Source organism: Bubalus kerabau, chromosome 3 (assembly GCF_029407905.1).
Source record: "Bubalus kerabau isolate K-KA32 ecotype Philippines breed swamp buffalo chromosome 3, PCC_UOA_SB_1v2, whole genome shotgun sequence".
Classification (NCBI taxonomy): Eukaryota; Metazoa; Chordata; class Mammalia; order Artiodactyla; family Bovidae; genus Bubalus; species Bubalus kerabau.
In genome coordinates, this window is record NC_073626.1 from 165293236 (window position 1) to 165365324 (window position 72089).

Genomic DNA, 72089 nt, shown 5'->3' on the forward strand with positions numbered 1-72089 from the left:
ATGGATACATGATATTTTGATGTGGTTTAAAAACATTATTAACCTGTCAGGTATAAAAACATTTTACTAAATACAAAAAACCACATTCTACTAAACAACATTTCAGAAAATAAATTCACCCCTGGAGTAGGTTCTGGAATGTCCATTGTACACATTGTATCATAATAAAAAGCAATCTTTGAACAGCCTTCTCAAAATGCCCTTCTGTGCTGGGACAAACTCTTGTAAATGTTCTACTATTTTCTTCTCTCCCCTTTCCTTGGAGGAAACAATGTTGATAGAAGTCACTCACATAGTGTTCCTTTATGATATTTTAAACATATTCCATTTCATACATATTAAAATACATGATGTTTGTATGGAACTTCCTTGGTGGTCCAGTGGTGAAGAATCCACCTTCCAGTGCCAGGGACCTGGGTTCAATCCCTGGTCAGGGAACTAAGATCCCACATGTTGAGGGATAATTAAGCCCATGTACCACAACTAAAGAAGCCAGTGCAGCCAAATATATATATGTATGTATACATATATGATGTATGTATATGTTATAATTTAAAAGAACATAATCAACATTCTTAAATTTATGTGTTTTAGTCACTCAGTCATGTCTGACTCTTTGCGACCCCATGGACTGTAACCCCCAGGCTCCTTGGCCCATGGAATTCTCCAAGCAAGAACACGAGTGGGTTGCCATTCCCTTCTCCATCATAAAGCTATATGTCAACCTTAAAACTCAAATGTCATAACTACTTATATCGCCTATAGGCTTCACTGGAGCTGAAGACATCATTTAAAGTATTTCTTAGCCCTAGTTTTGAGCATTATACTTTGGTGAGGTTATGAAGTATCAGGGAGCAGGTGAAAGAGGAACCATTTGTTCTTTGTTTGGCACTGTAATTGCAGGAGCTGGACATGAGCACAGTTAGTGAAGCCGGAAATTTAGATTTCTTAAGATATATCCTGAAATGTGTGAGTTCATCTACTTTGGTGGGGCCTCAGTTTTCTTGCCTGTAAATGAGAAAGACTGGATTAGATAAACTCTCCCTTCTATCTATTTAGTAAAGGGCTTCCCTGGTGGCTCAGATGGTAAAGAAGCCACCTGCCATGTAGGACACCTGCTCAATCCCTGCATTGGGAAGATCACCTGGAAAACAGAATGGCTATCCACTTCAGTATTCTTGCTTGGAGAATTCTATGGACGAAGGAGCCTGGTGGGCTACAGTCCATGGAGTTGCAAAGAGCTGGACATAACTGAGCAACTAGCACTTTTCACGTGCTTCTGTTAGATCTCCATGGCTCCACTAAGGTAGTACTGGTCTGCAGAAAAACCCCTCTCAGCAGCTGGGAAGCCAAAAGCCTCACTTGCCTGCTATGTCCAATTATAGAACTGTCCTTCCTTGGGTTCTCTTTGAGAGAGTGACAGAAATCCACTGTTTTCCCTTAGCATTCCAGGGACTTGTGTCTTTCTTCCCTGAGAATGAATCATGGAATCAGAGAGCTGGATTTCAGCCAAACCTCAAATCAATCCAAGTCATTCATTGTCTTTGAACTCAGCTTTTTAACTTTTTTTTTCTTCTTCCTAGTATCTAGTTACTGAGTCAAGTTTATGACCCCTTTCAGACAACGAGGAAGTTTAAGAAGAGGAAGAGCGCTTTGGTGGGGGTGGGCAAGGATGAATGTTGACTTAAATCTTTGTTGACTATGATGCTGAAGATGAAGGAAAGTATTCTAAGACAGTCACAAGGGGGAACGCAATGACTAGTGGTCAGAGGCTCCAGGGATGCAGATCTGGGCTGATATAAGGACTTTTTGACAACCAACCATTTTATGAGGAAGCTGTTTGTCTAGAAAGGTGTCAGATATTGAGTAATTGATTAGGTCAATAAATACATAAGATAAATATAGTTGGGTCGTGGGCTGGGTTCTATGTGGGAAACAAAAATGAAAATATGTCATCCACACAGTCAGGAGTTTATAGCCTGGTAGACAAGTTCTGCTTTGCAAAATAGTGGGTTGGCCACAAAGTTTGTTCGGGCTTTCCCAGATGATCTTAGAGAAAAACTCGAATAGACTTCTTGGCCAATCCAGTAGAGACCCCTTTGCAGAGCCGTAAGTCAGCCATAAGCAAAGCACTTTGCAGACTAGAGATGGAGGTGGCTCCTCAGGCTAAAGAAAGAGGAGACTTGGTTATGGGGTGGTCCGAGACCCTGGCACATGAATTAGCCCTTGAAGGTAAAAAGAAGGTGATGATGAGGGGGTGGAGACGGTGTCTGAGTGAACAGTTAGGGAAGCAAGGAAATGGCAGCTCAGAAGCCCATTACTGTTAATATTTGCTTTCTGCACAATGTAAGGCAGGTTCCATCAGTATGCTTTTGGGCATTTGCACCCAAAGGGAGCACAACCATTTCTTTTCCACATAAGCTTGTCCTTCCAACTTCTTTCTTCACACAAGCTAGCAAATTTTCCTGTTTCCTTTTACCTCCTTCCTATATTTCCATGTCTATTGCTATGCCCCAGGGTGCCCCAGTCCAGCCTCAAGGTAAATTGAGGGATGATTCCTCCCACTCCTGCACATCACCAAGTACCAGGTATACAGTGGCTGTCAGCGGGGGTGTAGTTTGTGGAAGTCTTCTTGACTGGCTGAGTGATTTAGAAAAAAAGTTCTTGAGGAGCAGGTGGCAATTACTCCCTCCCTCAATGGCCTTCAAGGTGCCAATGATGTTTGGAAGCAGAGAGAGTGGTGCTCTACCTCAAGCAAAGGGTAGCCTGTATCTGAGTGGCTGTGGTGAGGGGTCACCCTCCGTGTCTCTCAAGGTCCTCGAGCCAACATCCATAAGGCAGCATGCTCTTCAAAGCGGCTTGGTCCTCCTAGGATGATGCCCATGGCCCCAGGGTGGAAGAGAGGGTGACCTGAAGTTCAGGCATTCAGACCCTGGTCCCTTAGTTTCCTAAGGTATCAATATCCTGAGGTGTCCCCATCCTTTCTAAGCCTAAACACTGCAGGATGCATTCTCATCTTAGGGGGAGTTTACCTTCCATGCCCTAAAGGAATGCGCTCATACTACACTTGCCCACTTTAGTGGGTAAAATGGAACAGATGGTGGGAAGGAAGTGAGTGCTGGTGCCCTGAAGATGATTTCAGAGGAAAAGCAAAGAAAAGTGCAGTTTGATCTGCCTGGGGTACAACCCCATCAAATCATTCACATCTAGCTCCTCCTTTGTCTTTTTGTGTGTACTCAGTTGCTAAATTGTGTCCTATTCTCTGCAACCCCATGGACTGTAGCCTGCCAGGCTCCCTTTGTCCATGGGTTTTCCCAGGAAAGAGTATTGGAGTGAATTGCCATTTCCTTCTCCAAGGGATCTCCCCAACCCAGGGACTGAGCCCATGTTTCCTGTGTCGCCAGCAATGGCAGTTGGATTCTTTACCACAAAACCACCTGGCTGAAGTCACTAAAGTTCTCTTCCTAGCAGTAAAGCAATAGACTCTCATTCTATATTTTTCTCTTCTATTCCTTGCTGGTCTGGGTCATACTCCTTGGCCAGTGAATTAATTTATCAGAAACATCCCAGCCCTTGCCAGCTCCAGCATGACTCCTGGACCATTCCCACTGGGTTTTCTAGCTGCCCATGCTCTAAGGCATTTGTATCTCTGATGGTTGAGGAGCTAAGGAAGTATTCTTTTTTACTTCTCATGGTCCCTTGGCTGACTGGTGCTGTGGTTTGTTGCTGCTGCCCAGCATTGACAAGAGTATCACTAGCTCTGGGAAATAGATCAAAATTCAAAATTTGAAGTCCTGTTTCTTCTGAATACATATTGCTTTCATATCATCATAAAGCTGAAAAGTTATAAGATGAACTACTATAAGATAGAAACCCTCTGTACTGGGAAAAGAAAGATGCAGGGGGGGTCTTTGGTCCTTGGGGATCATATTGTTCACGGGCACGGAGCTCAGTTTTGTTATATATGTCACCAGGCCCTGACTTATTTTATGGCTGACTAGCAGCATTTGTTGTTGTTGTTTAGTCACTAAGTCATGTTGGACTCTTTGTGACCCCATGGACTATATAGCACACCCAGCTCCTCTGTCCTTCACTATCTCTTGGAGTTTGCTCAGTTTCATGTCCATTGAGTTAGTGATGGTATCTAACTATCTCATCCTCTGTCACCCCCTTCTCCTCCTGCCTTCAATCTTTCCCAGCTTCAGGGTCTTTTCCAATGAGCCAGTTCTTCCCATCAGGTGGCCAAAGTATCGGAGCTTCAGTTTTAGCATCAGTCCTTCCAATGAATATTCAGGACTGATTTCCTTTAGGATTGACTGGTGTGATCTCCTTGCTGTCCAAGGGACTCACAAGAGTCTTCTCCAACACCGCAGTTCAAAAGCATCAATTCTTTGGAGCTCAGCCTTTTTTATGGTTCAACTCTGACATCCATATATGACTACTGGAAAAAGCATAGCTTTGACTATACAGACCTTTATTGGCAAAGCGGCATATGAGGACATAAACTTGAGAATCACATGCACCTTGGTTTGTAGTAGCACAGTGCATAGCATAGGTAGAACTACTAGCTACCTGATTACTGGCAAGTTCCTTAACCTCTCTCTGCTCCCCTTTCTTCATTTGTCAAAGGATAGAAAAATAGCACTTCCTTTAGCAGTGTGAGAGTGATAAGAAAATAGCAACAACAATAATAGCTGTGTCAACAATATTAATATTCATTGAGTAGTTACTACATGCTGGGCACTGTCCTAGGTTTTCTTCATGTATTAACTCTTAATCCATATAAAAATCCTATGCAATAGATACTACTATTAATATCTCTACATCCTGGAGAAGGAGGTTGAGATAATTCTCAACAAAGAAGTTGAGGAACTTAACCAAGCAAAGTGACAGAGCTAGCAACTGGTAGAACTGAGATTTGAATGCAGGCAGTCTGGCTGCCAGGTCCTAAGCTCTGACCACAATGTTATTTATACTGCACACAAAATGCTAGGCAGAAGTGGTATCAGTGAAAATGGCAGAGTCAAGTTCTCTGAAATTCTCTCCCTCATGAAAAGCAAGAAGAAAATTGGCAAAAATGGTCAGAATTGACTTTTTCAGAAGTCAAAACTAGCTAAAGGCTTGCAGCAATCTGGGAAGTGTATGTCAAGAAAAAATGGCTGAATCTGGCTCAGCTGGTAAAGAATCTGCCTGCAATGTGGGAGAACTGGGTTAGATCCCTGGGTTTGGAAGATCCTCTGGAGAAGGGAAAGGCTATCCACTCCAGTAGTCTGGTCTGGAGGATTCCAGGGACTATATAGTCCATGGGGTTGCAAAGAGTCGGATATGACTGAGTGACTTACACTTTCACTAGAGCAGCAAGGGACTTCCCAGGTAGCTCAGATGGTAAAGAATCTGCCTTCCAAGGAGGAGACATAGGTTCAATCCCTGGGTAGGGAAGATCCCTTGGAGAAAGAAATGGTAACCCACTCCAGTATTCTTGCTGGGAAATCCCATAGACAGAGGAGTCTGGCAGGCTACAGTCCACGGGGTCTCAAAGAATCAGAAACAACTTAGTGACTAAACAGCAGCAGTGGCAGCAGAACAGCAAGTTTGATGATATTTTAAGTTGCCTTTCCCCCATCATCTTCTTCACTAGTGCAATAGCTTTAAAAATTAACAGCTTGAAAATCAAGTCACACTGAATTCTAGTAGTCTGGCAGCCACCAGAAGGAGCAATTGAGTGAAACAAAATTTCTAGAGAATTGGCATTGTTTTACCTTTCTGGTTGTTCCCTGGGAGACAGTCTTCAAGGCTGTTGTTAGTTTCTTGACTTAGGGCTTGTCCAGTGAGAAAAGCCTTTTGTCTAGAAGTACTTGTTGAAACAATTACAGGCAACTGATTAACTCTGTGACTGCCTGAGGCAGTGATAATGGTTGGGCAAATAATAAACTTACCAAAAAATCCAACAGAAAGGAAAACTTAAAAGAGGAAAAAGGAAAGAATGAGATGTTCATAGAGGCTTTGGAAAGCTCGCACATATTCCTGCTGCTGCTGCTGCTAAGTCGCTTCAGTCGTGTCCGACTCTGTGCGACCCCATAGACGGCAGCCCACCAAGTTCCCCTGTCCCTGGGATTCTCCAGGCATATTCCTAGGGATGTAGAAACTGAATGGAGGAGGGGCAAGCCCAGGAAAGACCTGAAGAGACCCTAAACTGTCACCTCTGACTGACTCTTAGGCTTCATGCAAGTAAGAAGTGAAGGCTAAGGCAGAGTTGTAAATTGTTGGTCTGAGTGTTACATGTGTGACCCAACATGCACACAGAACCCTATGGTAAAGTGCAGGAAATTTATTGGTTCTAGGACTTTAAGAATATAAATCTCTGCCCAGTCATTAGCTGAGTAGAGACTTTAGTGGCCATACATGACAAAGACTACAGAAGGTACAGATTTAATCCGGAGAATTTAGTAAACAAAAAACCCTCAAACATTCAGCCAAGGAAAGGAAACAAAGATCATTTAGATTGAAAGGAGGAAGTAAAGAAATCTCTAGCTTCAGATTATATGATTGTACATATAGAAATATCTAAGATATTATAAAAAAAAGCTTGTTAGGACTAATAAAAAAATCCAACATGATTACAGGAATAATAATGGTATATTAAGTTAATTGTATTTCTATACATTAGCAATGAATGATATGAAAATAAAACAAAAAACTCAATTTCATTTACTATAGGAGCAAAAAGAATAAATTACTTAGCAATAAATTTACCAAATGAAGTGAAAATCTTCTTCACTGGAAACTACAAACCTTGTTGTAAGAAATCAAAGAAGAGCTAAATAAATGGAAAGTCATCTTGTGTTCATGGATTGGAAGACTTGATATTATTAAGATAACCTACAGATTCAATACAATCACTATCACAATTCCAACTCTCTTTTTTCCCCCCCAAAATAGACAAGTTAATTCCCTAAAATTCACATGAAATTACAAGGGACCCAGAATATTCAAAACAATCTTAATAAAGAGGAACATGGTTAGAAGACTTATACTTCCTGATTTCAAATCTTACTATAAAGGCACAGAATTCAAAACAATATAGTCCTGGCATAAGGTTAAATACATAGACAAATGGGATGGAATGAAATTGAGAACCCCAAATTAAACCCATGTATCTATGGTCATTTGATTTCCCACAAGGGCACCAAGCCCATTCAATGGGGAAAAGAATAGTCTTTTCAACAAGTGGTGTTGGGACAAGTGGATATTTAGATTAAAAAAAAAATGAATTTGAACATCTACCTCACACCATATACAAAAGTTAAAAAATGAATCAAGGAACTAAATGTAAGAGCTAAAACTATAAAATTTTGGAAGGAAATACAGGTGTAAATTTTTGTGGCCTTGGATGAGACAGCGATTTCTTAGATATGACACCAAAACCACAGGCATCAAAAGGAAAAACAGGTTAATTGGACTTCAAAGTTAAAAATTTTTGTGCATGAAAGACACTAACTAGAATATGAAAAAGCAACTCACAGAATGGGAGAAAATTATGCAAATCAGATGCCTGATTAGGGTTTATCATCCAGAATGTATAAAGAGTTGTTACCCAACAATAAAAAGATGAAAGAACCCAATTTTAAAGAGTGAGCAGGAACTTTCTGGTGGTTCAGTGGTTAAGAATCTGCCTGCCAATGCAGGGGACATGGGCTGGTCTGGGAAGATTTTACATACCTCAGAGCAACTAAGCCTTCGTTCGAGCCGCAACTACTTGAGCTCACACTCGTAGTGCCTGAGCTCTGAGACAAGAAAAATCACATCAATAAGAACCTTCATACCACAGCTAGAGAAAGTCCATGTGCAGCAACAAAGACCCAGAGCAGCCAAAACTAACTACTAAAAATAAATAATTTAAAAAATGGTCAAAAGCTTGAACAGATATTTCTAAAAGAGGATAAATAAATGACCAATAGGCATATAAAATATGCTAAATATCTCTAGTCTTTATGGAAATGAATATCAAAACTCCAGTGAAAAACTACTTCACAACCACTAGGTTTGTAATAATCAAACACAGAAACATAACAAGCATTAATGAGGATGTAAAGCAACTGGAACCCTTAAAAATTGTTGGTAGGGATGGAAAGCTGGGTAGCTTCAGTGGAAAACAGTTTGGTGGTTCTTCAGAAAGTTAAACGTAGAATTTCCATATGATTCAGTAATTCCATTCCTAGGTATATACTGAAAAGAATTGAAAACATATGTTCAAACAGAAATCTATCCATAAATACTTATAGTACATTATTCATAGTAGACATAAAGTGGAAATAACCGAAGTATCCATCTATTGATGAAGGGATAAGCAACATGTGGTATATCTGTACAGTGGAATATTATTCAGCTGTAAAAGAAAGAAGTACTGATATATATTACAACAAGGATAAATCTTGAAGACATTAAGTGAAAGGTCAGTCACAAAGAACTACACACTGTGAGATTCTATTTCTATGAAATGTTCAGAATAGGCAAATTCATGGAGAAAGAAAGAGGACTAGTGGTTGTGGGGATTAGGAATGGGGTGACTGGTATTGGGTATGACGTTTGTTTTTGATGAAAATGTTCTGAAATTAGATAGTCATGATGGTTGCAAAACATTATGAATAAGTTAAAAACCATGAAATTGTACACTTTAAAAGGAATTTTATGTGGTGGAAATGTCAATTAAAAAAAAGGCACATTGCCCTGGTTGAGACTAATAATAATAGATAAGTTTTGGAGTGCTTAGTAGGTGCCAGACAATGTGCAAAGTGCTTATACATGATCTAATTTAGTCCTTATTTGTGCTCAGTGGTTTCTGACTCTTTGTGACCCTATGGACTGTCACATGCCAGGCTTCTCTGTCCATGGGACTTCCCAGGTAAGAATACTGGAGTGGGTTGCCATTTCCTCCTCCAGCGGATCTTCCTCACTCAGGGATCAAACCCGTATCTCTTGCATCTCCTGCATTGGTAGGTGGATTCTTTACCAACAGTGCCACCTGGGAAGCCCATAATTTATTCCTTACAGCAACCTTAATCAAGGCACAGATGGGTTAAATAAATTGCGTAGGGCCATGTAGATGGTGAGTAGCAGGAAGTGGGACTCAAGTGCAAGCATCTGATTCCAGAAACTGTGTTTTTATGTTGCTCTTCTCCCCATTCCTTGCTGCTACAGTGACTATTATTTTTCTTCGTATGCCTAGGTGGCTTGGATAATCTAACCAATCTTTTCTTAAGACTGATGCAAGAGGTAAAATTTGCCCTCCTACTCCTAAGGAGAAACTTAACTCTTTACACCAGAAATGAAGGCATAGAGTACAGTTTCAAATGAGCCTCAGATATTTTTTCTTATTGAAAAAAATAAAAAGGAGTTCCTTTCCCAGGAGACTTGCATTAAGGGCCTGGCCTTCTGGAGGTTGGGCTTGTGTTGCTGGTCATACTGTCATAGCAAGGCAGAACTTGACTGCTCTCACGCTAGGCAATCGCTGGAGGCCCGAGGAGCGCCATGGCGATCTAGCACTCTGAGATCCCAGCCCCATGTCTGCAATGCTGGGAGCTGGAGTGTGATTTCACTGTAAACAAGTGTTTGGTCCTGTTCAGAGAGGAAGTCAGCATTATTCAACCAGGAAACTAGGACCTGACAAAGCCCAATGCCAGCCACTGTTGTGCAACACTCTTTATTTTGACTTACATCTTTGCAATCAATCACTTTTTTGTTGTCATTTTGATCATTTAATTTTATGAAATATGTATTGGTTGAGGTGGCAGGACATATGTAGTTTATTTGACTAAATGAATCAGTGAATAAATAAATGAACGGATATAGGCCAAATGAATATATCATTAATCTGGGTTATGCACAGTGGAGCGTGGGGCCAGGACCATGACATGGGTTTGGGTGAAATTTCTGGGGCTATTAAGCTGAGACATCTGTCTCTGAGTCTACTCATCTTACAACATGATTTCTTCACTCTCCAGGACTCCCCTGGCAGGATGGGGCTACATTCTCCTCTCTTCATGCTCACTGTTCATCATGGATAATCTTTTCAGATGTTGCTTCCTGCTTATGCACAGGAGTAAAGTATTTGCTGAGTTCAGAAGGAAGGCTTCTCTCTCAACCATTTAGTGTCCAGGCCTTCTTTCTCCTCAGTCACTTATAGAAAGATGTGTGCAACTCTTCCCAATTGTTACTGTATGTGAAAAGCTGGCTTTGGTATATTTGGGTCCCAGCTGTGACCAAATAGGCAAAGCCTGCCTGCCTGCCATCACTGGGTGAGCTCTCCTTGATGAGCTGAGTGGACCCTGACTGCTCGTATAGTCATGGCTGTGGCAGAATATGAAGAATATTCTTCATGGCCTTGGGTTTCCTGTTGCACTAGATTCCAGTTTCATCTCTTCATTTAATTTTTTAAACTTTACTGGGGAATAATTGACAAATATAATTGTATACTGGAGAAGGAAATGGCAACACACTCCAGTATTCTTGCCTGGAAAATTCCATGGACAGAGGAGCCTGGCAACCTACAGACCATGGGTCACAAAGAGTTGGACAGGGCTGACCATGGCTTCCTTGCTGGCTCAATCGGTAAGGAGTCTGCTTGCAATTCAGGAGACCCGGGTTTGTTGCCTGGGTCAGGAAGATCCCCTGCAGGAGGGGATGGCAACTCACTCCAGTATTCTTGCCTGAAGAATTCCACGGACAGAGAAGCCTGGTGGGCTACAGTCCACGGGATTGCAAAGAGTCGGACACAACAAGTGAGTAACACCTGACCATGTGCACACACACACATGATTATATACATTTAAAGTGTACAAGGTGATAATTTGATACACATACACACATTAGAGCAAGGTAAGTAACACATCTGGTAGTTCAGCTGGTAAAGAATCTGCCTGCAATGCAAGAGACCTGGGTTGGATCCCTGGGTTGGGAAGATCCCCTGGAGATGAGAACAGCTATCCACTCCAGAATTCTGGCCTGGAGAATTCCATGGACAGAGGAGCCTTGCAGGCTATAGTCCACAGGGGTCACAAAGAGTCGGACACAGCTGAGCGACTTTCCCTTTACACTTTTATCACCTCACATAAGTAACATAGTTAACTTTGTGTGTGTGGTGAAAATGCTTAAGATCTACTCTCAGCCACTTTTAAGTATACAATACTGTTTTATTAGCTAGAGTCCACCTCTCAGTTTTTATTGGGTTCTTTGTTATCTTCTGATAGTCTGGTATTTGGAAGGTGTAAGAATACACATTGGAATATTACTCAACCAAAGGAATGATAATGGGTCATTTGCAGAGACATGGATGGACCTAGAGTCTGTGATACAGAGTGAAGTAAGTCAGAAAGAGAAAAACAAATATATTTACTGTTTTATATATATATATGGAATCTATGGTACTGATGAACCTATTTGCAGGGCAGGAATAGAAATGCAGACATAGAGAACAATGGATGGACACAGAGGTGGGGTGGGCTGAATAGGGAAATTAAGATTGACATATATATATACTACCGTGTGTAATAGTAGCTAGTGGAAACGTGCTGTTTAGCACAGGGAGCTCAGCTCAGTGCTCTGTGGTGATCTGAATAGAACAGATGGTCAGAGAGGGAGGTCTTTGAAGGGAGGGATATATGTTTACATATAGCTGATTTAATTCATTGTACAGCAGAAACTAACACAGCTTTGTAATACAACTAAACCCCCTTTTTTTTTTTAAAGAAAAACAAAATCTTTTAAGGGCTTCAAAACCTTTCTTTTAAAGAATGTCAGCTTTGCCCTCCTCAACTGAAATCCCCAAAGCCCTTTATTAGCACCCTTTTTCCATCATGTTCTGAAGCCTGTCCTGACCTCTTTATTAGCTGGGGTCAGAGGAAGTGACCAACAAGCACTGAGTAGTGTGTGTCCCAGGAAAGGAGTACGTGCCTGGCGAGATTTCAATAGGAGGCAGGCTGGTCCCTCCCTGCTCTGCTATGTCCTGTCGTGTGAGCAGGAACAGTTACTTACCTTTTTGGGTCCCATGCTCCACATTTATAAAATTCTGCTCATAGTGCCCTCTTGGGCTCTTGTGCAAATTAAATAAGAAAGTCTGTGAAGAGTACTTAGCACTTTCTTTCAGTTATTCACTCAGCAAATATTTCTGGAACGTCTACTGTGGGCCAAGTACCCGTCTAGGTGCTGGGAATAAAACAGTGAACAGCCACTTATGGTTCTTCAACTGAAATTTAAGATGGATAATTCCAGGGAGCTCCCCAAATAAGATCTGTCTGTATTTTTCTAACATTGTTTAGTATTTATGATAAATGAACTCATGCTAGTTCCAGGCACAGATCCAAGCGTTTTGCACACGTAATCTTATGATAAACAAGCAGGACCTGCAGGATGTCATCATAAACGAGCCTTTATGTTGAGTCCCACAGCTTCTTCAGACTCCTCTTCTAGGACCAGTTTCTCCCTTGCCCTGTGATGGAAATCTGGGGCCAGATCCCACAATTTTTCTGGTCACTCTTAGGTAATAAAAATCCCCTAGCTGCTCGAGTTTCCCCAAACTGCCTCAGTTCAGTAATTTAAAGCGTTCATTCCCACATCACAGTCAAAATTCCTCAAGGTCATTTAGAGTTGAAGCTTCTTTTGCTACGTCACCTCCCCCTTCAACGATCCCCCTCACCCCTTGGGCCTTGGGCAGACTGGGAGCCATTGGTAGGCAGGGCTATGACCTCTGACCCTATACCAGGCACTTCTTTTGGATATGGGGAACACATCTCCTTCCTTAGCCTCTGGGCTGCCATCTTGGGCAGGCACTAGTCATATCTCCAGGCTGTGTACTCCCTCCTGTGTGCACACTATTTGGGGAAACACTCCCAAATCCGATGAACTCCCAAAGCATGGGCTTCCCTAACTCAGGAGACTCTTTCCAGAGCATATGCCAAACATAGTCCCCTTCTGACTTTTCCAGGCGTGGAAATGACCCAGGTCCTCTGTGTCCAGCAGGCTGAGGGCTGTAGGGAACACTTAGACTTACTCTCTGTCTGTCTCTTCTTTCACTGACTCCAGTTCCAGCACACAGCGCAAAAACTCCTTAGGTAGCAGGGACCACATGGTCTAATGGTTAGAACCAAAGACTCTGGGTTCAGAATTTCAGCCCTGGGTTCTGATGTCAGTTCTGCCACAAGCCAGCTGTGTGATGCTGGGCAATCTACTCCATGCACTCTGTGCCTCAGTTTCTTGATCTGTGTAATAGGGATGATGAGAAAGCCCATCGCCTAAAAGTTTCAGGAAGATTAAATAAGACACAATTTGTAAAGTCCTTAGAGCAGTTTCTCAGACATTTTGGGCAAGTGTGTGTTAAATAAATATCAGGTGGGGAAAAAAGTCTGAATGCTAAATAGCAAAGGCACGTTAATGGCAAATTTACCAGACACTCTTGACTTTTAGGTGTTCTGGGTTCTTTCATCTCAATCTCTTTCGGGTGAGGTCCAAGCAGGACTGCTTACAGCCTCAAGACCCTCAGGCATAGCTGGTTTTTGAGGAGAGTCTGAAGGTCTTTTTTTTTAAGCATTGTATTATAATTTTATTTATTTATGACTGTGCTGGGTCTTTGTTGCTGCACAGGCTTTTCTCTAGTTTTGGTGGGCGGGGGCTCGTCTCTAGCTGTGGAGTGTGTGGTCCAGGGCACTTCAGTAGTTGTGGTGCATGGGCTCTAGAGCCCAGACTCAGTAGTTGTGGTGCGCAGGCTTAGTTGCTCTGTATGGCATGTGGATCTTCCCAGACCAGGAATCGAACCTGTGTCTCCTGCATTAGCAGGCAAATTCTTTACCACTGAGTCACCAGGAAGCTCTGGAGGTCTTCTCAAATACTAGAAGACACCCAGTCCTGTTTTACTTCAAGTGCTAGAAACGCTAGAAAATATGTGGGTAGGGAGGGTGACTCAGGGCATTAGAAGGAATGACCATAGCAAGATTTCCCAGACAGAGTTTTCCAGAAAGGGTTTCTGGGAAAAGCAAAATGATGGTGGGCTCTGAGAGTTTCATTCTGTAACACTCCACCAGCCCAGCAGCCCTATTATCTCACATCTTGTTCTGCTCTGTTCGTTACTGTCCACTCAGGATGGGGACAGCCACATGGATTATGGGACATTTTTGAGTATCTTAAAACAATTAATTATCCTACTCTTGACAGGCTTAAGGGGGCTAAAACTGAAACACAGAGAAATTATGCAACTGAGCCAGTCACGTAGCATGGGTGGGGCTGAACTGGGTCAGATCTCTGGACTCCAGACTTACGTTGAATCTGATGAGATCCACCGCTGGGCTATTATCCCAGCACGGAGTTTGTTTAGTCACAGAAGCTGCTAACATGATTTCAGAGATGTGTGGTCAGGGACCCTGGGGTCATCTGGTGAAAATGACGTTACCAGGAAATTTAAAAACTCAGAGCTCTGGAGAAAGTTGTGTGTGAGGATGGAGTTGGAAAAAAAAAAAAATCAAAACAAGACTAGAAATTACCGTATATATAAACAAAAGGGAAATTATTTCACTATGGAAAATATGGATATAAGATAAAGGTATTGTTAGCTCAATGATAACTTCCAGAACATGCCAAGGTTAGTGTAGCCTCACAGAATTGGAGGAAACATTTTATCATTGCATGTTTGCATTTAATTTTGAGTATCTGGCCATCTAGGAATTCACTTAAAAAATGTTTCTAATTGAAGGATAATTGCTTTACAATATTGTGTTGGCTTCTGCCATACATCAACATGAATCATTCATAGGTATACACATGGCCCCTTTCTCTTGATCCTTCCTCCTACCTCACACCCCTTCCCACCCCTCTAGGTTGTTACAGAAGCCCCAGTTTGGGTTCCCTGAGTCATATGGCAAATTCCCATTGACTATCTATTTTACATATGATAGTGTATATGTTTCCATGCTACTCTCTTCATTTATCCCAGCCTCTCCTTCCCCCAACGCTTGTGTCCATGAGTCTGTTCTCTATGTCTACGTCTCCGTTGCTGCCCTGCAAATAAGTTCATCAGTGCCATCTTTCTAGATTCCATATATATGTGCTAATATATGATATTTGTTTTTCTCTTTCTGACTTACTTCATTCTATATAACAGACTCTAGGTTCATCCACCTCCTTATAACGGACACAAATGCATTCCTTTTTATGGCTGAGTAGTATTCCATTGTATATATGTATCACAGCCTCTTTATCCATTCATTTGTCAATGGACATCTAGGTTGCTTCCTTGTCCTAGCTATTGTAAATAGTGCTGCAATGAATATTGGGGTACATGTGTCTTTTTCAGTTATGGTTTCCTCAGGGTACAGGCCTAGGAGTAGGATTGCTGGGCCATATGATAGTTTTATTCCTAGTTTTTTAAAGTAATCTCCATACCTTATTCCATAATGGTTGTATCAATTTACATTCCCACCAACAGTGCAAGAAGCTTCCCTTTTCTCCACACCCTCTCCAGCATTTACTATTTGTGGATTTTTTGATGGTGGCCATTCTGATCAGTGAGAGGTGATATCTCATTGTTGTTTTGATTTGTATTTCTCTAGCAACGAATGATGTCAAACATCTTTTCATGTGTTTATTAGCCATCTTTATGTCTTCTTTGGAGAAATGTCTGATTAGGTCTTTTGCCCACTTTTTGATTGGGTTGTTTGTTTTCCTGGTATTGAGCTTATGAACTGCTTGTATATTTTGGAAATTAATCCTTTGTCAGTTGTTTCATTTGCTGTTATTTCTCTCATTCTAAGGGTTGTCTTTTCACCTTGTTTATAACTTCCTTTGCTGTGCAAAAGCTTTTAAGTTTAATTAGGTCCCACTTGGTTATTTTTGTTTTTATTTCCATTACTCTGGGAGGTGGGTCATAGAGGATCTTGCTGTGATTTATATCATACAGTGTTCTGCCCATGTTTTCATCTCAGAGGTTCATAATTTCTGGTCTTACATTTAGGTCTTTAATCCATTTTAGGTTTATCTTTGTGTATGGTGTTAGGAACTGTTCTAATTTTATTTTTTTACATGTAGCTGTCCAGTTCTCCCAGTGCCACTTGTTGAAGAAACTGTCTTTTCCTCACTGTATATTCTGCCTTCTTTGTCAAAGGTAAGTTGCCCATAGGTGAATGGGTTTATCGCTGGGCTTTCTATCTTGTTCCATTGGTCTATATTTCTGTTTCTGTGCCAGTAGAATACTCTCTTTATGACAGTAGCTTTATAGTATAGTCTGAAGTTAGGAAGATTGATTCCTCCAGCTCCATTCTTCTTTCTCAAGATTGCTTTGGCCAATCAGACTCCTTTGTGTTTCCACATGAATTGTGAAATTTTTTGTTCTAGTTCTGTGAAAAATGCCATTGGCAATTTGATAGGGATTGCATTGAATCTGAGGAATTCACTTTTTTAAAAAGTTTTATGAAGACTCAAAAGGAGTTGAAAAAATATCTTTCTTTGATTTTCTACTCTTTCTCAGTTCTTCTCTTGGTTCCCATCAAGTGAAGCAAAGAAGAGTAGACAGAGAATGGGTTCTATAATTGTGGAGATCTGGGTTCAAATCTTGATTCTAATACTTTAATAATTATATGTATATATATATATATATAATTTATTTGTTTTGGCTGTGATGGGTCTTCATTGCTGCACAGGCTTTTTTCTCATTGTGGAAAGTGGAGGCTACTGTCTACTTAGGGTATGAAGCCCTCCCATTGCTGTGGCTTCTCCTGGTGCAGAGCACAGGCTCTATAGTGCATGGACTTCAGTAGCTGCGGCTCACGGGCTCCAGAGCCCAGGCACAGTAGTTGTGGTATATGGGCCTTGTTGCTCCACAACATGTGGGATCTTCCTGGACCAGGGGTTGAACCCTTGTCTCCTACATTGGCAGGCAGATTCTTTACCACTGAGCCTCCAGGGAAGCCCCCTGACTCTACTACTAATGAGGTGGTCTTGAGCAAATTACTTAGTGTCTCTGACCTTCAGTTTCCTTATTTATGGAACAGTTATAGTGATACTTACTAACAGGGTTGAAGTAAGCAAAGTCTCTCCCGATGCCTGGTTCACAACAGACACTCATCTAGGGATGGGCTGCAGCGTATCTTAGACTCATGAAAAATCCCAGTTCAAAATGGATTTATCAAAGGAGTACAGCACGGATGCAAGGATAGATCCAAAGAACAGACTAAAGAACTCAGAAGTAGACCAACTAAGTGCTTAATTAATTTTTGACAAAAGTCACAATATAATTCAATGGGAAAAGGGTGATGTTTTCAACCAGTGGTGCTGGAGCAATTGGACATCTATATACAAAAAAAGAAAATAAACTTTGATTCATACCTTGCATCATGTCCAAAAATTAACTTGAAATGGATCATAAACCTAAATGTAAGAGCTAAAACTTTACCCTTTGAGGAGAAAAACAGGAGAAAATTTTTGTGACTTTGGGTTATACCAATTTTTTTTTTAGAAAACAAAAAGCACAAATCTGATAAGGTGGACTCATCCGTGTTAAGAAATGTTTGCTAGTCAAAAAGACGCTGCTAAGAAAATGGGAAGCCACAGACTAGGAGAAAATATTTGCAAAATGGATTTGTTTCTTTAATATTGCTGTCTTCTTGATACTGTGGTATAAAGTAGATGTAATCAATAATTCTTGTGTCCTCCCCATCCTCTCCCTGATAGAGTGCACTTTCTATATGCTTTCCCTTCCTCCCTTACTGCTTATGTCATTATTCACAGCCATAATTCTCATAATATTGTTATGAGTGAGGGCTGGAGAGAAGACTGAAACTTGTGTTATGAGGTTGCAAGCGCTTCATCTAAATTCCATTCTTGGTGGGAGAGAAGAGAGCAATGATGAAAAATACAGAGACAAGCATGTGTCCATTAGGAAGCAACCTGAAGCTGTTGGCAACCCTCTCAACAATGACAACAAAAAGCATAGACTGAGCATATGGCACTAAGGGCTGTGCTTGCATCATTTAACTGTAAGAGAAACATATGCAGGAGTCATCCTAGGGTCCCAGAAGAAGCAGGGCCACCAAGCAGGCCTCCAGAAGAAATTCATCTGGGTTGTTCCTTCCTGACACCTGCAATGGATTTTGTTCTTCCTGTGTCTCTGGATTGCTTTATCCTTTGGACGTCATTCTTGATTCATCCACGTCTTTTCTTGGTTTTACCATTTTGGGACTGTTGGCTTGATTTTGAAGATTTATTTTGTTTGAAACTGCAGTCTCTGTTTGGCTTGCTGGCACCAGACTTCGTACTTCCTTGCTGTGTAAATCTGGTAACCCTCCCTGCAATCTCCTCTCTGTGTCTTAAAGCTTCCAGTTTGCAGTTTTGGGCCATCCCTGGGTGATTACCTATCTCATATATCCCAAGGTACATAAGCATCATTACTGGCATCAACAGGCAACACTCTTATGGGTCTCTCTTGTTCTTATGTCCCTGGCAAACCACTGTAAGCAGAGTTGAAGGAGAAAGCCTTCAGGTACTTATGACAAGTACAGGTTGAGGAGGCCATGTCTGCCTTGGCCAAGGAAGTTGTGGCACTTTTGAAGTAGATGTAACTGTGAGGATGTCCTTATGGATGTCAGCCAAGTTCCTGTGTATGGAAGATCTTGGAGTTGGAATGGTCAGCCTGTTGATACTTGAGAGTCAGCTGAAGACTTATGGGTGAGCACAGATCAAACCACAGGGTGAGTAGACCAGTGGGGAAAACAGAGCATGTGCTCACCATTCTGCTCTTTCCACAGGTGTCCAAATAGAATTAGAGCCAGTGGCAGCAGTGAAAGTCCCAGTGCCTGGGATATATATATGCATGTGTATGTATCCAGCTTCCCGCTGGAGCAGAGGGAAGGTACCATGTTTCCCTTCAGCTTCAATTTAACAACAGCAAGACCACAAGAGATGTTTTCTCTAGAGTTGATTCCCCACAATAGTCTGGCTGCAATTCACAGGCTGCAGAACAATGCGGGTGGGGGTAGGGGGGAGGGTGCAGAGAATCCCTTTGGGTTTATTTCAATTTAGTATGAGAACCTCTTAGAATAAGTAAGCATCCTGGGGAGAGGAAGGACAGACACCAAAGTCTTCAATTTTGATCTCTGTGATCATTTTAACCCAGGGTCTGCTAGGTTTCAAAAGCTTGAACTGTGGTCAGTTGCTCATCAGAAGAATTCCTGCTCCTCCGCTGACCTGCTCCTCCCTTGACAGCAAAGTGATGTGTGAATGGTCTCTGTGTGATGCTCTGGAGGAGCAGTTATGTGCCCTAGAACTGGAGAAAAATTTGTCCACAGTAAGTATCTTGCACTGTAAACTGTTTCCACTTCACATAGACTGTTGAAAAGCATCTGGAAGATATATATTCATTATTGTTAAAAAAATAGATTTATGAGTGTTATGAGATTATGATGCAGAAGACAGAACCTCTCAGTGTTTTTAAAGTGCAAACCACACTCACTAGCCTTGTCTTAGAGTGATCAAGCTGACAGGGACTCAAAAACTCACACAGTTCATATAATTTTACCTACTGAAGCCCCCAACGTCCAACAATTTTACAGTTCAGGAATCTGAGGAGCGGAAAGGCTCGGGGAGGATTTATTATATTTGCATAGTCAGTGGAAGAGCTGAAACTTAAGCCCTGGTTCCTTGATAGTAAATCCTGCACTTGCCTCTAACTGTCTTTTATCTAAATTAAGGTATTTGACTTTCTGTCTTTGAAAACCTGTATAGACATCACGGTTATTTCCCCAGAGGGAGATGAAGCATGAACTAATTTTCAATGAGAGTGAGTCTGGGGGGAACAGTTCCAACTGGGCACATTCTTTCCTCCTTTTTTCATGGCCACCTGAAAACTTTGGCTGGGTGCTGGGGGGTGGGACGCTCTTCCCACTTCCCAGTCTTTTTCTTTTCACAGCTGCAAAGTTCAGTGAGTTGAACTGCTGTGCTGTGAGTTCACTGTTCACTCTGCCACGACCAACCTCTGTTGTAAATTTTCCTCCCAGAACACGTGACGATGCATTTCTTGACTATATATCCCAAGAGCAGCGGCAGAATTGTCAGAGCGCAGAGCCCCACACGCAGGAAGAAAAAGGCTCTTGGACCTGACCATTTAGGAATTCAGGACTTGGGACAAATTCGCTAGCTTTTGGTAAGTCAGCAATGCCACTTTGCTTCAGAAACTTGAAAGGCTACTCCTGGCAATTTGTAGATGCAGTTTTCTCTTCCTTTCCTTTTTTCTAAGGCAGTTTTGTCTTGAATTAAAAATAGGTTGATGCTTGGCAGTGAAAAGTAAACTTTCTTTTTTTCTGCTCCATCAGCTCAAAAAGTTTCCCAGGGATTCAGACCTTATTTCTTTTCTCTCCGCACCCCTGTCTTAAAGGGATTTTTTTTTTTTTTTTGCTTTTAAACTGATTGAAGCAAAGCCTTTCACATGTTCACTTTATGAAATGAAAATTTGATGGACATGTAAAAAAATGAAAGTCTTCTTTTTTTTCCTCCCACCTCCCGGTGCCCATTTCCCCGCGCACCCCAGTCCTCATAGCTGACTCCTGTTAACCACTAAGAGGGACTTAGAGTTACTTCTCCAGGTAGCAGCTGTAAACCTTTCTGATCCTATAGTTCCGCAAACCTGGTGCTGCCCTCTTTTCTGTAACTGCGGTCGGGTGGGAGAGTCCTAACCTGCAGCTTTCTCCCCAGCTCCTGGCAGTGTGAGCTGAGCTTCAATGCTGAAGATGGAGTCTCTGAACAGCACAGACGCTGGCACCGCAGCCCCCAGCGCCCCCCTAGAGTCCCCCGTATCCGGCAGCGGCCACGGCAACGAATACTTCTACGTTCTGGTGGTCATGTCCTTCTACGGCATTTTCTTGATTGGGATCACGCTGGGCTACATGAAATCCAAGAGGCAGGAGAAGAAAGCCAGCCTTCTGCTGCTGTACAGGGACGAGGAGCGGCTCTGGGGGGAGGCCATGAAGCCGCTGGCCACGCTGTCTGGTCTGAGGTCGGTGCAGGCGCCCACGATGCTGAATGTGTTGCAGGAGAGCGTGGCTCCTGCCCTATCCTGCACCCTCTGCTCCATGGAGGGTGACAGCGTGAGCTCTGAGTCCTCCTCGCCCGATGTGCACCTCACCATCCAGGAGGAGGGGGCGGACGATGAGCTGGGGGAGACTTCTGAGACCCCCCTCAACGAAAGCAGCGAAGGGTCCTCGGAGAACATCCATCAGAATTCCTAGCACCCCCTAGGACCCTCTGGAGGTGACCCTATGAACCAGCACCCTTAGAGCGAGGAAGGACACTTTCCGTATCGGGTTTCACTTTTGCAGGGCAACTGCCACTTCCAAGGGACCCACGGCAAGCCCCTGAATAGGGGGTGGGGTGGGGTGGTCGTGGTGGTAGTAGGGGTCAAGGCTCAGACGGGGCCAGCCGCAGCCTGGAGTCCGCCTCATGCCTGTGGTGTAGACCTGCAGCTGAAACAGGCCTGAAGACGCGTGGTGTGTACCTTTCCTTGGGTCCTGGCGGGCGGGGTTCCCGTGCGGAACTCGGCAGGTGGGATGTCCTTGCGATTGTACTCTCAGGGGATGCCCCGGGTAACTCCTGCAGCATCTGCCTACTCCCAGGGCTGCCAAAGGCTTAGGGCGTCCCAAGGGACTAGTTTCGGTTTGCTAATTTGCCCAGAGCTTTGTTCTTCTAGATCTGATTCGCTGTAAGAGCCTTTAATGTGAACCTGTGGTATTAGTTCACCATAGGTTACAGAGCTTCTTTTAGGGGGTCTTTCTGGATAGAGCAGGGGGATATTTGTTGGAGGGGGACTTTTGATGGGAGGAAGCTGGAGATCTCTACCTGGTCCATTTGCCTACTGTAAGGAGAAAACCAGGCGACTTTTAAACCGGTCAACATGAGCTGAGATGATAAGAATAATCTGCTACTTGACCCTTTGTCTAACCTGTGACCTTGAACTCTGACCTGGGACCATCCAGCATCATGTGCTGGCATGACCTTTTTTTTTTTTTTTTGGAAGGGTTTCCCCAGAATCTAACCTGCATTCCGAATGGCTGTGCAGGGAATATTCCTGATCTTTCCAGAAGGGGTGATGGTGGGGTTGAACCAAGCCAAACTGTTAGCTCCGCTGCTGCTTTTTATTCCCAGCCCAGTTTTCTGAGCTGGGAAAAGATATACTGTGGGCCTCCCCGACATGGCATTTGGTCACGTAGCTGAGACTTAGAAGGGCATACTCTGGCAAGATTGTTCAGAGTTGGGGGTCCTCTGTTTGTGAATCCCAAGCCCAGACTCTGATATGCTGTGTGGTCCTGCGCATGTCATCCACAGACTTACTGCCTTCCTAAGACTCCTGATCATCTAGATCCCCAGGGGTCTGGGAGGATGTCTTTAGATTTTAAGACTCTGTGATGAATCCTACATGGCCTGGTGTGAGGAAGCTTGGACAGACTATTTCCTCACTGGCCAGTAGTCTGCAAAAGGATCTGCTTACTTAAAGGAGCAGTTGGTGACCGAAAACACGTGTAACTGGGAGATCCAGGGCGGCTCCCCCACCATCCCCTGCTGTCACTTTCCCAGCAGTGAATCCAAGAGGCAGATCCCATATTTTACTCCGCCGAGTTGTCTGGGTGGTGGACTGTTAACACTCCGGTTCAGGGAATGAGACATCTAAGAGAAAAGACTCAGGAATGCGTGCTAATGTCTCCCTGTATTCCTGTGGTCAGTCACTTTGCAGCAGACTCTTTGAGCCCTCGAAGACAAGGAGGAAGAGAAACACACCAAAAGGTCAAATTTAATTCTAGTAAAAACATAAAACTTTTTTTTTAAACAAACACAATCTCCCTGGACTGGAGACAGCAGTAACTACTGTTCCCATGGAAGGGTTAACAGCGTAGAGACTGGTTTATCAGCTCGCCTTAACATAGTGCTAGAGGAAATTTATGTTTGGCGGGGGAAAAGGGCCCTCCGTTCACTTTAAAATTCAGAGTGTGGATTTACTCCAAAGGGGGCTGTTTAAGGTGAAAGAAGCCAAGTTGAGTTTGGCCCCTTGCCTGGAATCACTTGAATTCTGAAACTTTACTGCGACGGACATGTGCGTTGTCACATTTTCCATTGCTTAATCCTGAAGTTTGGTGCAAGTCTATCTGCGCCTATTAAAAAGTGATGTATATACTTCCTTCTTATTCTATTAAGTTGTATAAAATTGTCTTCTGTATTTAACAGTTTGTAATTTTCACGATATTTTTTTTAATTTAAATAAAAAAACACATTTTCCCTATGGAAGTTATGAGTTCTCTCTTTGATTCTTTAATATAACTCCTAGTTTCTAAGACATCCCAGATGCATTTTTCCAAGCCATCTCTGAATCCGGGTCATCTTTCAAATCAGACTCACATGAAAGCATATCTTATTTCTGCCTAAATCATAGAATGAGCAGGGCTGGGGTTTTCCTTCCTTTGAAGGAAAGCTTTTCCATGCTTTGCAGTGAATAAGAAGCAGGCTGCACGTGGGTCTTACATCCACTTCTGTTTTTCAATTTGGTGGTCATGGGGCCTTGGAACTTGAACATGGAATGACATAGTGACTGTGGCAAAGATGTTGCTCCAAACCTGGTTGCAAGAAAACCTTTGATTTACATGTTGGCTGGACGAATATTCACACATGGCTGCAACAGCACAGACAAATGGGCAAGGAGCTGCTATATATAGATGTTGTGTATACATTCATATGGACACAAACATAATGGGGAGGCAGAGTTTTACATAGACACAAACTTAAGAACATACCCAAGCACACAGGCCATGAGTTGGGGTTGGTCCTCCTTCCTCTCCCAGTACCACCCTCGCCTCCAGCCCTCATGAAGACTGATTGTCTAGTTTCCTCCCCTGGGGTCTTGCTTTAGCTCTGGTCCAGGTTGAGCACAGCCAGCCTATCTCCTTTAAATTTGTATTTACATAGTAAGAAACGCTAAAGAAAAATTACCCAAACCAGTGACTTGTCTTAAATTATGCAGATGGTAGAGAATAGCCTCACTTTTCTGTTTCTCTGTTTTGTGCAAGGTGTTTGGCTTTTCTGTTTGAAGTAAATGCTTCCCCTGTGTTCACAAATAACTGTCTCCCTAAAGGATTTATCTGGCCAAGGTACAGGGGAGCCTGGATCCTTGTCAAGGTACAACAAGTGTCTCAGTCCACCTGCAGGTACTTTGACAATGTAAGATGAGAAGATTATTTTAAAAGACAAGGAAGCCCTTCAGTTGATTCCAGCTTAATGTCATTCTTGGGGAGGAAACAGTTAAGGAAAGAAGCTTTTACCGTGGGCGGAAGAAGAGGGAATTCTAAACTCTAATTGTCCTAAAAATATGTGGAGTACACTGTGTCGTTTTAATGGAATATTTGTTTTCTTTAAAAAAAAAAAAAACAAACTTCTAAGCAGAACCTAAGACCCAAGGGGTTTAGTCTGTGTGGATTTACTCATGCATGTGAGAAACTGGAGAAGGGAATTTGGCCTCATGCACCTAGGATATTAGAACCATATTTTAAAGCACTTAAATGTTAGGGATGAGGTAAATGGATCGTCTTGCTTGTTCCATGCTGTTCTAATTACACCTTTGTACGTCAAAGTCAGACAGGGATGCTGCAGAGAAAAAAAGATTTCTTCCACGGGCAGAATCACAGGATCAAAACTACCGGGAAAGGCTGAAGCTGGGCCAAGGCGTGAGTGCTCTTGGCCTGTGATTCTGGTTGGAAAGTCGATCCCATGGTACATTTCAGAACTGCAATTGGAGGGTTTTGTGGTCAGGCATGCACTTTCAGGGCTCAGCTGAAGAACGGTCATTTACCATCCTGTAAAATGCTGCTCTGACCCTAGACATTGTGGAAAGGACGGAACACGGAGCTTACAATGCAATGAATACCCTAGGTTTAGAGCATACATTTGCTGAATCATCTCTTCCAGAATCTAGGCACCTTGTTGAAGGAAATCAGGCAGTATCGTGGGTTGTGGAGCAGGAGGTGGAGTCTAAGGTTGGAGGGAGACACAGCAGCTGATTGACCAGCTGCTCAGGCACGGGCTGGACCACTGGACGCAGGATGAAATTAGGGGTTCCGAAGAGGCTGCTCTGTTGCTCTGGGAAAGGTATCCATCCTCTCTGACCTGGAGGCTCTGTATTTCCAAGTGAGGGCAAGCAGGCCTTCCTCTTTAGGCAGCTGCTACTGAAAAGAATGGTGAAGCATCCTACTGAACAAACTGAACGTGGCATGAAGCTTACAAGAAACCAAAAAAAAAAAAAAAAAAGCAGCTCCAGGCTTCTACTTTTTAAAATATATCCTGGGCATGCATCTGCACATGAAGTCGCTGAAAACGCCTCTTCTGTGCACGGTTTCCTCAGGAGACGGCAATGTTCAGGGAAAGGACATATTTTGCCAAAGGAGAAGGGTCATAAGAGAGAAAAACCACTGTTCAGTTCTGCCTTTCTCCGTTTCTGAAATGTTTCCTCCCACAGGAAGGAACAGTTTGGGATGTGAGCTGTTACCATGGAGATAAGCAGCCAAGGTCACTTGTTTGAAGGAGCCCATGGCCCCACGGCACTGAATCATTACGGAGACTTTAGGAAGCTAGGATTTGGTTCTTGATTCAGACAACCGAGCTTTGAGCCCACAGCAGCCTACGTTCATAGCTTGGAGGAGAGGGCGCAGGGAGAACACATGTGCTCACTGCACACACACACATATATACACATACATACACACACACACACGTGCACACAACACTCCATACAACCCCATCTTTCTTCTCCTTGCACTTCCTGTGCTCCATTCGATATGGGGCAAGATTTCTTATAATGTAAATAATATATTCATACATTGATTTTTTTTTGCTAAGAAACATTATCAAAGAATCTTTGTAAAATCTTCAAAGATCAATATACAATGAATATTACACAATATCACATCAATACCTATACTTACTTTTTTCTGTCCTTAATGGTTTTCCGTTCCCTGTTCTGAGATGGTGAATAACATCATCTCTCTTTTCTTAGTTGATTCCAGCTGTTATAACAAAGCACCATATTCTGGGTGGCTGAAAGACAGCAGAAATTTATTTCTTACAGTTCTGGAAGTGACAGCATGGATGCACTCTGGTGAGGAGCCCCTTCCGTTTTCAGGTGGCTCACTTCTCACTGTGTCCTCATGTGGCTGAAGGAGAGCCAGCTAGCTCTGTGGCCCCGTCTAAGAGCGCTAATCTCATTCATGAGTGCTCTACCCTCACGGCCTAGTGACCTTCAAAGCCCCCATCTCCAAATTCTATCACACTGGGGATCAGATTCAACATATAACTGTTGAAAGCGAAAGTCGCTTAGTCATGTCTGACTCTTTGCAACCCCATGGACTGTATATGGCCATGGAATGCTCCAGGCCAGAATACTGGAGTGGGTAGCCTTTCCCTTCTCCAGGGGATCTTCCCAACCCAGGAAGCGAACCGGGGTCTCCTGCATTGCAGGTGGATTCTTTACCAGCTGAGCTACATGGGAATCCCGATGGCTGTTGAGGGGACATAAATATTCAGTCCATAACATCTCTTCTCCTAACCTCCCATCCTGTTACCCCCTTCACTTCTTTCCATTATACAAAAAGAACAACAGCAAAAAAATCTAGTAACTACAACCTGTAATAACCTTTTATGATGTGCCAAACATATACTTCACCTGGTTGTTACAATCCTATGCTTTAAGCTTCTACTTTCGTCTAGGTACTTCACTAAGTGCTGGGGAAAATGTATTAGTAACAGCCACTCAACCCCCAGAGAGGCCATAGTCTCCATGAAGATGAATTTGCAATGAATATTACTTAGTCATAAAAAGGAATGAAATCGTGCCATTTGCAGAGATGCAGATGGAGTTAGAGATTGTCATACAGAGTGAATTAAGTCAAAAGAGAAAAGCAAATATTGTATATTAATGCATATGCGTGGAATCTAGAAAGGTGGTACAAACGAACCTATTTGCAAAGCACATGTTTGCTCTCTATTAGACATGTGGACACCAAGGGGGAAGGAGGGTGGGATGAGTGGGAAGATTGGGATGGCATATACACACTATTATGTATTAAATTAATAACTAATGAGAACTGACTGTATAGCACAGGGAAATTTATTCAGTGCTCTATGGTGACCTAAATGGGAAGGAAATCCCCCCAAAAGGGGATATATGTATGTGTATAGCTGATTCGCTTTGCTGTACAACAGAAAATAATACAACATTACAAAGCAACTATACTTCAATAAAATAAAATTAAAAAACCACATCTCTGCTTCTGGTTAATCTATAACATTAGTTGAGGATTTCTGTGTGCAGGGTCTTTTGGATATCAGAATGCATAACTTGTATCTTTGAATAGTTTTAGGGCATAGTGGTGTTATTAAATGAACAAAATGTATTGTTTACCTAATATTTGCTTTACTCTGTGATAGGTGCTTTCCCTTTGATGGTCTTACTTTATCATCCCAAGGAAACTCTAGGTGAGTTCTTTGATACTGTTAATGTAGATATGAAGCTTGAGGTTCAAGGAAGTTGCAGGTCAATGTAATGAATGATCAGGGTTCCAGTGCTGGTCTTGGATATACAGTCTGATGATCTTGAAATCAGCAAGGAGCAGAGAGACTCAGAATCTAGTCCTATCCCAGGAATTAGGCAACTCTGTGGCATTACATATATTGCTCAGCCTTCTGGGCACGCTTCCTCATTGGTAAAATGGAGATAATGGTATCTTCCCTCCTGACCTCAAAGCATTGTCAGAACAGCTTAGGAAGCAGCTGGGAAAATAGAGTTTTCTTACAGAGACAATGATTTGTTCATCTTGGAGAGGCAGCCGTATGTAGACATCATAGCATTCATCAATATCCAGTTCTTCTCCCCTCTGAGAACATGGAAATTTCCACTTCTTAACTCCTTTTCTTGCCCCTTCTCCCCTACCACCAGGGGTCAGGCAGGCATAGGACTCATTCTGCTTGATGTAAACTGAATGGAAGTGATGTATGTCACATGTGAGCTGAGTCAGTGAAAAGCCCACACGTGATTCTCTAGTTGCCCTCTTTACCTGCATGTTTTCAATGAGACTGTATGTTTCAGATGGTACCAATACCAGGTAAAGCCTGTGTCAGCCTGGAAGAATGAGTTATTGCCTAAAAGGCAATTGTCTGGAGAGTTGCCCAAACCTGCAGCTGGCTTTATGTGAAGCAATAGTAATCTAAGTTTCGGTAAATATTGAGACATTGGGGTTTCTTGCTACTGCAGCATAATCTTGCCCATCAGACTTAATACATAGTTTGACCATATTATACAGACCGAATGTTGGCAGTCACCTTCTAGGTTATCTAATCCAACCCCTCTGGTTAATGATGGAAAAGTTAAGGCTCACAGCAGTTAAGTGTTGTGTTCAGAGTCTTGGGAGGAGGCAGGAGCAGAACTGGGGCTACAGGCCAGGTCTCCTGATGATAGTTGGTTCTAATCCTCATGGTAGGTATGCCATGGAGGTCTCTGCCCTAGCTTAGTGAAATCAAAATAGCCAGAGAGGGTCTTCTCCTTTGAGCTCCTCACCTTGAGCTTCTCTGAGCAGCACTGAGTGTATTTACTGGCTTCAAAAACCCTGCTGGGAAGTAGTTTCTTTTTTCCTGGTCAAACCCTGGCATTGACTGCCCTTTTGGAAGGATGGATCTAAGCAGGCAGAAGTAAACACATTCCCCCAAAGCAATGCAATGTGATATTACTGGAAACTTTAATAAAAGGGAAGAAGCTATAAATAGGGGGAGGGAAATATTCAAACGGGGTTGAATGCAATTGTCCTGTGCACAGCTTACTGGATTTCGGCTTTCGGTTTTATTTTTTGCCTGCTTTGGCTTAGCTCCAGTGCCAGAGCAGGTCATGGCCAGGCGCCCAGCGCAGAGTACTCCCAGGACTGATGTCCCTACGTTCTGGGCAATGATCCTTGAAGGAAAATGCTGAAGGTCCAACTCTAGATTAGTGTTTCAAAGGATGCAGAAACCAATAGACATGCCACTGATCATTATTTGAATGTTCTTAGCCCTAATATGCAAAGAATGATCTCTCTCTCATTTCAATCTCCCTTTTATCACTTAGAACTTCTCCCAAAGAATTGAACATGGTGCTTGGGTAGAGCGATTTTTGTTTCTTTTTCAAAATTTCTTCCTTTTTATATTTCCATTACACTATCCTCATGCCTCAATTTTAGCAGAAGTGAAACTCTTTCCCATAGGATTATATACCTTGTGAAAGCTGGAATCATATATTATTATTTTTGTAGGTAGTACCCAGTTTGGACTGGAATTCCTCAGGACTCTCTCTTATCATTTTCTTTTCTTTATATCATATATATTCTCCTTGGGGATCCCATTCACCCTCAAATTTTCAACTAATATGTAAATTATTAGTGAAATCAAAATATGTAAATAATCACCTGTCTTGTGCTAAGCACCAGACATTGTTCTCAGGATATTTAATTCTCGTGATAAGTTAAGACAGAGGAATTTTTAAACCTATTCTAAAGATGAGGAAAGTGAGGCATAGAGAGATTAAGAGCATTAACCAGGTTCTCATAGTTAGCAGCAGAACTGGAATTTGAGCCAAGCAACCTGGTTGCAGAGTTGATGCACAAACAGCCTGCTCTGCTTTCTCTCTGTCTTTAAGTCCTGGTCCCAGTCCTTCAGCTTTAGCCTAGACTCCTCTTGTGGACATCTGTGACTATGGCTCTATTCACCAGATGTTCCATAATTACTTCAAATTCCTGTCATCAAAACTCAAACTCATTATCTTTCCTCGTAAATCTGTCCCCTAACTTACATTTCACAGGTGTCAGAAACATCAGTAGAATGTTTATCCTTTACCTTATATCTCAGGCCCTCTCTGAAACCTCTTTCCATCAACATGGTCATTATTTACCCCTCAAAGTATTTCTTTAATCAGGAAAATACTAAAGACCAGAGAAGAATGTTATAAAAAGGAAAAGATGACATGAACAGAGCCACACTTACATAAAGAGCGGTTTAATATTTAGGATTGTGTGTGCTAGCCAGTGGCTGTGTGAAAAAACCCAGTCTCTGTCATCCTGGTGTTTAGAATCTTCCCATGCTGTAAGATCAAAGAAGATAGAGGGAGCAGGTAAAGAAGAATTCCTGGTGATAGGTGAGAAGTGCCTGGATTGGGGCAATGGCAGGTGAAATGGAGACATACTGAGTTGGCTAAAATGTTCGTGTGTGTTTTCCCATTTGAATGTTTTGGCCAACCCAATAGAAGCTAGAAATAAAGAGGAGTTGAAATTGATGAGATTTCACAGCTCCTTGAATGTTAGAGATGGAAGGAGAGAGTGGGAATGAAAGATGACTCTAATGTTTTGAATCTGCGTAGTTGAGACTGTGGAAGTGCAAATAACAAAAATGGGCAATAAATCATTGAAAGGCTCTATCGTGTTGTGCATTTTGAGTTGGAGGTGTTGACATGATATCCAGAAAGTATTTGGAAAATAAGTATGAGAACTTTTGAGAGAAGTTGGAGCTAGAGACAGAGTTGGGAGCCATGCACATGAATACATGGACTCGAAACCCTGAGCGTGGCTGAAATAGCCAAGGATAAGTGGGAATAGAGAAAAGGGCAAAGGGCAGTCCTTTCGGGACCAGCTACTTCTTGGGGGTTGGAGAAGGAGAGGCCGAAAGAGCAGGAGCAGTCCAAGAAGTAAAATCAGGATGGCAGAATGCCCAGGAGCTGAGCAAGCATAGATTTTTCCAGAGAGAAGAGAAGGTCAGAATGGAGAAATGGAAGGAAATAAACTTCCTTCATATGACTAGGAGGTGATTAGTATCTATAAAATGAGGAATCTGTAGTCGGGCTTCCCAGGTGGCACTAGTGGTAAAGAACCCACCTGCTACTGCAGGAGACATAAGAGATGCGGGTTCGATCCCTGGCTCAGATAGATCCCCTGGAGGAGGGCATGGCAACCCACTCCAGTATTCTTGCCTGGAGAATCCCATGGACAGAGGAGCCTGGCAGGCTACAGCCCATAGAGTTGCAAAAAGTCAGACACGACTGAGTGATTAAACATGCATGCACAGGGTAGAGCTATCACAGGTATAAAAGACTATTGAGTTGGTTTCTGTCATACATCAACATGAATCAGCCATAGGCGCACGCGTCCCGTCACTCTTGATCCTCCCTCCCACTCCCCGCCTCCCATCCCCTCCACCCCTCTCGGTTGTCAAAGAGCACTGTAAAGCAATTATCTTCCAAACGAATTAGAAAAAAAGCCTATTGAGAAATAAGCCACTCCTTATAAACTAACTCTTTGGAGAAGATTGGCTGTGAAAAGCAAAGTGTAGTGTGGGTAGTTCAAGGATCTGGCTCTACTCAGAGCACATATTCTTTTTTATTTGCCATTAATTGTTATTTTTTAGCTTGCAAATCTACTTTACTCCCTTTGGTAGTATGAGCTGATGGAATTCCTTTCTATGTGTGTTTCTGTAGAGGCTGATATTTCCCCAAGTTTATAATGGATCTCCATCAAAGACACACAGGGTGCGTGTTAGGCCAGCCTGGAGAAGTTGCCTGGAGAATATGTTATAGGGTTAATCCAAGGGAGAAAAATAACACAGCTTTCTCTTTCCTACTGCAGACAGCAGAACACAAATATTTTGCTGCCAAATCTCTGCTTTTCCATGATTTTCCTCTTCAGGTTGTATAAAAAGAAACACCATTTAGGGTGACCTTTTGTTGCCCAGAATTTTGTATTTCTCCACAGTGATTTTTTTGCCCAGGAACTCAATTTTCCTAGGTGCTTGAAAATTGCTTGGGGGTATGATTTTATGTAATTGTGCTTTTCTCCATAGAAAATGTCACAGTGAAGTCAAGATGTTATCATACTTATTACGTTTAGTTTCTCAGTGTTGAGAAAATGGATACTGCATATTTTACCTATATTGGTTGTGATTCAAATTACCATAAAATAAGTGAGTGAATAATGAACATTTTTTTTTTTCCTTGCTGGAGATTGGATAGTACTACAGACTTCATGGTCCCATCATGGGCTTCCATCATAATAAAAACGAACATTAAAAATAACTGGTTTAAGATATTTCTTGTGTTTCTTGGTTCTTGAAGAGGAATAAATCATCCTGCAAAATCACACACATACAAGGTAGCAATCTTCAACATGGAAAAGAGAAAGGCTTTAGGCGGCCACGGGTAGATGTTACGGACCAGAGGGACAAAGCTGCACCAAGAACCACAGACGAAGTCAAGTTTGACCCTTTCCTTGTAATTTAATGAATGGCATTATTTTGTGGCATAATGATCAAATAGACTGCAACAGCTGAAAATCACCTAAAGAGATAATTTTTGTTGTCGTTTAGTAGCTAAGTCATGTTCGATTATTTTTTGACCCCCATGGACTGTAGCCTACCAGGCTCCTCTGTCCATGGGATTTTCCAGGCAAGAATACTGGAGTGGGTTGCCATTTCCTCCTCCAGGGGATCTTCCCAACCCAGGGATCGATACCAGGTCTCTTGCATTGACAGGTGGGTTCTTTACCACCGAGCCAAAAGGCAAGCCCCAAAAGATATTACTGCATTTCAATTAAAAAGACAAAATGTAATTTTGCACTTCAGATAAATCAAGTGATACTATTAAAATAAAGACAAAAATCAGGGGGAAAACCTGGAAATGATACATGAGTATCAAATGTTTGTAATTTTTTCTGAAACCCATATTTTTAATAGGAAGTGGGTGTGATTTTACTTCAGGGATTAGGTTCTAAAATCAGAGTGTAAGGCAAATTTATCCTTGCGTGCATGCCTGTGTGCTCAGTCACGTTAGTCATGTCTGATTCTTTGTGATCCCATGGACCGTAGCCTACCAGACTCCTCTGTCCATGGAATTCTCCAGGCAAGAATACTGGAATGGGTTGCCATGCCCTCCTCTGGGGGATCTTCCCAACCCAGGGATTGAACCCATGTCTCCTCCGTCTCCTTCACTGCAGACAGATTCTTTACTGTCTGAGCCACCAGGGAAGCCCTAAAAACTCCCTAATTACTCTTAAAAGGTAAACTTCTGTGGTTTCTCAGAGTGCATTGGTCACGACCTCCCAATCCCTAAGTAGTACAATCTAAGGGCAACTTTAAATAGGGGACGAACACAGGGGGATTCTCACTCACACTTAAATTTCCATAAATAAAATGTGCCAGTCTTGAACTTTGCTATAAAACAGAGGAGTTCTTTCTCTGTGTTGTGGTTATTTCTGTCCAAAAAGCAATTGCACTTCTATGCTATCCTTCTATGATCACTAAGTAAGAGGCTCTGTATATCAGTTGTACTCTTGACTAAAGTTGTCATGAGAATATATGACTGAGGTGAAAAACGAAATTGCTTTTTGAGTTATGCCCCGAAACTCAACCAAGGATGTCATAAGAGCTTAGGGTTTATAGTCTCAATGGTCACTTCCTTTGCATCTTAAATTATATGTGGGGTAGGCCAGTGGATGGGCTTCCCAGGTGGCTCAGTGGTAAAGAATCTGCCTGCTGATGTAGGAGACGTGGGTTCGATCCCTGGGCCAGGAAGATCCCTTGGAGTAGAAAATGGCATCCCACTCCAGTATTCTTGCCTGGAGAATCCCAGGGACAGAGGAGCCTAGTGGGCTACAAGCCATAGAGTCACAAAGAGCCAGAAACGACTGAGCAATTGAGCACTCACACATGCACAGACCAATGAATATTTATTGAATGCCCATTTTGTGTCTTTAGCCCCTTTCAATATGTAATCTCATTCTGTCCTTAAAATGTCACTATGACATTCCTTGTACATGTGAGAGATTGAGGCTTCAAGTGTCCAAAGTCAAATTACTAATAAGAATCATAGTTAGAATTTGAACTCACAGCCAACAGATGCAAACACAGGTATTTTGACTACTCTTCATTATAGAGTCTTCTCTCACTTTCCACAGAATGTAATATTATGTAATATTTTTCTTCTGTTTTAAGAGCATTTATATGACTTTTCATCTGCAGCTCACATTCTTCATGATTTTGGCAACTTATAACCAGTTGGGAAAGCTATAAAACTTTTCATTTTATTTACTTATTTTATTTATTTTAAAGTAATCTTTGTTAAAGTATAGTTGATTTTCAATGTTGTGTTAGTTTCAGGTGTACAATAAAGTGAATCATTTATACATGTACACATATTCATTCTTTTTAAGATTCTTTTCCCAGATAGGTCATTACAGAGTATTGAGTAGAGTTCTTTGTGCTCTACAGCAGGTACTTATTAATTATCTATTTTATATATAGTAGTACATGTGCATTAATCCCAATCTCTCTATTTATTCCCCTGGCCCTACTTCCTCCATAGTACCATAGTTTGTTTTCTACATCTGTGACTCTCTTTCTGTTTTGTAAATAGGAATTGTTCAAAATCCTGAAACAACCACCTAAATTGTCTCTACTGTCTTCTTAGGATCATTCAACAGAGAAAGAGCAGTGTTATCATAATATAGGTTGAAAATGAAGCCATGAGCTGAGATTGCTGTTTCCAGGATGGTCTTCCTCTGGTGGGAATAAATATCGTGGTCCAAGGAACAACTGGGGCCTGGCGGGGTCAAGGACCAGCTAGGTCTAGAGAAGGGAGGTTCCGAGATGCTTGCCTGAGACTAGAGGTGGCTTGAAGAGAGCCTGAGATGGTCTTTGGTTGGGTTAATTTAGCAGGTGTTTATCTGCATAGAAAAGTCATTGCAGGACTTATTATAGATGCAGAAAAGTCACTGGAAAAAAGGGAAGGGTCAATTGAATTAATATATTCATTAACTTAATAAACATTCATTTTTGAGTCTTGTGTACAAGATCATTTTGTTCCTGTGCTCTGAATGATTCAGAGAAAAACAAGACATATTTTTTTAGGGTTGGAAGTATTAAGTATCTAACAATGATTACTAGATAGTAACTTCAAAATGCTTGGGAACATTTTTTTTTTTTTTGGCATAAAAAAGAAATTTTGTTATGCCAAGGGGCTTATTATTGAACAAATTCAATAGAATTTAAGACTTTCATGGAGACAGTCAACCAATACCTTTGCTTTTCATTTTTATTTTTTATGGAAACTTCCAGCCCAGTCCTCCTGGTTGGATTTCATTTTGTCAGGTTCATATTCTGCCTTATCAAGTGAATCTTCCCCAGCTCCATGGTGACAGACAATACAGAGAAGGAAATATTTTGGGTCAAAGTTTGGAACACTTGCCTCATATAAATTCAGTTTAAGCACAGTTCTTCTAGATGTTAAAGTGCATGTTTTCAGTGAAAGAAATGTAACTCACATGCTTTTAGCCCCTTACATTGTTAATCAAAATGTCATTCTAGAAGAACAATTTGGAGTCTAAAGAATAATTTCAGTTTTTAAAATAAGGATGATTTTTAAAAAATGGAAAGTCATGATAGGCTGTGGGCATGAAATCTGAAAATAAATATTGTTAGGGAATGTTTGACTACTGTCATTTAAATTTTTTTTCTTTTATTCTTTATTTTTAATTAAAAAATTTTTCCTTGCTACTCCATTTATTCATTTCCCCAATTTTATTGAAATATAATTGACATATAACATTATATAAGTTTAAGATGATCTCATATATATATCAAATCATGCATATGTTTATATATATCTCACAAACACACACACACACACACATATACACATATATGTGTATATCGGAGAAGGCAATGGCAACCCACTCCAGTGTTCTTGCCTGGAGAATCCCAGGGACAGGGGAGCCTGGTGGGCTGCTGTCTATGGGGTTGCACAGAGTTGGACACAACTGAAGCGACTTAGCAGCAGCATATGTGTATATGTTAACTATGGTGTATATATACACCACAATTAAATTTAGGTAAAATTCATCACCTTTCTTTCTCATTTAGTCATAGAGGAGACATGGGCTTTCCAGGTGGCACTAGCGACAAAGAACCCACCTGCCAATGCAAGAAACATAAGAGATGCAGGTTCAGTTTCTGGGTTGGGAAGATCCCTTGGAGGAGGGATGGAAACCCACTACAATATTTTTGCCTGGAGAATCCCATGGACAGAGGAGCCTGGTGGGCGATAGTCCATGGGATTACAAAAAGCTGGACATGACTGAAGTGACTTAGCATTCACGCATACAGATGAGACATAAAGATTAGGCTCAAAAAGTAAAATCAAGTTCCATATAGTTTTAGTAATAAGCATAAAATACATGCTCTCTCCTCAATGTTCATAGCAGCATTATTTACAATTTCCAAGATATGGAAGCAAACTAAATGTCCATTAACAGATGAATGGATAAAGAAGACATGGTGTATATATACAATGGAACACTACTCCGTCATAAAAAAGAACAAAGTTTTCATCTGCAGTAACATGAATGGACTTGGAGTGCGTTATGTTAAGTGAAATAAGTCAGATAGAGAAAGACAGATACTATCTGACATCACTTATATGTGGAATGTAAAAAAGTACAATGATCTAGTTAATATAACAAAAAAGAAGCAGACTCATAGATATAGTGGTTACTAGTGGTGGAGGAGGGAAAACATAAGGATCGGAGAGTGGGAGGTACAGACTATTGGGTGTAAGATAGGCTCAAGGAGGTATTGTACAATATGGGAAATAAAGTAAATACTTTGCAATAACTGTAAGTGGAAAGTAACCTTTAAAAATTGTGTAATACCTAATATTTTTTGGACTTCCCTGGTGGTACATAGTGGATGGAAGTCTGTCTGCCAATGCTGGGACATGGGTTCAATCTCTGGTCTGGGAAGATTCGATATATTGCAGAGCAACTAAGCCCATGCACCACAACCACTGAGCCCGTGTGCTGCAACTACTGAAGCTGTGTGCCTAGAGCCTGCACTCCTCAACAAGAGAAGCCCCCGAAATGAGAAGCCCATCCACCACAAGGAAGACCCAGCACAATAAAAAAAAAGAAATTGTATAAAAAAGCAGAAAAAAATCCAAAAATATGTGTTTTCTAATTATGTTAAATGAATTAATATATACATATATAATTCTCAGAATAGTGTCTCATATATAATAAACATTCAAATGTTAGTTACTATTGGTGAAAGTTGCTCTGTCGTGTCTGACTCTTTGCAACCCCATGGACTATTCAGTCCATGGAATTCTCTAGGCCAGGATACTGGAGTGAGTAGCCATTCCCTTCTCCAGGGGATCTTCCCAACCTAAGGATTGAACCCAGGTCTCCCACGTTGCAGGCAGATTCTTTACTGACTGAGCCATCAGGGAAGCTCTTTGTGGCTTACTGCAACTCATTTTATTAGTGTTTTCTTTGTCTATTAAGAACATAAAACCTTAAGATATTCAGTATTTAGTGCCTCGGACTAGAATTTCTGAATTTCACTACCACGATTTCATTACCATGTGGAGAAAGAATGTATTTGGAGTTCAAGTTTGTTCAGATTCTCAACCCAAGTTCACCTACAAATTTGAGCTCCCTCTCTGGTGAAAGGAATGGGAACTTGCTTCAGAATTCTTGCCTGGAGAATTCTACAGACAGGGGAGCCCCCTACAGTCTATGGGGTCACAAAGAGTTGGACATGACTGGGGGATTAACACTTTCACTTTCACTCTGTGCTAGGGTTTGGGTGTACAGAGCTTATGCACACTAAGTTGCTTCAGTCGTGTCCAACTCTTTGCAACCCTATGGACTGTATGTAGCCTTCCAGGCTACTCTGTTCATGGGATTCTCCAGGCAAGAATACTGAAGTGTGTTACCATGCCATCATCCAGGGAATCTTCCCGACTCAAGGATTGAATCCGAGTCTAATGCAGCTCCTGCATTGCAGGCATCTTCTTTACCACTGAGCCATCAGATAGTGCATATAGTCTTATACTTAAATAGCTTACAATATAAGTGGAGGAGATGGATGTTTAAGCAAATTGAATATGATGGGATGAGTACTAGAATGCAGTATTAATCTGTTGTGGGAGCCAGGGTAGAAAGCAGCCTGGAGAGGTAGAGAAAGGCTCCCTAGACAAGATGGCATTTGATCAAAGTTTTAAAGGATGAATAGGAGTTGCCTCAATTTCTCAATCTGTAAACAGAGGCAGTTGGACAGGATTCATTATGATCCAAACTTCCATGATTCGAATGCTGTGGATCCCTCTTGGTCAGGCGTAAGGAACATTGGCATTGAGCTTTTGCATTTTGATTTTTGCATAAGGCCTTATGCGCACAATTCTTCAGCTCCTCTGTCCACAGCAGAAGCATTGGTTGACTGCTCAGCTGTTGTGCTATCCTGCCAAATAGCTGAGCTTTGAGATTTCAGGACAAAAAATCCACACAACTGGCTGAATGTTGCACTTTTCATCAGGATATTTTGGCACCAGGTAGACAATAACCATGGACGAATTTCAGGAATTTGAGTGATTTGGATTCAGTACAGAGAAAATAGATTCAACTCTGATTTGAAGTGAAGCTCTACTCTCCTAAGCCAAAAACATAGCCTTTTTTCTTCCAAGTGGTCTAAGATGTTCATTAGCCCTGGCTTTGGTCCTGGGGTATTTTTGTAATGAAGTCGGCTGAAAGTTTGTAGGACATATGGTGTTGCCATCCTTCATGGGCTGTAGAGGAGAGCAAAGCTGAGTTGGAGACAGGAAGACAGAAAAAAATCTGAAAAGGAAAAATGACTAAAATGTCACTTGAGTGATTATATAGTTAGGTTCAGTTCTGCCTTAACAAATCCTTAGTAATTGTAGTGGCATTTTTAAAAAACAATTTTATTGAGATAAAATGTATACATTTTGTAGTTCTTTTACTTTTGTCAAATTTATGCCCCCAAGAAACAATCCCATAATTAAGATATACAGTACCATCATCAGCTCCCAAAACACTTCACATCCTTCCCCATCCAACATCTCAGCCTTAGACAACCATTAATCTGCTTTCAATCACTGCAAATTAGATTTGTCTTTTCTAGAAATTCATGAAAGAGGAATCACACAGTACACGCTTTTGTGTTGGCCTTCTGTCACTCAGCATGCTTTTGAGATTCATCCATGTTATTGGGTATATCTGTAGTTTTTTCCTATTAATTGATCATTAATATTTCATGGTATGGAATACCACATTTGTTTACCCATTTACCTTTTCATAGACATTTGGGCTCTTTCCAATTTGGGATGCTTATTACTCAAGCTGCTATAAACATTCATATACAAGTCTTGGTGTAGACATATATTTTCATTTCTCTTTGAATAAATACTTATGAGTAAAATTACTGGCCTGTAGGTGATAATGATTTGTTATAACTATAAAAAATTGCCAAACTGTTTTCTAAAATGGCTGTACCATTTTGCATTCCCACTAGCAATGTTTCAAGAGTTCTAGTTGTTCTATATCCTGTTAACCTAATCTTTAAAATTTTAGCTCTTCAAGTGGGTGTGTAGTGGTTTTACACTGTTGCTTTAATACTCATTTCTCTGATGATAAGTAATTTTGAGCAACAATTCATGTGTTTAGTGGTGATTCATATACTGTTATTTGTAGAGTCTTTGCATCTTTCTTGTAGTGGTTTTGAAGCTTTTACATGGCAATCATGTGGTTTGATGAATAGGCTTTGAGCCACCATGGTGGGTGGATTAGGTTTCACTTAAGGTTGTTTGAAAAACAAGTTTTCATGGTTAAATGCAAAATTTGAAAACCACTGGTTTAAAGCACAATTGCAGAGAAGGTAAACTTGGCTTTTTGTGTTTCCATTCCCCTTTCCCTCGAGGGCCTGCACAGTAAGTAGCAAAGTGGTATTCTGGGCACTGTGGGGAGCACATGACCTAGAGAGAGGAAGCCTTGTATGGAGAGAAATCTGCCCTGGCTCTGCAGTCCGTTTATATCCAGATTCTACCATCTGGTAGCTCTGTCAGCTTGGGCAAGTTATTATCTCATTTGAGCTTATAGTTTCATCAGCTGTAAAATAGGATTAATAATATCTAAGTAGTAGGTTATTCTGAAGATAAAGTGAAAGAGTCAATGTAAAGTTTCTAGAAGCACGGCCAGTGAACAGTAACTCTGCCTCAACTGTTGATTTCCTTCTCTTTCTCCCTACTCCTACACGTGCTTTATTTCTCTCTCTTTATTTTAGGGTCTCAGGATTCCTTATCATGGTACTCCATCCTTCCCCAGCCCCCCTTTCAGAGGCTCTGGCCAGGGAGTAATTCTTCCTGCATTCCAACATTTTCCTGTTTGTATTCTCCTCTCACCAAGTCCTGATGAATGCGTGAGTAGCTAATCTGATAAAACATAATTTTTCTTAAGGTGATAATGGTTGATAACATCTCAAAGTTTTAGTAAGTGTCTAATCGAAGGAGTAAGACCAAAGAAGAATGAATCACAGGAGAATTTGAGGCCTGTGGAAGGCTGATTAGGGTAGGCAATGTTTTTGGTATGGTTGACCTCCCCCAGAAGCCCATAAATCACACTACATAAGTGGTTTTCTCCAAGGAGTTTACCTGAACTTGGACATTTTCAATTATTGGGTTGGCCAAAAAGTTTGTTCAGGATTTTCCCATAACATCCTATGAGAAGAACAAACTTTTGGGCTAACACAATAATTCATTCTTTTCAAGTTTTTCTCACCATTTATGTAAAAATTTTCCCACCATCTTCGAGGAAGTGAAAGTGAAAGTCACTCAGTCATGTCTACTCTTTGTGACCGCATGGACTGTAGCCCACCAGGCTCCTCTGTCCATGGGATTCTCCAGGTTGCCATTTCCTTCTCCAAGGGATCTTCCCAACCCAGGGATTGAACCCAGATCTCTTGCATTGCAGGCAGATTCTTTACAGTCTGAGCCACTGGGGAAGCATATATCTTCTAGGAAGCGAGAGACATACGAATGAATTTACTAGCAAAGTAATGGTACTTTAACAAAGATCCTGTTTTTCTCTAAATTTATATTTTTACCATGTTCCATTACTTGTTGATTGCTTGTGGTTTCCTGGACTATTTCATAAAGATTTTAGGACTTCTGATAAGACTGTTATTATCTATAGTTGCAGCAAAACTGTGACTGAGTAGGCAGACCTAATACAGGTCCCCTGGGTTGTAATTTGGTAATCCATCTGGCATGTAGGTCAACAAATACACAAGGGAGATTTGGATGGTGATCAGCTCTACCTCTAAGATGTTGTGAAATCTTAGACTAATAGAATATTATGGCTGGAAGAGCCTTAGGAAACAGTCTAGCCCGATGTCCAGTTTTTTAGATGAAGGCATATATTATTTTGATTACAAAGTAATTTCTTGATGAATGTTGATCTGTTTCATTGGTCATGATGTTGGCCTGGATATCCCTGCTGTTGACTGTATTCTGAGACACTGATGCATTCATTTCTTGGAGGTCACTTTTTGTAATTAAATTCACCACCTCTGATTCTGGTTACTGCTAGTTTGTTAGTTTTGTTAACACATCTTCTTTTTCTATGGCTTTGGGAGTCAGAGAGTTCTGCAGAATATTAGCATTATGCAAATAAAACCGTTGTGCTATGCACAATAACTTTCAGGTCCTTAAGTGAGCTAGCTTCTTTCTTGCCAATTTATTTCTAAGGACAAGTAAACAAATACCTGAAAAAACGTTTGCAGCTTCCATGAGACAGCTGTCCACGAATGGATTCTTACATGGAAACCTTATCCACTTAAACAAGTGTTTCCCCAGATGATGGGAAAAGATTGCCTCCAAACAGGGTAGCTGGATAGACATACATCCAAGTTATCCCAGTTGACTATTCCTGGAAAACTCAGTTCTATTCTGAGAATGAAAAGTTAGAAGAGAAAGTGCACAGAGAATTCGGCACTGTCCACTCTCATCTGTCACATTAGGCAACTCCTCATAGACCACCCTTCAAAGTTCTTTGAAGAGTGGGCTTCCCCTGTGGCTCAGATGGTAAAGACTCTGTCTGCAATGTGGGAGACCTGGGTTTGATCCCTGGGTTGGGAAGATCCCTTGGAGAAGGGAAAGGCTACCCACTCCAGTATTCTGGCCTGGAGAATTCCATGGACTGTGTCGTCCATGGTATCGCAAAAAGTCAGACACAACTGAACGACTTTCACTCACTTCACATGGACCACCCTAAACAACTTTGAAGTATTGAAACGTCCTTCCTAAAATAGCTTACATCTCCACCCATTGAACCAACCTGGTCAATATCAAGTCTTCACTGGAAAAACAGAAGGCAGTTCAGAAGGGCACAGCAATGGCAAGGCATGAAGTTACGATGGCTTGAAACTAGACAGAGGGAGTGATGCTCTGAAAGATGGTGAGGCAACACCTGAGTGCTGGGACTGTGGGAAGGGAATAGAATTTTTAGGTGAAGATTTTAAATTCAGCTTCTAATACTCAGGAACAGTAAAAGAAGATATGCAAGTGTGCACACATGTCCAGTTTGGTTTCCCCTTGGCATTCTGGCTAATGGTATCTGCCAGGAGTCCCTCTAATTCATGTTCTTCCTCCTTGGTCTTGTGTGATGGGGGCTGTACTGTCTTGTCATGCTCTTGTCTTGTCATAGTGGCAGCTGTTTTCCCCATGGGAGAGGGAGTTTGCATTTTTTGTTTCATGTTGTATGAAATCCTAGAGAACCCTAGGGGAGAGAGGTTCCATGAAGGCAGAAGCTGTTGATGTGGAGCCAACTATGGAAAATAAGTACTCAGGATGTGAGGAAATTTACAGGGAAAAAAAGCTGGAAATTACAACCATAAATTAGCTTATAAAGTGTGATCATGCATGCTTATCATCTAGCACCAAGAGAGCAGCAGGAGAGAAAAACACAAATATTTTTTTTAAACCTCCAAACTTGGAAAGTCTGAAAATTCAAAGAACATTTTGGGGAGATTATAAACTGAGTATTGAATATTGAGAATTGCTTACAGAAGTTCAAAAGGAAGCCTGGTTGAAAGGAAAAAAATTTTTCTTTGGGGATTTGCATTGACATTGACTTTTTTTCCAAAAGGAAAAAGCCTGAAGGGCTTGTTCAAACTCATATTGCTGAGTCCCAACTTCCAGAGTTTATGATTCAGTACTTTTGAAGTGAGGTCCAAGAACCTGCATTTCTAACAAGTCCCAAGGTAATACTGATACTGCTGACTTAGAGGACCCCACGTTGAGAACAGGATCTTCCTAGGTAGCACCAGTGGTAAAGAACCCATCTGCCAATGCATAGAAATGTGAGATGTGGGTTCGATCCCTGGGTTAGGAAGATCCCCTGGAGCAGGGCATGGCAACCCACTCCAGTATTCTTGCCTGGAGACTCCCATGGACAGGGGAGCCTGGTTGGCAATAGTCTATACCATGGTAAAGAGTCGAACACAACTGAAGAGACTCAGCATGCACACACACACCTTGAGAACAGCTGATCAATGAATTCTATTATTTCACTGAGGCAAAGCCCAGAGAGGTTAAATTGTTTTATTTTAATAATATGGCCAGAGTCACAGGGCTAGATCTGAGTAAGCAAAGATGAGACCCACATCTGTGGACTCCAAATCCATAAGCATTTATTTGATAAGGTAATTCTAGATAAAATATTTAGTATCTTTAAAATAGAAATCTATGACTTCTTATTTCATCTGTATGTCTCAAAATGTATGATAACCAATGGTAACAACACATTTCAGGCCAGCAAATGTGTTCAGTGGAAGAGAAGAGTGAATCTAGTCTGAGGCAGAGGCTGGGGCAGAGTCATGGGAGGGTCCTAGGACCTGAATTCTGTGAGTTGTATTTTTATTTGCTTATTCTATATATTATATGTCTCCCCTAGCTAGAATGCAAGCTCTCCAATGGCAGAAATTTGTATTTCTTTCCTCTCCTATACCCCCAGCTCTTGTCCTGTACCTGGTACGTAGTGAGAATTGAGTATTTGTTGAAAGAGGTTAATAATATGGTATACTTACTGAGGGCTCAGAATTGGAATAGGGGTGATAAGAGTGTTTTCCCTTGTTTTCTTCTGTGAGTGGATAGTGCTGAAGATAAAGCAAACTTTACCTTCTTACTCCAGGTGATCTTTCTGAGTCAGGGTTTGAACCCTCGTCTCCTGTGTTTCGCCTGGTGGGATTGCAAAGAGTCAGACACAACTGAGCATCTGAGCATGCACGCATGCATCATCTTCTTATCATGGCCAAGAATGAAACGTACAGCTGTTCCAGAATGGATATGCCTTTGGCAAAAGGCTGCCAAGCCTCCCAGGGCTCCTGAACCAAAAGTGTTGTTACCAGTGGTGACCAACCTGTTAGCTCTCCCTCCAGGAGTAGATTTCGAAGCCATCTTTAATAACAATGAACATTGATTGAGCCCCTACAATTTTCCCTACAATGTTCGTGGGCCTTTGTATACATTAGCTTACTTAATCTTGAGAATTTCCCTAGGATTGAAGTACTATTATTGGCCCTATTTGACAGAGGATATTATAGCTCACAGAGGTTAAGGAATCACAGAGGCACATGGCTGATGAGTGTTGGAGTTGAGGTTTAAACCCAGGCAGGAGAAGGCAACGGCACCCCACTCCAGTACTCTTGCCTGGAAAATCCCATGGACGGAGGAGCCTGGTAGGCTGCAGTCCATGGGGTCACTAAGAGTCGGACATGACTGAGCGACTTCACTTTCACTTTTCACTTTCATGCATTGGAGAAGGAAATGGCAACCCACTCCAGTGTTCTTGCCTGGAGAATCCCAGGGACAGGGGAGCCTGGTGGGCTGCCGTCTATGGGCCCGCACAGAGTCGGACACAACTGAAGCGACTTAGCAGCAGCAGCAGCAGCAGCAGCACTCTGACTTCAAGCACTATGCTCTTAACCAGTCCATCGGACTTCCTGATGGCCTTGTGTATGAGTCACACACATCCTGCAGATGAAAAAGGAAGCCTTGAGTGTGTGTTCAGTCCTGTCTGACTGTGCAATTTGATGGACTGTAACCTGCCTGGCTCTTCTGTCCATGGAATTTCCCAGGCAAGAATACTGGAGTGGGCTACTCTTTCTTACTCCAGGGGATCTTCCCAATGCAGAAATTCAACCCACATCTCTTGCGTCTCCTGCATCGAAGGTGAATTCTTTACCATTGAACCACCTGGGAAGCCCAAAAAAGGAAACTTTAATGCACACCAAAACTGGACCTGAACTTCACCCTCTTAGCTGACTCAAATTCTCTAAAACCTGTCTTGACTTAGGGGGAAAGTCCTTAGCAATAGAAGTAATTGGAGGGCTGTAGCAAGGATTACAATGGAATAACAAGAAGCAAATCCAAGGTGGAGAGAAGGGTGTGTATATATGTATGCATAATATATATACACACATATATCTGTAAAATCAGGGGCATGGAAAACATTAATGGCTTTGAAATGTTTTCTTTGAAGTCCAGTGTCTAAGAATTCAGAGAAGCACTTTTTTTTTTTTTTTAATATATAACATGTTACCTGTCTAGAGGGTAAATATTTTTAGGCAGACTTTCTCGTTGTATTTGAAAGGGAAAAATTATCCAAAAGATAGTATAGAATTGAGTAAGAAAGTTTTCTTAAACTTTTTAGAAAATGAACATGTAGACATTGAAGTTAAAGTGAGTTCTGACTTTATTTTTTCTCTTGACATCATCTGTGTTATTACATTGAATAACCCAGAGTAAGATATTCCTTACCAGGGTGCTCTGAACATTGGACATCATTGGCTTACTAATTCTTCTGTCTTGCTTATGAGACCATCTTAGGACGTGATGATGATGTGAATGAATTGCTCTGTGGAAATCTGTGTCTTTGAACATAAGAAATAGAAAGGGCAGGGCTGACTATATGAGATAAGCAGCTCTTATTTCATCCAGAAATTCTTTTTACAGTTCCCATTACCCATTGGGGGGCTTCCTTTGTGGCTCAACTGGTAAAGAATCTGCCTGCAATGCGGGAGACCTGGGTTCAACCTCTGGGTTGGGAAGATCTCCTGGAGAAGGGAAAGGCTACTCACTCCAGTATTCTGACCGGGAGAATTCCATGGGTTGTACAGTCCATGGGGTTGCAAAGAATCGGACATGACTGAGCGATTTTCACTTCACTTACCCATTGGGTGTTCTTATCTCTGTGTCTTACGTACCCTAGAGCTGCCCAGATTTAGCAATGCCATGCAACTGCTCATTGAAATGGTTGGTAGAGTTTTTCTTCTTATAGGGTGAGACACTGTGGTTTTCAAGAAATCTGTTAATTAATTGTTTTTGGTTATGCTTGCAAATTGGTAATTTGTCAGATCTCATCAAATTATGCTCCACAATAACAGTCTCCAAATCTCAGTGGCTTCCTTATACGTTTATTTTTTGCTCATGTAACATAGGGTTGCAGGTCTCTAGCAGGTCTGCTGCTCATGGCCTCTCCCTTCCAGACCCAGACTGATCCAGCAGTCTCTCTCTGGAATAAACTCTTTGTTAGGGGTTGAATTGTGTCCCCATGAAATTCATATGCTGAAGTCCTAACCCTCAGTGTGTGACCTTATTTGGAGAGATGGTCTTTACAGAGACCATCAAGTTAAAATGAGATCATTGGGGGTGGCCTTAATCCAGTATGGCTTATGTCCCTATAAAAAGGGAAAACTTGGAGACAAGCACCTAGGGAGAAGATGGATATCTACAAGTCCAGGAGAGACACTTAAACAGACACAGCCTCAGAATAAACCAACCTTGCTGACACCTTGATCTTGGACATCAGCCTACAAATCTGATACAATAAATTTCTGGTGTTTGAAAAAGTTTGTGATACTTTGTTTTCTGAAAGCCTTGGGAAATTAAGACAACCATCTTGTCAGGGAGACACAGAAACAAGATGTCTAGCCAAACCACAAATCATGTTTAAAGCAACTTCTCCAAGTTAGATATGGTATGTCCACTCACATGCTGTTGGTCAAGGCAAGTCACATGACCAAAGCTGGGATGTATACTCTGTCCTGTTGAAGTGGGGCACGAGGTGGGGGCATATTTGCAAAATACAATTCAATCTGCTCCAATCAGATTCACCAGTCTTGCTAATGTTTTGAGTTAGGGGAAAGACCTTGGATTTTCCTTGTCTTTAGAAGCTGATTATTCAAATCTACATGTTAGCTGCAAGAAAATATTTCCCTCTTCTCTGTTTTCCTTACTAACTTGGATTTCTTTCTTTTTTAACGTTATATTATATTTTTATTTATTTTTTATATAAATTTATTTATTTTAATTGGAGGCTAATTACTCTACAATATTGTATTGGTTTTGCCATACATTGACATGAATCTGCCATGGGTGTAAATGTGTTCCCCATCCTGAACCTCCCTCCCACCTCCCTCCCCATCCCATCCCTCTGGGTCATCCCAGTGCACCAGCCCCCGAGCATCCTGTATCATGCATTGAACCTGGACTGGCGATTCTAACTTGGATTTCAATTGATCTGATTCACAGTTCTATGGGTTTAGAATAAAACACCTGGATGAAGCAATCTATCTTGGGCATCCATTTCATTCACTACCATTGCAAGGAGATCTCCAGCCCAGGCTCAGATTTCTCAAGAAGGAAGGGCTTACTCCCTCCAAGGCAGCCTATTCAACCACTGGCCAGACCAGTATAAAGCTCCTCCAAATACAGAATTGAACAAGCTCATGTTTGGGGACTGCCAGGCTTTTACATGACCCCCAAATTATGTGAAATCAACAAGAGTCCTCTTGACTACTATATCAGGCACAGACATAAATAAAATTTCAATCTAGGAAAAATACTCGGCTTTCTGTTGACATTTTCCCTCATAGCTGCAGACAGGGCAGCCAGTGTTCTCAGGGGTCCCCTAGAACCATCTTGTTTAACTTCAGTGGGAATAAAGAGCATAGATTAAATCATATGTGTTCTTTCTGGGTTTCACTAAGAAAACTTTTCAGTTCTAAGACATGGTATCTGAAGCTCTTGTGTTATCTGCATAAAGGACCATAGTACTACAGTTTCTTAGTATATATTCGTTTAAGAAAAAACAAAATGAAGCCCATATTTTTACCTTTAGTGTTTTTTTGACTTTATATTTTGTTTGACATTAATGTTGTCACATTTGCTTCTCCTTTGATAGAATTCTCTTTCTTCATTCTTCAGTTTTCAGTCTTGTTTCATTTTTCCCAGAATGTGTTTTTTGTAAATGGAAAAATAGGTATCTAACTCAATATAATGCATTTTGTCTTTTAATAGGGAAAATTTACCTGTTTATTGTGATTACTGACAAATATTCTCTGTGCTTTAATTTATATTTTTAATCTGTAAACACAAATTTCACTGCATGTGCATGGAAATGGGATGAGGGATGATAATTCATAGCTTTTAGATGCCATTACGCAATTAAATAACCAATTGATGTCTGGGCTTTCTCCTAGTCTTTTAGAGCTGTTGACTGAAGTTAGAGCATTGCTAGAACCAATCCAGAGTGGTGTTCTCTTACACAGTGCTTTGACTTTTCTCTGGCCTTTTAAATCCTTAGCCTAATATCACCTGTCTTTTTTCTTTAATACAGTCCTAGACATTTTTGAATTACTAATGATATTCTTTACTGTTTCCTACTATTATTATGATGTTCTTTTTATTAAAAATCTTTTCTGCATTTTATGGGAAATGAGCAAGAGGAAAGGAAGACACATATATTTGACTAGCTATATCAACTATCCAGTTCTCCAACTTCTTATTTCTAAACATGTTTGGATTTGAGAGGGGAATGGTGGGGTCAGGTTGAATGTGTGTGTTTAACACTTCCTTCAATTGCACAAATCCTGGGTTCTATTTATCCTTTCTTTTTTTGTTGTTCTGGAGGAAACAAAAGGTATTTCCTCTTTTCTTCTAACCTTCACTGGATTCTAGTAGTTGAAAATCAAGTCAAATCAGTCAGGATGAGATTATAGTGGATAACGTGCTCTCTTGCTTAGGCTGTTCAGGGGGTGGGTGCTGGGAATCTGCTGTAGCATGATTAATTTTTGTCACTGTGCTTTAAAAAATGAAATGTGCCTGATTTTCATTAATTATGTTGCTTTTGTAATGAGGCTAATCAAAATGGATAATCAGTCATCTGCTGTGCCAGTAACAGATGCTGTTTTTAGGTGAGCTGAAAAATCTCAAGGCTTGGTTGGGTCCACTGTCACAGATAAAGTCTCCACAGTGGGCATTCTGAGGTGGTGCAAATTCGAGAGCATGTTCTTAGACCACTGAGCAATTCAAAGCATCATTGTCATTTGAATTATTTATTCCTGGAGTTGAAAGATGTAGCTAAGACTAGTTCTTAATGCTTTACATTCTAATATTCTACATTGCTGGAATCATCCTGGAGGTTAAAAAATAACTGATATCTACTCCTAAGGATTTTGATGTAGGTGATCTGGAGTGAAGCTTGGCCACTGACAGCTTAAAAATTTCCCCAGGTTCTGCTAAAGTGCAGCAAAATTTGAGAGCCCCTGCTCTAAAACACCCAACAAGTAAAAGGTAGAACATCAGTGTCAGGCCTCAGGATAGATGGCCAATCACAACAGGCAAAATCTCATCTAGAGATCCTTAGCCTGACTTTCAGACTGTTTCCAGTTGGTTGAGACTCTTACTCATGCCTCTTTATATAGATTTTTCTGGTCTTCCTAAACCAGTCCTCTCATTCTGTCTCTATGTCTTATGATCCAAGACTTCTGCTAGTCCTCTTGTCAGGAGCAGTTTTCCCCTCTTTGTCAATTTTTTGCTACTGTATCTGCCAATTCAGCCCCAAGGTCTCCTTAACTATGAGTGATTATAGTGGGCATTGGTTATATCCGTGGATCTGGAGTCTGCAACTATTTGCATTTGAATCCTCTTGACAGGAAACCTCCCTGTGCCTGTAAAATGGGAATAATAATAGTATGACCTTCATATAGATCTTTGTGAAGTTTAAAAGAATTAGCACCCAGAAGTTTTAGATCAGGGAATGGCATTTAAGACCCTAGGCTCCAGATAAACCTCATCCCAGTGGTTCCCTTTTATAACATTTAAATGCATTGCCAAATATTAGATTTCAGTGTAGCTTTGAAGTTGGTTCAGTTCTCTCTTGCTTTTTTACAAGTCATCCCACTTGAATCTCAACACTTGTGACTTAAAGCAACTGTAACATTCTTTATTTTTCAAGTTTCTGCAGTCTGGGCTGGGCTCTGCTGTGTGGTTAATCTCCTGGATCTACTAGTGCTAGAACATCCGGGATGGCTTCTTTACTCTTTAATCTGGTGCGTCACTTGAATTGGCTGAAACAGTTGGGAGTTAGTAAGGGCCCTTTGCATTGGTCACTGGGGAAGGCTTTCTTATCTCTTCTTGCTATTCTTTGGAACTCTGAATTTAGATGCTTATATCTTTCCTTTTCTCCTTTGCTTTTCGCTTCTCTTCTTTTCACAGCTGTTTGTAAGGCCTCCTCAGACAGCCATTTTGCTTTTTTGTATTTCTTTTCCATGGAGATGGTCTTGATCCCTGTCTCCTGTACAATGTCATGAACCTCTGTCCATAGATCATCAGGCACTCTATCTATCAGATCTAGTCCCTTAAATCTATTTCTCACTTCCACTGTATAATCATAAGGGATTTGATTTAGGTCATATCTGAATGGTCTAGTGGTTTTCCCTACTTTCTTCAATTTAAGTCTGAATTTGGTAATAAGAAGTTCATGCAGATATGCAGATGACACCACCCTTATAGCAGAAGAGGAACTAAAAAGCCTCTTGATGAAAGTGAAAGTGGAGAGTGAAAAAGTTGGCTTAAAGCTCAACATTCAGAAAATGAAGATCATGGCATCCGGTCCCATCACTTCATGGGAAATAGATGGGGAAACAGTGGAAACAGTGTCAGACTATTTTTTGGGCTCCAAAATCACTGCAGATGGTGACTGCAGCCATGAAATTAAAAGATGCTTACTCCTTGGAAGGAAAGTTATGACCAACCTAGATAGCATACTGAAAAGCAGAGACATTACTTTGCCAACAAAGGTCCGTCTAGTCAAGGCTATGGTTTTTCCAATAGTCGTGTATGGATGTGAGAGTTGGACTGTGAAGGAAGCTGAGCGCCAAAGAATTGATGCTTTTGAACTGTGGTGTTGGAGAAGACTCTTGAAAGTCCCTTGGACTGTAAGGAGATCCAACCAGTCCATTCTAAAGGAGATCAGCCCTGGGTGTTCATTGGAAGGAATGATGCTAAAGCTGAAACTCCAGTACTTTGGCCACCTCATGTGAAGAGTTGACTCATTGGAAAAGATTCTGATGCTGGGAGGGATTGGGGGCAGGAAGAGAAGGGGACGACAGAGGATGAAATGGCTGGATGGCATCACCAACTCGATGGATGTGAGTTTGAGTGAACTCCAGGAGTTGGTGATGGACAGGGAGGCCTGGTGTGCTGTGATTCATGGGGTCGCAAAGAGTTGGACATGACTGAGCGACTGAACTGAACTGAAGGGCCCTCCCCCATACCTTTGGATAACTTGGGTTTTCCTCATAGCATGGTGGTTTCAGAGCAATGGGACTTATGTGATGTCTGCTCCCTATAGAGAGTGATCAGAAGCTACCTTTCCTTTTATAGCCTGGACTCAGAAGTCCCAGAATATCACTTATGCCATGTTGGTCAAAAGCAAGTCACAAAGCTTGACCAGTTAGACAGAGAGGAGAAATGGACTCCCCTTCTTGAAAAATAGAGCAGCATGCATGGAGAAAGGGAAGCAAATGATGGAACCATCCATCATCTGCTACAAGAATATTCTTATATGATTTCAAGAATGTTTATTTTATTTCTCAATTAAATAAGCTAAATTTAATAAATTAAAATTTCTCACTTTGATGCCAGGACAATGTATTTTCTCCATATTTTATAATTCTACCTAGTGTTCTGTAAGCACAATTTACTCAACAAAATAGATATTGATAAGTTGTTATTAGCACAAAAAGTCCAAGGTTGAGCAAGTATGGAAAGAGCTGTTGACCTTTTCACCCAAGAGAGAATCCACAAAACAGGAGAAAAAGATGGAAAGTTTCTTAGGGAAGTATGAGTTTCTATGATGAATGTCAACATCTAGGGAATAATAAACACCCTAAAATTTTCCTTCCTGCCATCTCTCTTTTCTTTCTTTCTAGGTAACCTTAACTGATCTCTAGTTTCAGAAGAGAAATGAGAAGATGCAATCATGGGACTGTGCTACCTCTGTATGTGTTACCATGGTGATGAGAGGAGTTTGTTCTTACAGCCAAAGCCTGCAGGCACTTCTAAACACCTAAGGCCTCCTTTGTTTTTCATTAATTTTGGATGCTAGCACTTGATTGCCTTACAACCTCTTTCTTGAATTGTATTTCAAAGATGAATGGTTTGTGGAAGAATGTTCAAAGTTTAGATTTGCATCAAGAGACTCATAAAACAAGCATGTAAAATAGAGCCGTTGGAAACAGAGCATGGTTCTTGAGGATTGTAATATATGAATCTAAAGCTGCCTAAATCTGGATCTTTCTCAGTGGGAACAAAATTGGTTTGACTTTTGGATCAGAGTCTGCAGAGAGACTTTGGCCTCAGGGCTACCAAAGCCCTTTAGTCATGTTTTTTCCTAGGTACCCCTTTACCTTGCTTCTGATGGACATTCAGGGTTATAAGTGTTAAAAAGCAAAGAGATGCAACAAGAGGGCATAGTCATAGCCTGTGGTGGAGAGCTATTAAAATGTTGGATTCCAATGGCTTTTGCTTTATGTCAGAAGTTTGTCTTGGTTTTCCCAAGAGATGTTTTGCTTTATTTCAAACTCAGAATGATTTTCTAATTTCTAGCAAACTAGAATAAAAATTTCTCACAGACATAGAGAATGGACTTGTGGACACAGTGAGGGAAGAAAAAGGTGGGATGAATTGAGAAAGTAGCATTGACATATATACGTGACCACATGTCAAATAGCTAGCTAGTGGGAAACTGATATATAACACAGGGAGCCCAGCCTGGTGCTCTGTGACAATGCAGAAGGGTGGGATGTGGGTGGGGTGAGAAGGAGGCTCAAGAGAGAGGGGATATATATATATATATATATCCATATATATGATTTGTGATGTACGGCAGAAATCAACACAACACTGTAAAGCAATTATCCTCCATTTAAAAAAAGAATGTGTAATGTGAATTTCTACCTTCATTCAATTTCTAAATGAAGGTAGGTTCAGGGGGCTAGAGCAGCATGTGGGAGAATTCAGCATCATTTCTGAGGGAAAGTCGGGGGTGGAAAAGGAGATATCAAAAGAAGCTCCTGTATCTGAAAGGCTGAGGGAAAGTCTTTCCATTTTGGTAATTTCCTGAGGTGTTTGGGATTTTGGTTTAGTTTACCAAGAGCCTATAATTTCAAGAGGTTTTGCCTTTTGTTCATTTGCATTCTTAAATTAGAGCTGTGACTTCCTCTAAGCATCAGATACCAGCCTGTGGGTATGACTGACATGTGTCCAAACCCCAGCTTGTTCAACACATAATTAAGAGGGCAGGTGTTGACACTGCAATATTTACAATGGCTAACAAGGACCTGTTGTATAGCACATGGACCTCTGCTCAGTGTTATGTGGCAGGCTGGATGGGAGAGGAGCTTGGGGAAGAATGGATGAGTCCCTTTGCTGTTCACCTGAAACTATCACAACATTGTTTGTTAATTGGCTATACTCCAGTACAAAATAAAAAGTAAAAATAAAAAATTCCGGTGTTGAAAGCAGAGCAGACTATAGTTTTAAGCACTTTCTATGACTTTTTCACTTGGGCGACCTTGGGCAACTTACTTAGGTCCTCTAAACCTTGGTCGTATCATAAGACCCTGAAATGCAGGCATTACTTACTGGCTTGAGTCACTGAATCCCCCTCAACCCAATGACCCTTAGGGAAATATTGACCAGAAAGGGGAAAATGAGCCTCTTGTTTGGGTTAAGAGTTGGGAAGCCCATGTCCAGTCCTGGTTCTGCTGCTGTCCTACGTGTGCCTTTAATCAGGTCCTTCAATGCTCATGGGCTCTTCAAAATGAGGCAAACGGGACTTCCCTGGTGGTTTAGTTGTTAAGACTTTGCCTTCCAATGCAGAGGGTACAGGCTCCATCACTCATCAGGGAGCTAAGATCTCACATGTCTTGTGGCCAAAAAACCAAAGCATAAAACAGAAGCAATATGGTATCAAATTCAATAAAGTCTTTAAAAATGGTCCACATTAAAAAAACAAACAAACCTAAAAACAAAACAAAATGAGGCTGACAAGCTCCAAGGCCCTTCCCAGCTCTGATGCACGATGTGTGTTTGCATGGCTTCTGTATCTGCTCACGTTGCCAATTTCTGCCACCACCTTCCTTTTCTTTTGATTTTTTTTTTCACTTTGAAATCAGCCCTTGCTTTGGGTTTTGGAGAAGGATACATGAATTCCTCTTTTCTCTCGTGATAATTAACATCTGTTGGACATTAATTGGTCAGTAAACCAGGTTTCTAGATAGAAGAAGATCAATAAGCTGTGTTAAAGACAAGCTCACGATCACAATTGCTTCTTACTATTACCAAAGAGTCCCAGCTTGATTCTGCTTCAGCAACTCCACGTCTTATGCCCTCATTTAACCTTAACTGCCACTTTGAAAGCCCTGTTTCCAAATACAGTCACATTGGAGCACCAGGGCTTCAGTATGAGAATTTTTGAGGGGGCACAGTTCAGTCTATAACACTACCCAAGACCCTCCACTCATAAGCAATGGAGACATTAATTATTTGATTTTAGGCTGCATCCGCATGCCCCTAACCACTGCTCTATATGACCATGATTTTCTCCCAGCTGCCGTGCAGGAGAGATCAAGCTTAGAGGAGCTGGAGGCCTTATCTCTGTGCCTGCATAGTGGATATTGGGAAGCGAAGGGCAACTGGCTGGAGACTAAGCAGTCTCTTGGCACTGCTCTTGGGTGTCCTCATCCTGGGTAATGAAATGAGGCCTGACATGTCCCACTACTCACAGCAGGTCTGACGGGAAAGGCACTGTTAGCAGAAGTTACTGAGCACTACAATTATCCAGAAAGCTCTCACAACCTCTTCTAAAATTATTGGAGGATACATTTCACTTGGGTTCTCTCATGGATAAAGTGGCAGTTATCCAGAGACTTAAAAAGGCCAGGAAAGTTTAAAGAGGCAGAGCTGATATTTGTCGGAGAGTCTCATCAGAGCCCATCTCCTTGGTTGAAAGAAGGAATGTGTGCAGCAGCCAAGACCCAGGAATGAGACCGTCCAGCATTGCTGGTTGGATGGTTGTGGCCTGCCGGGATCGCTGAGCGTGTCTGGACTGTCATTTGCCACCTGTTCAGTAATATCCTCTGAGCTGCTACTATGCCCAGCCATCCTTTGAGGAGACTGTGATTTCTGTGGTCTTTAGCAGATGAGCTCAACATCCAAATCATTAACCATACTTCTTGTGCTTGTTCTCAGTCACATCTGACTCTTTGCGACCTCATGGACTGTAGCCTGCCAGGCTCCTCTGTCCATGGGCTTTTCCAGGCAAGAATACTGGAGTGGATTGCCATTTCTTTCTCCAGGGGATCTTCCCAACCCAGGGATCGAATCTGTGTCTCTTGTGTCTTCTGCATTCACAGACAGATGCTTTACCACAGTCACCTGGGAAGCCCAACCACACTACAGAGCAATGCATATTCCCAGAGGACCACTGATGGAACAGAAACCCAGATAATCATGTTCACTCTATCAAACCCCTTCTCCTTATTCCACTGATATCCTTCCTTTTCTTCTTCCCCACATCCTTTCTTTATATTTATTGAATGGCATGTGCTTGTTAGACATTATCTCACTTAATCCTCAGAGGATCCATACAAAGTTCATATTGCTATCACCACGATTTCATACACAGAATCAGTTTTAGATGGTGGGGGCACAAGGGTGGGGGCTAAAGGCAAAGGAGGAATGGAAAAATATACCCATTTGAATGCAGAGTTCCAAAGAATAGTAAGGAGAGATAAAAAACCCTTCCTCAGTAATCAGTGCAAAGAAATAAAGGAAACGATAGAATGGAAAGACTAGAGATCTCTTCAAGAAAATTAGAGATTCCAAGGGAACATTTCATGCAAAGATGGGCTCAATAAAGGGCAAAAATTGTATGGACCTAACAGAAGCAGAAGATATTAAGAAGAAGTGGCAAGAATACACAGAAGAACTGTACAAAAAAGATCTTCATGACCCAGACAACCATGATGGACTGATCACTCACCTAGAGCCAGACATCCTGGAATGCCAAGTCAAGTGGGCCTTAGGAAGCATCATTTTGAACAAAGCTAGTGGAGGTGATGGAATTCTAGTTGAGCTATTTCAAATCCTAAAAGATGATGCTGTGAAAGTGCTGCACTCAATATGCCAGCAAATTTGGAAAACTCAGCAGTGACCACAGGACTGGAAAAGGTCAGTTTTCATTCCAATCCCAAAGAAAGGCAATGCCAAAGAATGCTCAAACTACCTCACAATTGCACTCATCTCATGTGCTAGCGAAGGAATGATCAAAATTCTCCAAGCCAGGCTTCAACAGTATGTGAACCATGAACTTCCAGATGTTCAAGCTGGATTTAGAAAAGGCAGAGGAACCAGAGATCAAATTGCCAACATCTGTTGGATCATAGAAAAAGCAAGAGAATTTCAGAAAAACATCTGCTTCTGCTTTATTGATTATGCCAAAGGCTTTGACTGTGTGGATCACAGCAAACTGTGGAAAATTCTTCAAGAGATGGGAATACCAGACCACTTTACCTGCCTCCTGAGAAATCTGTATGCAGGTCAGGAAGCAACAGTTAGAACTGGACATGGAAGAGCAGGCTGGTTCCAAATCAGGAAAGGAGTACGTCAAGGCTGTATATTGTCACCCTGCTTATTTAACTTATATCTGGACTACATCATGCAAAATGCAGGGCTGGATGAAGCACAAGCTGGAATCAAGATTGCCAGGAGAAATAGCAATAACTTCAGATATGCAGATGACACCACCCTTATGGCAGAAAGCAAAGAAGAACGAAAGAGCTTCTTGATGAAAGTGAAAGAGGAGAGTGAAAAACCTGGCTTAAAACTCAAGATTCGGAAAAACTAAGATCATGGCATCTGGCTCCATCACTTAATGGCAAATAGATGGGAAAACAATGGAAACAATGAGGGACTTTATTTTGGGGGGCTTCAAAATCACTGCAGATGGTGACTGCAGCTATGAAATTTAAGGACGCTTGCTCCTTTGAAGAAAAGCTATGACCAACCTAGGCAGCATATTAAAAGGCAGAGGTATTACTTTGCCAACAAATGTCCATCTAGTCAATGCTATGGTTTTTCCAGGAGTCATATATGGACGTGAGAGTTGGACTATAAAGAAAGCATCAAAAGAATTGATGCTTTTGAACTGTGGTGTTGGAGGGAGCTCTTGAGAGTCCCTTGGACTGCAAGGAGATCAAACCAGTCAATCCTAAAGGAAATCAGTCCTGAATATTCACTGGAAGGAGTGATGCTGAAGCTGAAACTCCAATACTTTGGCCATCTGATGAGAAAACTGACTTATTTGAAAAGACCCTGATGCTGGGAAAGATTGAAGGCAGGGGGAGAAGGGGACGACAAAGGATGAGATGGTTGGATGGCCTCACTGACTCTATGGACATGAGTTTGAGCAAGCTCCAGGAGTTGGTGATGGACAGGGAAGCCTGGTGTGCTTCAGTCCTTGAGGTCGCAAAGAACTGGACATGACTGAGTGACTGAACTGAACTGAAGCGTGACATTGTTCCTTTTTTCTTCAATCAGTGCCTGTGCTGTGTTGGATGCAACTTCTCTGTTGGGTGGTAGGCTTCTAAATGACCTCATGGGCAGTTTAATAGCTTTCAACTCACCTTCAACTCTTTAAAATCTCAGTTCAACTCACTGTCATCTGCCCTGAGCTCCAACTCAGTAACACCTATAAATCCTTCATTTGGTAATGAAATTCTTTGCGTGTAATCCTATTTTTGATTAGAATTATCTCTATGTCATGTGATGTGATGTCAGTGAGCTTACTCTTAGAATTACTTTCCAAACACATTGAGGGTTTTCAGACTGGCTGTTTGAACAAGGGATGTGCAGTTCATGTGGAGTTTGGGCATTAGCTATTCATTGTGAGATGTAACTAGTAGCTTCTTAAATTTTGTCTGGTACTGCTGTGGATGATTTTGTAAAAGGACTTTGCTCTTTGCTCTTTCCCTTGCACCAAGGTTAAGTGCCTCCAAATTTGAAAAAGGAAGAAAGAAAGGAGGGAAGGAGGGAAAAAAGAAAGGAAGGAAGGGAGAAAAGAAAAAGGAAGGAGGGAGGAAGGGAAAGAGGAGGGGAGGAGGGAAGGAAGAGGGAGCAAGGGAAGTAATAAAGAGTGACCCAGGTACCATTTCATTCTGCATAGGGAGGAGAGTGAGGTATCTCCAAGTATGTGCCCTTTGAATGGCTACATGAATGAAATGAAGGAAGCATAGATACTTGTGGAAGAAGATAAACAAAGATAAACAAAGCAAGCACAAAGCTTTGAGGGAGGGTGTGTTGCACATGGATAAAGGGTGGAGAGTGGGGTTTGAAAGGCCAAAGCAGATGGATTTTTGTTAGAAACAGGGGAAAGAATAGTAAGTTAGTTTGAGCAGGTAGTTGTAGACCCAGGCATATGATGGAGATTTTTTTTTTTTCTGTCATTTCAATCATATCATCATCCAGTCAGCACATCAAAGCTTTATATTTCTCCAATATAGGGGCTTAATTCTTTTGAACAGCGTTTCCCATTGATATTTTCCTCTTATCACGACTGTTGATATTACAAGAAATGAGTGCTTTGCAGATCACATTGCTTGAGAATTTTGCAATAGGAACAGTTACTACAACATAATGGTGATATTATCATAGCTTAGAGTTACTTAGAACTCTTAGTAACTTAGAGTTACTTAGAAATGTTCCAATCCTTTTTTCTGTGAGATGGATGTTTTTGCAAGGTGCTGGGGTGAGTTTACTTGGCACCATTGCTTCTCTTGCTAACTTGAGTGTGAAAACAAGTCATTTGAGCAGAGGAGGAGAAGGATCAGGTCTCACAAATTCAAATTTGAGATAATCCTCAGTAGAATGCTTAAACAGGGCCTCACACATTTTTTGGACTTCTATATTTGTTTTGTGAGTCTGATGGCCTTCTGGCTTTAATCAAAGTCTTGTCCATAATGATGAAAAAATAAATGTCAGAAAAATTTAAACTTACTTAAACGCAAGATACTTACAAGGATTATGGCCCTTCTTTAGTTTCAGAAAACTTGACTTTTCAAAAAAGTTTTTAAGTTGACTGCATTTTTAAGAACTTTAAAAACTAAATTGAATTAAAAAAACTGAAAAACAAAGTCTATGTAAGCAAAATGGCAAGTGTTGAGATACAAATTTTCATTTAACTCTGTAATCAACATCCTGAAATTTCACAAAGTATCACTTTTGCACACATTCATATATGTTCAAATATATTTTGAAAATTAATATTCTGGAATGTAGAAAACTATAATAATCTTCAAAATTTATTTATTGAAATGATATTTAAATATAATTTGTTTTAAGGAGTAGGTTTTATTTGCATGTCTAGAAAATGCTTATTATGAAGTTCTATCTAGCTCATAACTGAGCTGTTTTCATCAATGTAAATTATTAATTAAAAAATTGAACCTGGACTGGCAACTCGTTTCATACATGATATTTTACAAGTTTCAATGCCATTCTCCCAAATCTTCCCACCCTCTCCCTCTCCCACAGAGTCCATAAGACTGTTCTATACATCAGTGTCTCTTTTGCTGTCTCGTACACAGGGTTATTGTTACCATCTTTCTAAATTCCATATATATGCGTTAGTATACTGTATTGGTGTTTTTCTTTCTGGCTTACTTCACTCTGTATAATAAGCTCCAGTTTCATCCACCTCATTAGAGGGAGGAGGGTTCAGGATGGGGAACACATGTATACCTGTGGAGGATTCATTTTGATATTTGGCAAAACTAATACAGTTATGTAAAGTTTAAAAATAAAATAAAATTAAAAAAAAAAGTAACTGAAGGAAAAAAAAATTGAAAAACAATTTATTTATTTATTTATTTATTTAATTTTATTTTATTTTTAAACTTTACATAACTGTATTAGATTTGCCAAATATCAAAATGAATCCGCCACAGGTATACATGTGTTCCCCATCCTGAACCCTCCTCCCTCCTCCCTCCCCATTCCATCCCTCTGGGTCGTCCCAGTGCACCAGCCCCAAGCATCCAGTATCGTGCATCGAACCTGGACTGGCAACTCATTTCATACATGATATTTACATGTTTCAATGCCATTCTCCCAAATCTTCCCACCCTCTCCCTCTCCCACAGAGTCCATAAGACTGATCTATACATCAGTGTCTCTTTTGCTGTCTCGTACACAGGGTTATTGTTACCATCTTTCTAAATTCCATATATATGCGTTAGTATACTGTATTGGTGTTTTTCTTTCTGGCTTACTTCACTCTGTATAATAGGCTCCAGTTTCATCCACCTCATTAGAACTGATTCAAATGTATTCTTTTTAATGGCTGAATAATACTCCATTGTGTATATGTACCACAGCTTTCTTATCCATTCATCTGCTGATGGACATCTAGGTTGCTTCCATGTCCTGGCTATTATAAACAGTGCTGCGATGAACATTGGGGTACTCGTGTCTCTTTCCCTTCTGGTTTTCTCAGTGTGTATGCCCAGCAGTGGGATTGCTGGATCATAAGGCATGTCTATTTCCAGTTTTTTAAGGAATCTCCACACTGTTCTCCATAGTGGCTGCACTAGTTTGCATTCCCACCAACAGTGTAAGAGGGTTCCCTTTTCTCCACACCCTCTCCAGCATTTATTACTTGTAGACTTTTGGATTGCAGCCATTCTGACTGGCGTGAAATGGTACCTCATAGTGGTTTTGATTTGCATTTCTCTGATAATGAGTGATGTTGAGCATCTTTTCATGTGTTTGTTAGCCATCTTTATGTCTTCTTTGGAGAAATGTCTATTTAGTTCTTTGGCCCATTTTTTGATTGGGTCATTTATTTTTCTGGAGTTGAGCTGTAGGAGTTGCTTGTATATTCTCGAGATTAGTTGTTTGTCAGTTGCTTCATTTGCTATTATCTTCTCCCATTCTGAAGGCTGTCTTTTCACCTTGCTAATAGTTTCCTTTGATGTGCAGAAGCTTTTAAGGTTAATTAGGTCCCATTTGTTTATTTTTGCTTTTATTTCCAATATTCTGGGAGGTGGGTCATAGAGGATCCTGCTGTGATGTATGTCAGAGAGTGTTTTGCCTATGTTCTCCTCTAGGAGTTTTATAGTTTCTGGTCTTACATTTAGATCTTTAATCCATTTTGAGTTTATTTTTGTGTATGGTGTTAGAAAGTGTTCTAGTTTCATTCTTTTACAAGTGGTTGACCAGAGTTCCCAGCACCACTTGTTAAAGAGATTGTCTTTAATCCATTGTATATTCTTGCCTCCTTTGTCGAAGATAAGGTGTCCATATGTGCGTGGATTTATCTCTGGGCTTTCTATTTTGTTCCATTGATCTATATTTCTGTCTTTGTGCCAGTACCATACTGTCTTGATAACTGTGGCTTTGTAGTAGAGCCTGAAGTCAGGTAGGTTGATTCCTCCAGTTCCATTCTTCTTTCTCAAGATCGCTTTGGCTATTCGAGGTTTTTTGTTTTTCCATACAAATTGTGAAATTATTTGTTCTAGCTCTGTGAAGAATGCTGTTGGTAGCTTGATAGGGATTGCATTGAATCTATAGATTGCTTTGGGTAGTATACTCATTTTCACTACATTGATTCTTCCAATCCATGAACATGAAAAACAATTTAGAAAAGAAAATTAATTATACTTAATTTAGGAACATGTAATACTAGATAACAATAACAAGGACAAAAGTCATATATGGCGCCTTTATTTGTAGAAAAGATTGTGGAAAATATGGTAAATTTTATAAAAATTACATGCTCTCCACAAATTTTCACTGCTGGTGATAAATAAGTGACTGAAGTAATAGCCAGTTTAACTGGGATGATTTGCCAGGATGGTCAAGGGGAAATATTACATCCCCATATATGCACCAAAATAATAGTTACTGACTTTAGAAATTTATGGGAAGAACCATACAAAGGGTTTTCAGGCATAACTTTAATTTTTGGAAGCATTTGAATGGCTTTAAACATAAGCTTTAATTTGTAAACATCCTACAATTTCCTCACAAGGTCTCCCCGGGAAGAGTAAGCCATGACTTACCAATTGGGAATATTTGTGCTGCTGAAGGCAATGGCACCCCACTCCAGTACTCTTCCCTGGAAAATCCTATGGATGGAGGAGCCTGGTAGGCTCCAGTCCATGAGGTCACTGAGAGTCGGGCACGACTGAGCAACTTCACTTTCACTTTTCACTTTCATGCATTAGAGAGGGAAATGGCAACCCACTCCAGTGTTCTTTCCTGGAGAATCCCAGGGACAGAGGAGCCTGGTGGGCTGCCCTCTATGGGGTCGCACAGAGTCGGACACGACTGAGGCGACCTAGCAGCAGCAGCAGCAGCAGTGCTGCTGAAGGCCACGCTGTTTTCCATGGAGGAGAACATAACCCTTTTCTGGCTTGTTAGAATTTCAAGGCCCTTAAGTCTTTGATGCTGAGCATCTGGTCAGGGGCATTTTGTGAAACAGACAATGAGAACTTCTTGAAATGTGTGTGGGGGATACAGAAGTATGACAGGACTTAATATAGCAGCATGCTGTTACCATGGTGTGTGCTGGGAGAGTTTGTGTGAAAAACATATTCTCTTAGCGGTTGGCACTTGACTTTTAAGGGAGAAAGCTGTCTTTGTTTTCTGTCTACTAAGACATTTGGGAGAGCAGGTGAGAAAGAGCCTGAGGTTAATAGAACAGAGCCAAAATGATAGAAAAGGCAGAGTGCTCAGAACAAGAAAATAAAAGCGCTTCTGCTCTCAGAGGAACAAAGTGAGACTCTCAGAGTGAGACTGGGGACCACAGAGGTGAACTGGCCAGTGGAAAGGACCAGTTGGCATGTAGCCTCCCAAGTGGAGAGTGGGGGATACCTCATTTTCACATGGATTGTTTATACTTTTGTTTTGTTTTGTTGTTGTTGTTTAGTAGCTCAGTCGTGTCCAATTCTTTCCCTCTCCATGGACTATAACCCACCAGGCTCCTCTGTCTATGGGATTTCTGAGGCAAGAACACTGGAGTGCGTTGCCAATTCCTTCCCCAGGGGTCTTCCTGACCCAGATTTCGAACCAGCATCTGATGCTTGGCAGGCGGATTCTTTACCCCTGAACCATCTGGGAAGCCCATTTTTCTGTTTCCACTTCTTGTATTCCTTTCAAATCTGTAGTAAAGTCACTCCCTAATTCCCTTTGGGAATTTAGGGAATGAAGGAAATGGTTGAGTTTCTTAAAAATTTTTATTGGAGTATAGCTGATTTACAATGTTGTGTTACTTTTTTTTTTTTACTTTGGGAATTTTAATTAGGATTAAATTCACCCTTTATTAATTGGGAACAATTGAAATGTTTTTATCTTTATATAGGTATAAACATATATTTCTTTATAGTACAATATATATCTTTACAATGTTATCTTTCTATCAATAAACATTGTATGTATTTTCATTCATTTCAGTCCTCTATAATGTCATTCAATAATGTTTTGTGGTTTTGCTAATAGATATGGCATACTTCTTGTTAGATTGATTAAAATATACTTGATATTTTGATATTATTACAAATAACATCATTTAATTGTTTTTCATTTTCTAATGTTTGTTACAGTTGATTTTTATGTGTTCATTTTGTATCTAGCATCCTTGCTAAATTTTCACATTATTTCTAAAATTTTTTCTATGTTTTTTTTTTTTTTAATTTTCTTAATGCACAATGATGTCATACAGTAGTAATAACACCCTCATCTTTATACAGGAAAGGGTTGAGTTTCTCATCTGGATTGATGGGCGACCAGATATAGAATGGCAAGTTGGTTCATCAACTGAGCAAATTAAATTTAGTTCTGGAAGTTCGCATGAGAGCAAAAGCTCTCCCAGGAGTTTGCAGAAATTGTGGAAGATGGGTTAGGACGTGGACAGGGTTTGGAACTGAGATTTTGATACAATCTTATATAAATATCAAGACATATGGAAGTATCATCTGGCATCCTGGTTACATAAAAAAGGAATGTAGGCTCTAAACGGATGACAAAACTGTAGTGATCCATTTATTAAAGAGATGCCATTTTGACATTGATTTTTAAAATTTATTTATTTTTTAAAATTTATTTTTAATGAGAAGATAATTGCTTTACAATGTTGTGTTAGATTCTGCCTTTCAATAATGTGAATCAGTCGTAAGTATACATATATGCCCTGCCTCTTAACCTTCTCTTTCACACCCCCCAGTCCCACCCCTCTAGGTTGTAACCATGCTGAGCTCCCTGTGCTATACAACAGGTTCCTATTAGCTATTTATTTATACCTGGAAATAACATTGATCTTTAGTATTAGGACATTAGGATGAGAAGAGATTGTGCAGATCATGTTCCCTAGTATCTTCATCTTTTGCTGAAGGGGAAAGACCTAGAGAGATGAACTTCTTAGCCAGGTACCCTAAGTTAGCAATAAGAAAGAAATGTCTTTGCAACAAATTTTGTGTTATGAAAATTGTAAAATACTGCCTTGAGAGGAAAACTGCCAGCATGCTAAAATATGTGTGGCTTAGAAAAGAGAGATGTCATTAATCCAGAGAATGATTTGTCCTGCTAAGTCGGCAGGATTAAACTTACTTCTGCCTTCACAACTCCTCTGGCAAATGCAAATTCTTTTGCTGAGTTATATTTTCTTGGGACTCTTAGCATCTCATTATAGGTGAGAAAGCTGATAAGAGTTGCACCCATTTATTCTTAGTGTTAGGGTTGATCAGGAATCTAGTATGCACAACCAGAGCTGAAGGCAGACTTTGGAGAAACATGGAGTAGGAAATAAATTCCAGGTTCATGGTTAATTCTTGTCAACCCCCTTTATAAAGATTGACTTTTTTTGGAAGAAAAGAAAATACACGGTATACTTAAAGACCACATCTTATTATGATGACCAAATTACTCTTTAGAATATTAAAAAATGTGATTTATATATATTATATTAAAATATATGTTATATATTATTTTAAAATACATGTTATATATTATACTAATGGAGAAGAAAATGGCAATCCACTCCAGTATTCTTCCCTGGAGAATCCCATGGACAGAGGAGTCTGGTGGCCTATAGTCCATGGAGTCGCAAGAGTCTAACACAACCTAGTGACTAAACCACCACATTATATTAAAATACACATGTTATATATTATGTTAAAATACATATGTTATATATTATATTAAAACACATGCTATATATTAAAACATGTTATATATATATTAAAATTATATATATGTATATTAAAATACATATATGTATATGTGTGTGTGTGTATATATATATATATATATACTCCTTATCTTCAACCATCAGTGTGACTCCAAGTTCTTCTCATAAGCTCTAGATTCACTTCTGTGTCTCCAGTCCAAGGGACATCCATATCTACTTGGAAAGAGAGTCAACAAGTTCAACCTGCCATAAACCCAGATCACCACATGTCTTTTCATCCTTTCATCTTAATTATCTCCTTTACCTCTTCTGATAATTTTTATCTTGATTGGTAGCGTGATCATCATCCCTGTAACCCAAAAGAAAAACCCTTGCTTAATCCTTCTGTCCCCCAAACTTACAATCTCGATTCACCAAAAAGTCTCTTGATTTTCAATTTACAATATTTCTCTGTCGAATGCTTTCTTTTCATTGAACTGCCCTAGTCTCAGCTTGAAATATTGCCACAACCCTGGACTCTCTATCTCCAAGGCATTGCTGGAAACAGGATAATTATTACTTTGAATGACATTTAGTGTGGAAATGGTGGTTGGATGGAATACATAATTCTTTTCAGCATTTGAGGCCTCTGAAGGTCTTCAACTGACCCTGCCTTGAGGACATGCTCAGGTTGCCTTGGTGACTAGTTAGAAAGGGTCGCATGACATCATTATAAATCAGATGTCCTTAACACTGAGGCTCTAGTGCTTAGCTCAGGCCACCCAACTAGACTCCAAGTTCTTATTTCTGTGAAGTTTCCTGTTTGGCTGTTTTATTTTCTTACAATTGGCCCCAATCTAAATTGTTGTTGTTGTTTAGCTGCTTAGTGGTTTCTGATTCTGCAGCCTCATAAATTGTAGCCCTCCAGGTTCCTCTGTCCATGGGATTTCCCAGGCAGAATACTGGAGTGTGTTGCCATTCCCTTCACTATGGGATCTTTCCAACCCAGAGATTAAACCAGAGTCTCCTGCATTGGCGGGTGGATTGTTCACCACTGAGCCACCAGGGAAGCCCCCCAGTCTAAATAGACTGAGCCTAAAACTTTGAACCTAAAAGGGAGGTGTCTTTCCTATCTCATAGAAGGGTCCTTAGACCCTGAATAAACTTACTGTTTCAAACTGATTAATTAGGAGAGACACAGCCTTTTTGATTGCCAATAGGATTTGAGTCCGAGGTCACTGCAAATCCCAATACTGAACTTTTCCCCCAGAAGAGCTGAGAGACAGTTGCTATGGGGAGAAGTGGGTGTGAGGGAGATCCAAGAAGGAGGGAATAGATGTATGTGTGTGTGTTAGTCACCCAGTTGTGTCCGACTCTTTGCGATCTCATGGACTGTAGCTCGCTAGGCTTCTTTAACCATGAAATTCTCCAGGCAAGCATACTGGAATGGGTAGTCGTTTCCTTCTCCAGGAGATCTTCCCCACCCAGGGGTAGAACGTGGGTTTCCTGCAATGCAGGTGGATTCTTTACCACCTAAGCCACCAGGAAAGCCCCCAATATATGTATACATATGACTGATTTGCTTTGTCGTACAGCAGAAACAAAGCAACACTATAAAGCAACTATATCCTAATGAAGAAAATAAAATATATTTTCTTGGAAAAACAAGTTGTTTATAAATGGCCATTTCTGGTGAGCATCCTGAAGCAAAGATAGTCTGATCCAAGTGGACTCCCTGTTCCCACGGCCTAGAGCAGCACCTGCTGCACGTCTCAGAAGTAAGAAAGCTAGCTTATGTGTGCCCTAGCACGTTTGTATTCTTGAGAAAGTGGACATTTGTGTTGTTGGGTCTGTGATTTTCCATCTGGCTTTGACTTTGGTCTGCTGACTTCTTTGACTCCACCCTTGACTGGAAGGACTGCCTCATGGGACCTGCAGATCAGAATTATGCTAACTAGGCTGTTGAGTGCCAGTTTGCCTGCCTGTGACGCCTCACTGTAAAAATCCTGCCAGGCAAATTGTCCACACCCGGATCCCATTCAGTCCTTTGAGCACATGAAGATAAAACCAAAACCACCTTGGTAAGTTGCATTAAACACATTATTACATACATGGCTTAGAAGAAAGGTTTGGCCAAGAAAACCATTTGGTTTATTTAAAAGTTCCATTGTCTTATCATTGTGTGAGGATTTGAAACTGGCAGCTACTTGGATGCCTTAGATATTTTTGCTATGTTTTTGAAATAGGCTCAAAGTGTTCAAAGTAAGCCAAGTTCCTGAGATTGACTAACAAAATGTTTTTAAAAAGTAAATCTTTATGATGGTTGTTTTTTTATATTTAATTACCTTCCCTGAGACCCTACTGGATTTGTGTAAAGGAATGGAAAAAAGAAATATTGTGAAGCAATATTGGCCTGAATTTTTCAGACTTTCTGTAGGCAGGAGTGTCAGAGAGATTGGCAGGAATTTTGCTTCCACAAGAAATATAGGTTGGGCTCCAATGTTTATAGTTATCAGGGGAACTATTTTTTAATATCAAATTTAGAGCAGTTTTTTCAAGAGAGAGGTTAAAGTAACTAACTGTGGCCCAAAATGTCTCAATAGGATATTTCTTCTCAAATATTTTCTGCTTTCCCAAAGTTTTAATATAAGAAGTTGCCCAGACCATCTTGAGGTCTCATCTAAAAACTACATAAAATAAAATTTTTCCATTAACATAATTGGTATGAAAAAATCGTACTCAAAACAATTATGATTTGAGTAAGAAAATGTTGGGGTTCCTCAGTTCAGTACAGTCGCTCAGTCATGTCCAACTCTTTGTGACCCCATGGACTGCAGCACGCCAGGCCTCCTTGTCCATTGCCAACTCCCAGAGTTTACTCAAACTCATGTCCATTGAGTCGGAGATGCCATCCTTAATTTCTTATAATAATCCTGATATGAAGCAATATTTTAATTGTTTTTAATTTATCTTTAATTGGAATATAGCTGCTTTTTTTTTGGAGTATAATTGCTTTTGAAGCACTATTTAGATTTTACAGATAAGAAACCTGAAGGTGAGAAAACTTAAAATAGGTCCTTTCACCAAGATTTGAATCTGTGCCTTAGACTATAAAGATCATCATGTGGGCTCCCCAACACGGCAACCACTTCCCAATGCAGCTTCATGCCTCTGAGGTTCTCATACTAAAAGTGCTAATAGTATCAAAAGTAATGTTTTCTGGATCTGCTCTCATGAAAGAATTAATAACAAAGAATGGGTAGCACTTTGGTTGTGCAGTTTCTTTAAACTCTTAGAAATCATTTGAAGTGACAGTTTTTTCCTTGACATCTCATCTATAATGCTTATTTGCTTACCACATCTTTTTTTTTTCATAAACACTGGAAAGAGTACCTTGCTGATCTCACAGTTTAACTCACAATTTAACAAAGCATTTACATACTTGTGAACATATCTCTGTAGTTTTGAGAACTTTGTAAATTAATTCACTGTTTCCTTTTAAATTTAATCAATTGCTCTCCAAAATTGTTCAAAAGTGGATGGAATGAAGTGAAAGACTTTCTTTTCTAGTGCAGAGACAACTTGGAAGATAAATAGCCAAATGGAAATAAAAATTTGAGCATTCACACTAGTTCCAATAATAGTCTTCTCCCATAATAGTAAACATCTGATAAAATGACTGGAAGGCACTACTGCTTTACAGAAAATAAACATCAGAATCTCAATGTTGAATATCATTTCCTGTTTGTTGATGGTTTAAAAATGCATATGATTTGGCAGTAGTTACTTTTTACTGAGAATTTTCTAGGTTCTAAGGTCTTTGCTTAAGTTTCATTCACATGTTCTTCTTTAAGCCAAGGAACCACACTGCAGAGAAAGCATCTCTAACCACTGAAATGCAGATGGAGAATGGCTTGCCCAAGGTCCCATTACAGGTAGATGGCACAATTGGATTCCACTTTGACTTTGTTTCTAAAGAACCTCAAAGAAAGTGGGGAAGATCGTCTGATAGTACTTCAAAGAGGCATCATTAGGTTATAGGAAAACTGAGGCTAGAAGTTAAATGACATCGTCCAGTATCCTTCAGTTCAGTTCAGTCTTTCAGTTGTGTCCGACTCTTTGCAACCCCATTGACATTAAAGTGTGCCAGGTTTCCCAGTCCATCACTAACTCCCAGAGCTTGCTCAAACTCATGTATATCAAGTCAGTGATGCTATCCAACCATCTCATCCTCTGTCGTCCCCCTCTCCCCCTGACTTCAGTCTTTTCCAGCATCAGGGTCTTTTCCAATAAGTCAGTTCTTTGCATCAGGTGGCCAAAGTATTGGAGCTTCAGCTTCAGCATCAGTCCTTCTGATGAATATTCTTTTAAGATCAACTGGTTTTATCTCCTTGCATTCCAAGGGACTCTCAAGAGTCTTTTCCAACATCACAGTTCAAAATCATCAATTCTTCCACACTCAGCTTTCTTTATGGTTCAACTCTCACATCCATACACAACTACTGGAGAAACCATAGCTTTGACTAGATGGACCTTTGTTGGCAAAGTAATGTCTCTGCTGTTTAATATGCTGTCCAGTATCCTTAGTGTAATTAATTGGTGATATTTGTCTTTTAGCTAAGTGTTGTTTTCTTTAGATTGCTGGTGGTCAAACATCTCTATATAAGTCTTGAACTCTGTGGGTCATCTTTAGGGGATTCTGGAGAGAAGTGAGAACTGTAGCTGACCTTAAAGGCTTTGCATACACAGAAACTTAAATGGGGGCTTCCCCAGTGGTTCAGCAGTAAAGAATCCACCTGCAATGCAGGAGATTCTGGTTTGATCTGCAGGTTGGAAAGATGCTTTGGAGGAGGAAATGGCAACCTGCTCCAATAATCTTGCCTGAAAAATCCCATGGACAGAGGAACCTGGCAGGCTACAGTCCATAGGGTCAACAAGCGTCAGACACTGCTGAGTGCCTGAGCAGCAGCAGCAGAGCTTAAGTGAGTGCCTGACCAGCAGCAGCAGAGCTTAAGTGAGGTTGAATAGAGAAAGCCCTTAATCCAGTGCCTGACCACAGTTGATTGCACCATAGTTGAGTCAAGTGTTTCATCACTTTTGGTAGCCTATCTAATGATTTAGAATACTGGGGCAGGGACAGTGACCAGAAAGATGCCACAAAAACAGGAGTTCATTTCTAGTCTGTTGCTTGCCTGACACAGGAGTCTTGAGGGGAATAAAGTAGCTGAAACCTTCTGGTTTAATAATTATTAGAGATTTAGAATGTTCTTATTATTCTCTATTCTGGTCCACTGACTTTAACATTTAGTGAATTTTTTTTTCTGTAAATTTCTGTTGAACACTTCAAGGGTCATATTCATTATTTTTCTCAAGAATGGCTTGAGGTTGAAGGTCTCTGGTTCTTTGCCTAGTTTCTGACACTCCAACAGAGTTCTTACATAAATCCAAGGGCCAGGACTTGTATTTAGTTGGACTTCATCAGTAGGAGCATACCAGGTAAAATATTGAAGTCTTTCTCTATTAGTTGATAAGTAATTACTCTTCTGAGCCTGGGCTTCCCAGGTGGCACTATTGATAAAGGACCCATCTACAAATATAGAAGATGTAAGAGAAGGGGATTTGATGGCTGGGTCGGGAAGATGCCCTACAGGAGGGCATGGCAACCCACTCTAGTATTCTTGCCTGAAGAATCGCATGGACAGAGGAGCCTGGACTGAAGTGACTTAGCACACATGCACACACTTCTGAGCTTAGTGGATGCTCTTGATCCATCTCTGCTTTGCTCCCCATGGCCACTTCCCTTGGGACACCTCAGAATACCTCATGATCTGGCAGCTAATGGGTTAATGCATGGTCAGTGGTTGATTTAGGTTTTGTGGGACCTGAAGCTTGCTTGACGTGGGACCCCCACCTTAGGTTTTTTTTTTTTTTTTTGATGTGGACTATTTTTAAAGTCTTTATTGAATTTGTTGTAATATTGCTTCTGTTCTATGTTTTGTTTTTTCTGACCACAAGACATGTGAAATCTTAGCTTCCTGACCAGTGGTGGCATCTGTGCCCCTGCATTTGAAGGCAAAGTTTTAACTACTGGACCACCAGGGAAGTCCCAGGGCCCCCACTTTAATAAGAAGAGCACAATATTAGATACAAACACAAATAAATACACAGAATAAGAAAGCACAGCAAATTATAAATTTTGAACAGCTGATAATGTAAACATCACAAAAATTCAGAAACATAAGAAATACTTTTTATTAACTAGTTACCCTCATAATAAACTTTTCTTTCTACATATTTCTTTGGGTTGTGTTCTTTCTTTGATGTCTTTATAACATAATCTGTAAAAATAATTGAAAGATAATTCAGTTTTCCCATGTGATTGTATTTTATTTTTAATAACTTTAAACTTTTTAAAATTTTAATAATTTTAAATACTTTTTTAAACTAATTTTACTAGGCATTAATGAAAACAGAAATCTTCTCTTTACAGTTTTGCACATCTGCTGATGATAAAAATTTTCTAAAGTTTTGCCTCTGACACCATATATTTCAAATTTTGCTTCTTCCATACCCTCTTCCTGGTGTTGGTGGCCTGGGACACATTTA

At 40.8% G+C, this 72089-nt stretch overlaps 1 protein-coding gene across 1 annotated transcript; it reads left to right on the top strand.

Annotated features, from left to right (window-relative positions):
• Positions 1-20104: 20104 nt before the first annotated feature.
• Positions 20105-23289, top strand: KCNE4 (potassium voltage-gated channel subfamily E regulatory subunit 4). The gene is made up of 2 exons (XM_055574803.1): positions 20105-20176; positions 20725-23289. The coding sequence occupies exon 2, from the start codon at positions 20751-20753 to the stop codon at positions 21255-21257; it is 507 nt and encodes a 168-aa protein (XP_055430778.1). The 5' UTR covers positions 20105-20176; positions 20725-20750; the 3' UTR covers positions 21258-23289.
• The last annotated feature ends 48800 nt before the right edge of the window (positions 23290-72089 follow it).

What these genes read in the sequence shown, in the direction of transcription:
- KCNE4 (XM_055574803.1), top strand. Translation starts at nt 20,751, where the DNA reads ATGCTGAAGATGGAGTCTCTGAACAGCACAGACGCTGGCACCGCAGCC.